Raw genomic sequence first — 60948 nt, 5'->3', positions numbered from 1 at the left:
AAACAAAAAGTAGGTTTTTTCAAAAAATAAATAAAATTGATAACCCATGCTAAGAAAGAGAAGGAGAGAGTAAAGTCAAACTACTAACATCTGTGATGAAAAAGGAAATATCAAGATGTACACTACAGAAATACAGAAGATAATTAGAAATTATTTTGAAATTTAGTATTCCAATAAAATAGAAAATATTTAAGGCATCAACAAATTTCTAGAATCATACGATTTGCCCAAACTCAATCAGGATGATATACACAAATTAGACGGATCACTTTTAAGCAATGAACTAGAAGACGCCATGAGAAGCCTACCAACCAAGAAAAGCCCAGGATCAGATGGATACACAGCTGAGGTCTATATTAGTTCTTTTGATGGAAGTTTTATTTTAGTTTTGTTTTATTTCAATGTACTTCTTCCTCTCCAACCTCTCCTTTGTGGACATCTGCTTCACCTCCACCACCATCCCAAAGATGCTGGTGAACATCCAGACTCAGACCAAGGCCATTACCTATGCAGGCTGCTTCATACAGATTTATCTTTTTATATTATTTGTTGAGTTGGACAACTTCCTCCTGGGTGTGATGTCCTATGACGGCTATGTGGCCATCTGCCACCCCCTGCACTGCATTGTCATCGTGAACCACAGGATCTCTGGTGTGCTGGTGCTGGCATGCTGGGTCACAAATGTCCTGAATTCCTTACTAGAAACTTTAATGGCATTGTGGCTGTCCTTCTGCACAGACCTGGAAATCCCACACCTTGTGAACTGAATCAACTGGTCCTACTTGCCTGCTCTGACACTTTTCTTAATGACACAGTGATGTGTTTTGCACCTTTGCTACTGGATGGAGGCCCCCTCGTGGGTATCCTTTACTATTAGTCCAGAATAGTGTCTTCCATGAGTGCTATCTTATCAGCTCAGGCAAAATACAAAGCATTCTCCACATGTGTGTCTCACCTCTTCATAGTTCCTTATTTTATAGCTCCCTCCTGGGGGTGGACTTTAGTTCTGCTATGACCCAAAACTCATGCTCTACTGCCACAGCCTCGGTGATGTAGACATTCGACACCCCCATGCTGAACCCCTTCATCTACAGTCTGAGGAATAGAGACATCAAGAGAGCTCTCAAAAAATTTCAAGATAAAACTATAAAAGGGTCCATGTTGCTGGGTCTGAAAGATTTTTTGGATCACAGAGCTCAAAGCCTCAGGGCAAAAAATTACAATATTTTCATCTGATTTTAGAAGTACAGCTTGTTCCTTCTATTCGTTTTCTGGAGTTTCTCTTCCTTTGATTTCAACATCCCTATGAAAATTATAAAGCACACCCTGATAATCTTTCTGTTCCCTCTGAGATATGAACAGTGTTCCTCTTAACCACTTGCATACTTATTCAAACTTATTTTCAATCCTAGATTAGAGATATTGGAAATTCATTTTCATCTCATGGGATGATATGTGTTTCTGAAAACCATTTCTTCTCCCATAATGGATCATATGGAATAATTTTTTTTATTGATACTAAACCACACAGTCGTGCATGGTACTCCTGTGGGGGAAATGCATTTGACAGTTAAGATGGCCTGTGTATTCACAATAGCAAGACTGTGGAACCAACCTAGATGCCCTTCAATAGACAAATGGATAAAAAAAATGTGGCATTTATACACAATGGAGTATTACTCTGCATTAAGAAATGACAAAATCATAGAATTTGGAGGGAAATGGATGGCATTAGAGCAGATTATGCTAAGTGAAGCTAGTCAATCCCTTAAAAACAAATGCCAAATGTCTTCTTTGATATAAGGAGAGTAACTAAGAATAGAGTAGGGATGAAGAGCATGAGAAGAAGATTAACATTAAACAGGGATGAGAGGTGGGAGGGAAAGGGAGAGAGAAGGGAAATTGCATGAAAATGGAAGGAGACCCTCAGGGGTATACAAAATTACATACAAGAGGAAGTGAGGGGAAAGGAGGAAAAATATAAGGGGGAGAAATGAATTACAGTAGAGGGGGTAGAGAGAGAAGAGGGGAGGGGAGGGGGGAGGGGGGATAGTAGAGGATAGGAAAGGCAGCAGAATACAACAGACACCAGAATGGCAATATGTAAATCAATGGTTGTGCAACTGATGTGATTCTGCAATCTGTATATGGGGTAAAAATGGGAGTTCATATCCCACTTGAATCAAAGTGTGAAATATGATATATCAAGAACTATGTAATGTTTTGAACAACCTACAATAAAAATTAATTTAAAAAAAAAGAAAGGAAGAGAGGGAGGAAAAGAAGGAAGAAACGGGAGAAAGGAGAGAATGGTGTCCTACAAGAGAACAACCGAACTTTACTGACATCGTACTTCATACACATGTGAGAGCTGAAAGACCTAAGCAACCTCATTCTACTTGGGACCTCATTTTGCTCTGAAACTTAACCCCTGACCTACTGCAGTCCCTAAGTTAGGAAAACACCCCAGAAAAGCTCTGTGGAAACAGTTCTCGGGAAAGCAGCAGGTGGTGATCACCTAAGATAGGCCAAGATATCAAAATATCTGAAATTCCAGATGGCCCCCACCTAGGTGTGGTGACCAATATCTAAACTAGAAGCCCTGCAGCTTGGCATGTACCCCCCTTGCGACATGCTCACGGTTTAAACCAATCAATTTTAAGTGTATCCATCCCTTGAACTAACCAATAATTCTTTCCAGATTCTTTCCCGCCACTTGACACACTAATCATGTTTTAGAATTGTTATTTGATTTTCCCGCGGTGTGTGATGATTTGCTAAGAGATGCTATGATGTATGTGGAGGTCCCTGCCTTCTCCAAAGAATGTATAAAACTACTGCAAATTCTGTGCTTGGGGCCTCTCAGCATCACCAGTTGGTGTGTGTGTAGAGAAGACCGAGCTAGCTCACAATAAACACCTCTTTGCTGCTTAAAAAAAAAAAAAAAGATGGCCTGTACAATAATCCTGTACTGGAGGGAATCCCACACATGGTTTTACCCTTGTGGGTCCCTCATGCCTCTGCACATCCCCATCTCAGCTGCTCTTCCTGATGAGGCAGATTCTAACAGACCAGTGAGCTTCATGGCTGCACACTGGCATTTCTTCTCACCATTGGGATTCTTTTCTCTTGCCCAGCTTAGTGTCCACAGTCTCTACCATAATCACTGGCAAAACTTATTTTCAAATACATATGTCCACTTGAAGTCTATGTGAAATGAAAAACTTAAAAGTTTGGTTACTTTGGTCTCAGAAGCAGAGAGGACATTAAATATGATGAGACAAGTCTCTACATTACACATTGGATTGCTACGTAAAATATGTCTTTTTATCTGTCAAATACAATCACGAGATGTGGAAGTTGGTGTTCGTGTGTCAGGGGTTTGATCGTTGAGGTTAGTCGGCATTTTCTTGTTTGCACTATTGAGTCAGTGATGTGTTTTTGCTTGAAAATGTTCAGTGCTGCCTAGAAATATTAATCCTTCCACTGTTCTAAGTGAAATATTCCTCCCCTTTCTGAATTTTACCACAGCAAGTGAAGGGTAGTAAATGAGTAATACCCATATCCTCCATTATGTGTGTCTTCAGGCTCAGAATGACTTCAGTCCTCAAGATCAAAGAATGGCTCACAAGGGGGCTTGATTCCTGCCCTTCATGGGATTTCTGGCCACAGGCTCTCCTAGGAACATGAAAGTTATTTTATTGAGTCAGACTCAGAAAACCCCAATAGGTAGTCCCATTGGGTAATAAAAAACCGTATTAGACCATTTGCATTGAGGACTGCTTGTTCTACAGCAATAGCTAGCTCTTGCAATAACTACAGAGAACAGAGTTAAGGGTAATTGTAATAAACTGCCAGTTTCTTTCTTTGGTATTTGTTCTCATTTTAAAGACAATATTCACAGTTGGATATAAAAGGTGGGGTAAAGTAGTCACAGATTGCAAAGATGAGAGCTTGGGTACCTGTGGGGGACTGTCCTTCTGTCCACTTACCCAGCAGCTCTGACATAGAGAAGCTCATGTAAACACACACACACACACACACACACACACACACACACACTCACTAACATGGTTCTCACCTTGCCTACTTGCTTGAATGGGGAACCCAGCAAACTTCTGTGAAGAGGCAGATAGTCAATGTCTTGGGCTTCACAGGACACATGGTCTCTTACAGTGATTCAGCTCTGCCATGAGGGTGGCAGTCACCATATATACCAAAGGAGCAGGTGTGGATGTCTCCCAACAAAACTTTACTTATGGAGACCAAAATTTGAACTTGATGCAAAACCACAGTGAGATGCACTTCACACCCCAGAATGAACATAGAGAGGCAAAGACTGCAGAATCCCCCTTGGAGGTAGAACCCAGAACTGCTGGTGTCTGGGGAGACTAATGGTTACCAGGGCTGGACAGGGAAGAGGAAGGTTAGTGAAGGTCGTCAGCAGGCACAAAGTCACAGTCAGGAGGAATTGTGTTCTGGTGTTCTGTTGCATTCTAGAGTGACTAAAACTAATCAGAATGTAATTTTTTAAATCTAGAATATTTTGGATAATCTCAGCACAAAGAAGTGATATATGTTTAAGGTGCTACATGTGTCAATTACCCTAAAATTATCATTACACATTATTGACAATAGGTATCAATAAGTAATATAAAAAGTAACATTTTTTTAAAAAGAAAATTAAAATATTGGTGAGGATGGGGAGAATTTTGAATCCTCATACCTTACTGCTGGGAATGTAAAATGGTCTGGCCAGTGTGGAAAACAGTTTGTCAGTTCCTCAGAAGGTTAAACATAGAATTATCACATCACACAGCAACTCCACTCCATCAGTGTGAATCCAAAGAATGGGAAACTGGGACTCAAATAGACATAGATACTTGTACACCGATGTTCATAGCACATATTTAGTGCTGAGTTGCTGAGGCTGGCTTTATACTTGCAATCCTCCTGACTCAGCCTCCTGAGTCACTGGGACAAAGAGAAATTTATGTGTTCTTAACTGAAAAAAAAATGAATGGCAAATAAATACATAGCAATCAAGGAAACTGAAATTAATTTTTTAAAAAGGAGCTAAAATGTCAAACATTAGTTTAGGAAAAATCTACCAAATTGATTATATTCAATAGTTGTTAGACCAGGGGTGAAATGGATATTCCTATATGGTAGGTACTAGAGTAAACTTACAGGGGTTTAAGGTGATGAAATGAAATGGGTGAAATGGATATTCCTATATGGTAGATACTACAGTAAACTTACATAGACATTTTATTCAGCAATTTGGTACCAATTATGAAAATTTAATCTGAATATACCTAAGGCCCAGCAATTACACCTCTTTTAATCTATGTCACATTAAACAATCCCATGTTCACAGAAAGCTATTTATAAGGTTTACTGCAGTATATTTGGAAGAGTGAAAAATTTCACTACATATAAGCAACCATCAATAAAGAATAGCAAAATGAATAGGGTATATTGGTATAAATTTTAAAAACAGGATACACCTGTGCATGATATAGCTCTTATACAGATATTGAAAAGATCTCCACTATAGCCCCCCACTGCTATAGGGCATAAATGCATTCTACTGTCATGTATAACTAATTAAAACAAATAAAAATTTAATTTAAAAGAAACTCTAATGCATGAAGTTGAATGGGAAAGGCAAGTTGAAATATAATCCATATGGTATTATCAAGTTAATACTTACAGTATAATATTGTATATTTTTATAAGTGCAAGGTGAAGAGCCTGAGTTTAGGAGCAATGATTTTAAAACATAACAGCCCTCAATGGTAACATGAGATTTTTTTCAATAGCATATATAATTATTAATATTATTATATTGTTACAAGTGTTGGCTTAGGGCTTATAAGGGAGAACACACATCATATTCATAATAGATGAGACTTCTGCCTACCAAACTCAAATTGGGCCAGGAAACAATACAGAATTTGGTGTAACCTGGGGATGGGGACATTCAAACTTACAATGTAGGGATTAGTCATTATATTCCCCACGGCACACTAGTAACTTAACAATAAAGACTGCAAAGAATAAGATCTCTACCAGGTATTTGAAAGAATAGTTTAATTTTTCACAGCAATTACCCATTTTTCTTTCAGTGTGATTATGAAAGATAAATAGAGAAAAATAATGCTAAAATTTATAAGGAACAATAGTAGTGAGGGGACCAGGTGGCTCTGCGGGAACTGCCTTCTCAGACTTTCTAAGTTTGAGTGTTGGGAATGCCAAGTCTTGTCTCAGGCTGGGGACACGGTGCTTTGGTGGAAGGGAAATGGAAAGGCATGTGCTTACATAGACTCTCTCTCTCCCTGTCCTGGAGGAGAGTCACGTGTTGGGCTGTTTGACTTCTCCTGACCCATCTACTGAAGCCCTGATTTCTATATTTAATCGTGAGTCTTGTTTTCATGTAAGTTACACAAGTAAGTCTAGGAATAGGTAATAAATAGATAAGTCTATTCATTCTGAACCAAGGTCCTTATGGGGCAAGAAGACCAGGAGAATGATCCTTCATGCTTGAGCTTCTAATACCCAGTGTCCCACCTTCCTGTCTTGAAAGATGGGAGTCACCCCCAAGGAGATCTTCAGCACGATTATTACCCAAACTAAGCAAATATTTGGCAAAAAACCTCTAAGTTTTGAGAAATTCACAGGGAACTGATCGGAGGAAGAAAGCATCCAGACTGTGATTTCCTCTCTGTGGTCAACTTCGTCACGAGTCGTATTTAAACAGGAAGCATTCTGAACTCCAACCAGAATCAAACGTCCTCCATCACTGGGCTGGCTGGTCTCGGCACCATGAGGAGCGGATGTCTAAGACTGGTCCATGGTAAGTGGATACGTGACCTGTGACAGGCAAGAAAGGGAGCTAAGAATCACCCAGTAAGTCCTTTGCTTCATATTTGACTGGATTTCTCACTGTCCCTGTAAAGGATATCAGCTCTTTTTTAAAAAAATAAGTTCTCAAAGGAGAAATTTATTCCTAGAAAGTTACTCTTAGTAAAAACTTTGGGACTTAGCAGGGATTTGTCATTATATTCCCCACATGCAGCAGGGTTCTCCGATAAATAAGACCAATAGGGCACTATACAGAAAGAGGGAAGGATGATTGTTATAAGGATATGCTCATGCAGTTGAACAGGCTGAGAAGTCCAGACTATACTGGGTATGTGGCAGGAGGGAGACCAGGGAAGAGGTTGAGGAATGGAGACTAGGAAAGAGGTACAGAATCCAGACTAGGAAGAGTTGGCAAAATGGAGACCAAGAAAAGGGGTCAAATAATGGAGACCCAGAAAAGAGGTGGCAGGATGGAGACCAGGGAAGTGGTGGCAAAATGGAAACCCAGAGAAGAGGTGGAAAGATGGACACTCAAAAAGAGATGACAGGATGGACCAGGAAAGAGGTGGCAGGATGGAGACCCTGGGAAGAAGTAGCAGGATTGAGACCAGGGAGGAGGGGGCAGGATGGAGACCAGGGAGGAGCTGATGTTCCATCTCAGGTCCAGAGGCAGTCTGGACCAGAACTCCGTCCTCCTCAGGGGGCCAGTCTTGGTCTCTTAGGGCCTCCATGGGTTAGATGAGCCCACACAGGAGAGGGGATTCTGCTTTACTTGCATCTTCACATTCAGTGGGGTCTCCTCTGATGAAGGCCTCATGGCCATGTTTAGAGCCTGACCAGCTGTCCGGACAGTGCATTAGATAAATTGACCAAGAAGGAACCACCAATACCCCTAGACTTTATTTTAGGGATTGAGAACCAGACTCTCTTTGACTCCTTGCCTGTCTCTCTGTTGAACAGCAAGATGCTCATGTACCTAAGGCCCCGTTGACTTGAAGAGGGTCCCCAGGATGTGCCCTGGGAGGGGGCAGCTGCTGAGTGGCAGGAACAGCAGGAGAGGCCCCCAACCTGAGCCCAGCACCTGCCCACAGCACGTTCCTGTTGGGTGGTAATAGGGCACCATGGGGTCCTAGGACTGGCCATGGGGCTGACAGTGGTGGTGGCAGATGTGGCTCTCAGGTGCTCCAGTCACAGCTGTAGGACAGGTGGCTAGTGTGGTGTGTGTCCCTGAGGAAGGGGACAGAGCCAGAGCAACTGAGAGCCCAGGCAGGGGACCTGAGAGAACAGCTGGCCCAGACCCTCCCTTCCTATATAAAAGTCAGCAATGGTGGTAAACACCCTGACACACTGGGGTTTGTTCCATGTGACCCTAGGACGTGGGTGTCCTCCTGCCCCCACTTCACAGAAAGGGAAACTGAGGCAGGGCAGTGCGGCAGCCTGCCTGTGCTCCAGGGTTTGAACCAGGGCCACCAGGCTTCAGTCCCCCACCCACAGGCCAGGAGAGGCACGGCTGGAGCCCAGAGCTTGCCAGGCTCAGCCCCCTTCACACCCCCCAGACCCTCTGGGAGGCACCACCTGGGCTCCCTCTGAGGAGTGGACCAGGTCCAAGCCCAGGAGGGTCCTCAGCCCCTGCCCTGCAGTGCATCACCTCCAGCCTCCTCTGCCTGCTGGGCCCACTGACCCGCCCTCTCTGTGTCTCAGGGCTGCTGTGTGTCCTGCTGAGTCTCTCCAGAGCCGGAGCCTGGGACTTTCAGCGTGAGTGTTTGGGGAGCAGCATGTCCACAGCCAGAGCCTGGGAGGGTCCCTGCACCCGCAGCCCAGGGAGGAGAGGCCTGGGCAGGGAGGCTCAGGGCAGCTCCCCACCTCCCAGGACCCTCCTCTGGGACCACATTGCCCCCTCCCAGCCTCTAACCAGTCTGTGCCCCCACAGCCTGTGCCCCTTGGTGCCCTCCTAACTCGGAATGTGTCAACGCCACCGCCTGTCGCTGCAAGCCGGGGTTTGCCTCTTCGTCTGTAGAGGTCTTCACCAACCCCCTGGTCACCTGTCATGGTAAAGAGGCTTGGGGGAGGGCAGGGTAGAGGCTCATCAGAGATTGTCTAGCAGGTGTGAGTCCCTGGGCTAGTCTCCAGCTCCAGGGGAACATAGTAGGGGAGGGGAGAGTCATAAGACCCTGCACCCCCAGCCCAGGGGGGAGAGGCCTGAGCAGGGAGGCTCAGGGCATCTCCCTACCTCCTGGGATCCTCCTCTGGGAGCCACATTGCCCCCTCCCAGCCTCTGACCAGTCTGTGCCCCCACAGCCTGTAACCCCCGGTGCCCTCCTAACTCGGAATGTGTCAACGCCACCGCCTGTCGCTGCAAGCCGGGGTTTGCCTCTTCATCTGTAGAGGTCTTCACCAACCCCCTGGTCACCTGTCATGGTAAAGAGGCTTGGGGGAGGGGCAGAGGCACATCAGAGACTGTCTGGCAGGTGTGAGTCCCTGGGCTGGTCTCCAGCTCCAGGGGAAGAAAGGGGGAGAGGGGGAGAGTCATAAGGAGGGAAATGAGATCCAAAGTGTCATTTCCCAGTGTCAGCGGGGGTCATGGGTAATGGTAAAGGGCTGAGCCTTGACCTCAAGGCCATCATCAAAGACAGAAAAGAGAAAGGAAATAGTAAGATGGCAGAGACACCAGGGAATTGCACAGAAGGACCTGGGCCTCAGGAGTTGGTCTCAGCCTGCCCTTAGGTCTGGGAGGGTGACACTGAGCTTGTAGCCCACACACTACCTTAGCATTGTCCCCTGGAGACAATGTCCAATTGTCCAATTGTCCCCTGGGGGTGTTAGTCAGAGAACTGTGTTGAGCAGATCAGACAGTGTGGACTTCAGGAATGGCTTGCCCCAGCATAGCTTCAGCAGGGCATCCCAGGATTCTGTGCAAAAGATAGTAACTCAACATCAGACCCCAAGCTGGGGGTCAGGTAGGGGACAGGAGTCTCTTCCCTAAGAGAACACACACGTTTGGGAGGTGACCCTTGGTCCTATTATGTTGCAGACATCAATGAATGTTTGTTGCCCCGGAAAGAGTCCTGTGGATATTTTGCTGACTGCCACAATGTGCAGGGGAGCTACTACTGCATGTGCTTCCCAGGATTTGAGCTCCGTTCTGGGGCAAAAAAATTCACTAATGAGAGTGAGAACACATGTCAAGGTAAGGCCCACCCCTCACCTCCCCCCACATGCAGTTCAGGGCACCAGAGCTGATCTGGGGACAGCGCCCAGTTATAGCCTTAGCACCTGGACTGTGAGATGGGGCAGCTGTGCGTGCACCTGTCACCAGCACAAGAGGCAGGGGAGGGTCAGGGCACTCTGGGACCAGCTGCTTGACCCCATCCTGACAGCTCTGCTTGTGACGATGACCAGGGTGCTTATAAGGAAACCCTGTGGACATGTGAGATGTGACAACATCATTGTTGTTTTCTGTTTAAAAAAAAAATGCCAGGCTCCAGTGGCCTGTGCCTGTGGTCTCAGTTAGTTGGGAGGCTGAGGCAGGAGGATCACTAGAACCAGGAGTCCAACCCATCCTGGGAATTAGAGAGACCCCATCCCTAGTGGGGGGAGTAGGGGAGATAGAGAAAAGAAAAAGAAAACCACAGGAAGGAGCCCCTCTCTCCTAAAGCTACAAACAAAGGTAGAGGCTGGGGTGTGGCTCTGGGGCATAGCCCTTGCCTGGCATGAGCAGGAAAATCAAAAACAAAACCAAAGGTATCTTGGCTCTTGGTTCACTGTGGGACTTCAGACAAGTCACCTCACCTCTCTGTGCTGCAGTGTGTCCATCTGCAGAAGGGGAGTCCTGACTTTGGCATAGCTCAGTGATAGAGCACTTGTCTAGCAGGTGTGAGTCCCTGGGTCAGTCCCCAGCACCAGGGGAACAAATAGGGGAGGGGGGAGTCATCAGGAGGGAAATGAGATCCAAAGGCACTGAGCAGGTCCTGGCTCCCAGAAAGTGCTGTTAGCAATGGCTTCTGAGCTAAACAGGGCCTGGGCCAGGAGTTGTGCTCATCTGCCCTTAGGACTGGAGGGAGAGGAGCTTCCAGCCCATGTCCACCTCAGCATGTCCCCTGGGTCCACATCCAGGAGTGTCAGCCAGAGGACTGGGACAGAGCTATCCTGTGGCACACAGGGGCCAAGGCCCTGGTTGACACAGGTGGTGCCCACTCCAGGCCACTGTCCCACCAGCACAGAGAGGGAGGGTGGTGTGAAGGCCAAGGTCAGAGGCAGGGATCAGCTCCCTTGGTCCGAAGCCTGGACTGGCCACCCTGAGCAGCATGGGATCAGCAAAACCACTTCCTCTCTTGGAGCCCTCCTTGTATCTTCCCCCAGGAGCCTGGAGCCCCAGAGATCCCATGAGGTGGTGGCTCTCAGTGGCTCATTACTGGGGAACCCAGGGAGCTGGGGGGAGGCTGAGCCCAGGATGTGGGGAAATGTGGGAGTTGGTGGAAGGTCCCCTGGGGGTGCTGCTGCACCTCATTCCCAGCTGTCCCCATGCGACCCCACCCCACCTCGTCCCCTCCACCTACAGCACACCTCAGCAGCCATTGCTGCCAGCTGGGAACAGGGGAGGATTGCCCCATGGGGGCTGGACAGGGGGCCTTAGGGAGCATCAGCCCCTGTCCTGGTCCGTCCTGCTGTTGATCCACAGCCCAGATGAGGGGTCCCAGCAGGGCATCCTCAGGTGCAAAAATTGGTCCAGGAGACCAGAAGCCCTCCCTGCCTCATCCTGACCCCAGAAATCCTCTGGGCTCCGGGAATCTTTGGCCCCTTTCTGGGACACCCAGGGCCGTTCTGCCATGAGCTGTCACTCCCTCCTGTCTTGGGTTCTCTGAGGCTGATATGTTGGCCATTCACCTCAGGCCTCTGTCCTGTGGGTTCCTGTGGCACTCAAAGGGGACCTGCTTCCTGAGCATGTTCCCCTCACGTTTAGAGACCAGGAGAGATAAGATGCCAGGAAACACCCCCAGGCCTCAGCTGAGAGCTGCTTCCAGAAGCTTCCTCATTTCGTGTCTGTGGCCCTCTCTGATAAGGGGGAACTTCCTCCAGGGGTGGGGACAGCAAGACTCCCCGGAGACAAGCTGGGCACCTTGAAAAGGCTGTCAGTGTCCACCCACAGTTCTGAGTGCCACACCAGGAGCTGGGGGATTCCTGGGGACGATCAAGGGTGCATTTGTGCCACTGTGAGGAAAGGCAGGTGGGACCTGCTGGGCCTGGGCACCTGGGGCTTTTGGTTTTCTAGTTGTTTGTTTTGTTCCTGGGGACCTAACCCTGGGGCCTTATCACTGACCACATCCCGGGCCTCCTGAGTCACTGGGATTACAGCCTGTGCCACCTCACCTGCTTGAGCACCTCGCTTTAGTTCTTCTTCTGCTGCTCAGTGGCAGGGTTTTTAAATTGTGATAAAACCTGCATCCATAAAAATTACCATTTTAACCACGTTCCAGTATACTAGTTCTGTGGTCCTGAGCACATTCCTGTTACACAGGCATCTCAGTCATCCCTCTCCAGGAATATATTCCTGTTTTCTTTCTGTATTATTTAATTGACAAATAAAAATGTTGTACGTATTGATCAGGTACAGAAGGATGTTTTGAAACATGAATGCCCACTGGGATGGCTAAATGGAGCTGATTAGCATATGCAATGCCTCAGGTGCTGGTTTTTGTGATAAGAACACTTCAAATCTAATCCCTTAGTGATTTTCAAGAATACAGACCATTGGCCAGACCCAGTGGTGCATACCTGGGATCCAGCAGCTCAGGAGGCTGAGGCAGGAGGATCTTAAGTTCAAAGCCAGCTTCAGCAACTTAGCAAGGCCCTAAGCAATTTAGTGAGATCCTGCCTCAAAATAAAAAATAAAAAGGGCTGGGGATGCGGCTCAGTAGTAGAGTACACTGGGTTCAATCCCTGGTATCAAAAATAAATAAAATGAACAATAGATCTCTTGAACTTAGCTCCTCCTACCTGAAGTTTTGGACTTGGATGCACATCTCTCCAACCCCCTCCTGTTGCCCCGACCCCTGGGAAACACCATGCTACCCTCTCCTTCCAGGAGTTTGACTGTTCAGGTCCCACGTGGAAATGACACTGTGTGGTATTTGTCCTTCTTGTCTGGCTTGTTTCACTTAACATATGTCCTCCAGGTTCACCTGTGTTGTTGTGATTGACAGAGTTTCCCTCCTTTTTAAGGCTGAATAGCACTCCTCTGTGGGTGGGTGTTCTTATTCCCTGTTCCGTGGCTGTGTATGTCCCCATACTGTGTTGTCACTACAGCATCCCACTAGATTCTGAAGTCAAGTCATGGGGTGTGCACAACTTTGCTCTTTTTCTGAGCACCTGGCTTTATCCTCAGGTGTTAATGATGAGTGTCACTCTGGGAAGCCCTTGGCCATGATCTCCCACCCCCACTGCTTGGGCATCAAGGGTGGCCTTCACTGCCACCTGCTCCCTGAGCATAGACCACCTGTAGGACCCAGTGGTGCAAAGATTCCCACAGGGGAGGGTCCAGGGAATGGCTGGGCCTCCCTCTGCCACTCCAGGATGGAGAGGAGATGTAGATCCCTTGCCAGGCCCCACCATGGCACAGAATCTGAACCCACATGTCCTTGGGCTCTGCTCCAGAGAGCAGAGTGGTCCTGGGACTTCCAGAGCAGCCCGGCCTCAGGAGGTTCACCTGGAGTCTTAGGTCTGTCCACATCTCACAGCAGGGTCAGGCTGAGCACCTGGGTCTGTTCCCTGAGAGAAAGCACAACTTTGGGAGGTGAGCCTCTGACCTGTCATGTTGCAGACATCACCAAATGAGGGCCATGAGAGTGCCCTGTGGAAAATCTGCAGACGGCCAGGTCATACAGGGCATAATTGCTGCATGCACAGCCCAGGCTGTGTGCTCATTTCTGGAGCCAAGAATCCTTTATTAATGAGAGGAAAACAGCTGCAACGTAGGCCCTTCCCCCACCTCCCCATCATCAGGGTTGAGGTTGCCAGTCCCTTTCCTGTGACATCTAGACGGCAGAACCCTGGTTACAGGAGTGGTGCCCTGGTCTGAGACAGACAGGTGTGCATGTACCTGTCGCCCAGCACAGAAGCAGGGTAGCATGAACGTCAGGGGCAGCTCTGCAACTGACTTCCTGGGTCTAAAACCTGCCTGTGCCACCTGTTAGCTGCATGCTATTAGTCAAATCACTACGTCTCTTTGAACTTGGTCTACCCATCTGTATCATGAAGGTGATCATAACAGTGCCTACCTCCTGTGTCTTCCAGGAGGATTATGAAAATTACAAGGGCCTGTAAGAGAGCCTGGCACATGGTGGGTGCTGGACTCGTCTTATGTGTTTAAAAGATGAGCACATCTGCACCCATTTAAGGAGTTGCCCAGAGGGTTTGGGTCTTCCTGGGGGCCATGTCCCTGCCATTCAGAAGAAAGCTAGTTCCACACAACATGCTCTGGTCCTTGCCATGGTCTGGCCTGACACCATGATTCCCAGGAGGAGTAACTTCCACACATGAGCAGGATTTGCCTCGTTCCAGGGCAAGGTGGTTAGGCAAAGAAAGCTGCTTCCAGGATCCATGGGGCCAGGTGGAATCCAGCAGTGGGTGGGCAGGAGCCAGGACCCATCCCGGGAGATGGTAGTGCCAAGTACACAGAGGGAAAAGGGAAGGTGCATGAATGCAGGAGGTGCACAGGGCTAAACTGGGGATCCAGGAGACTCTGAGGACACAAGGTCCCTATGGGTGCACATTGTGCCATGTGTTCATGCCTTGGCCAGAGGATCCAGAGGGCTGTATGGAAAGACCAGGATCCTGGGAAAGGAACAGGGGTTCTGACAGGAGACTCCCGGGGGACCTGAGCAGCAGCAAAAAACTACCTGGGAGGACATATTTCTGCAGCCTCACAACCTGCATCAGTACAGGGCAAGCCTGGGGCACACCAGGGCTTGCACACTCCTCGACACACGCACAAGGGTGTGGGTCACTGGGTGGCAGCACCACAGCCCAGGCAGGGCACTAATGGGAGGAAAGGGGGTGGAGATTAGATGTTGGAGAGCACTGGTCCTGGCTTCAGTGGGAACCAACCCCTCTCTCTATGTCCCCAGATATGGATGAGTGCAGCTCCAGGCAACATAAGTGCCACCGCTCCACCACCTGCACCAACACCTGGGGGAGTTACTTGTGCCAATGCCTCCCAGGCTGGGAGCCGATTCCTGGGAGTGTCAATGGCTTCTACAACAGGATCTGCAAAGGTACCCGGCCCACCCTGACCCCAGAACCTCCTCCACCTCAGACACACAAGCACACGCACACACATGCTCCTCCTAATGAACCACTGTCCTGTCCCCCCAGTCAAGCCCTTCTTCACCTGGCCTCTCCCCCCTGGAGTCCACAGCCAGGTGAGCACCCCAGCCAGGACAAGGATGTGGGAATCCCCGGGGCAGCACCCTGTCCACCCCTTGGCCCTGAGTTTCCCACCCACCTGTGACCCCTTATCTCACCTCCCCAGAGACTCTCCCATTTCTTTGACAAAGTCAACAATCTGCACAGGGATTTAAAGTCAGCCATGGCCAAGGACACCATCCAGGTAAGGGCAGGATCCAGGGGAAGTAGAGGGAGACCTCCCACAGAGGGAGGAGGGCAGCTGTGGTCTGGGGAAAGGGGGACAGGCCCAAGCACAGTGGAGTCCTGCTCTGAGCTGGCCACATTCCCAGGGCAGGTGGAAGAGGACACTGAGAGCCACACACACTGTTGGACACCCACGTGCACAGTCTGTCCTCTTGCTCTCATCCTGGTCTTTGTCGTCCTTGACTGTCACAAACCAGAGCTGACCTCTGAGGAGCAAGGGCCACCCAGGGAGTCCCAAACCATGCTCTCTCTATCCCCAACTGGACAGTGTCTGGGTCTGTTCTGTGGGGCTGAGTGGTCAAGCTCTTTGTGTGGTCCTTCTGGCCAAAGTCCACCTGCTCTGTGCCCCCATCCCTCCAGGGGATCATGCAGGAGGTGGATGAGCTGCTGGAGACCCCTGGGGACCTGGAGACCCTGCCTCCCTCACAGAAGCGTTGCGTGGCCACTCATCTGCTGACAGGCCTAGAGAGTGCCCTGAGAAACCTGAGCAGGGCTCTGCCTGAGGGGACAGCGACCTTCAATCATTCTGCAGGCACACGTAAGTCCCTGGGTCTGCGCCAGCCCCTGTTCCTAGCCTCATCCTCTTCTGATCCCACTTGAGCTGAGTGGCCACACTGTACCTCAGTGACTCACATAAATAATCACAACAGTGAAAAAGGCAGAAAACCACAAATAGTACGCATTTAGGTAGCAAAATGGAAACATATTCAAAAAACTAATGTGGACGAATACAAATGAATCTTTTTTAAGTATGCTTTGTTTCATTGTGGTAAAATTCACATAACATAAAATTCACCATTTAAGTTCATCACTTATCATTCACCAAAAAATAAATATGTAAATAAAATCCACCAGTTCTACATTTCAGTGGAATCAAGAACATTAACAAACTGATGCAGCCATCACCTTCATTTCTAAGACATTTTTCTCCAAAATTAAACACAGTGCCTACTCGGCTATCATTCCTCATTCCCACCCGCTAACTCTGCTTGCTGTCTTAATGGAGCTGCCTATTCTATCATTTAGTGTAAAGCAAAGTGTGACCTGTCCCTCTAGCTTCTTCCACCTAGAATAATGCTGTTGAGCATGGCATAGCATCACTCCATCCCTTTTCGTGGCTGAATATTATTCCATCCTATGGGTGTTGAGTTGACCCACTCAGCCACTGATTAACATTTGGGTTGGTTTTACCATTTGGCTATTGTGAATAGTGCTGCTATGATATTGATGTATAAGTGTTTGTTTGAATAATATTTGCAGCTCTTGGAGTATCTACTGAGAAGTAGACTTGCTAGGTACCATGGTAGTTCTGTGTTCAATTTTGGGGGAAACCACCAGAGGGTTTGCAAAGTGGCTGCACTATTGTATATTACACCAGAGGGGTGCAAGGGTCCCCTCTCCAAGGCCTTGACAAAAAGTGTTACTTCCATCATGTTTGGTTTTGTCAAGGCCTTTCTATTGTATGTGAGGCGATGTCTCGTTGCCAGTTTGAGTTGCATCTCCCTGTTGACAGGTGATGGTTGGCATCTTTTCATGGGCCTCTGGGCCATTTTTGTATCTTTTTGGAGAAATGTCTGTTCAGATCCTTTGTGCATTTGTGATGGGGTTGGTCCTTTGGTTGTTGAGTTGTAAGAGCTTTTCATCTATTTTGACAGGAGACTATTATGAGATGTGCAACTTGGAAATGCTTTCTCCATCCTATGGATTATCTTTTCACATCTGTGATAATTGTTTCACTTTAATGTCAGATGTTTTCAATTTTGAGGACGTCTACTTTATCTACTTTCTCCTTCATTGCTGTACATTCAACATCATATCTAACAATCCATTGCCAAATCCAAGGTCCTCTTATGGGCTTCAGTACTTAAGACTGAGGCCATTGTTCTATTTTGAGTTAATCTGTGTGTGTGGTGTGAGGTAGGGGTCCACTTCCTTCTTTTTCCTTGGAGACTATTCTTATGCCCATTGAATAGTCTTGGTCCCTGGTTGAAAGGCACTTGGCAGTAGGTTTATTTCTGGGCTCAACTTTCCCTCTGTCTTCATGGCAGTACCATGCTGCTTTGCTCTCCGCTCATTTGCCATCAGTTCTGAAATCAGGAAGTGTGAGTCCTCCACCATTGTTGCTCTTTTCAGCTATTCTTTAACTACTTGGACCTCTTGCAGTGCTGTGTTACTTTTAAGGTGAGTTTTCCATTTAAGCAAATGATAATGTTAATAGGCTGTTGGGACATTGAGAGGATCACATTGACCCTGTAGATCTCTTTGGAGAGTGTCTCCATCTTACCAATATAATGTTTCCCAATCCATGAACATGAGGTGCCTTTCCCTTCATTTAGGGTCTCCTTTCAAAATCTTTAATAGTTCTCTATGTACAAGTCCTGAGTTTCTTAGTTACATTGATTCCTAATATTTGGTTACAGATTATTGTATCTGTGTTCATAAGAAATAAGGTCTATTCTTGTGATGTCTTTATCTGGTTTGAGCATCAGAGTAATATTGGCCTTCAGGAATTACCAGGTGGTGTCCCTCTTCTGTTATTTGAAAGAGTTTAAAACTAATTCATGTTCATTCTTCCCTATATGGTTGGTGAATTTCATAATCAAAACCATCTGATCTCGGATACTCATTTAGGAGGTTTTCATTTTTGCCTCAATCCCTTTACCCATGATAGGTCTCTTGAGATTTTTTACTTCTTCTTGAGTCAGTTTTAGTACTTTCTGTGTCCCTAAGAATTTCACCTAAGTTTTCTAATTTGTTGCTGCAAAATTGCTCCTACTGTTACAATTCTTCATAACTTCAGATTTCATATACATGTGTGTATGCACTCATGTATACACAATATATATATATGAAATCTGAGGTTACAAACGATTATATACATATATGTGTGTCTTTATATACACTTGAATAAATGTGTGACTATAGTAAATGGGAAATTAAACAAATACATGTATATAATGTGACATGTGTACATATAAATAATCACATATACACATATATATTCTTAACAAATCTCTTCTTATTACCACAAATCATAGAACTGTCCATAGAGGTGCAGAAGCGACGAGATGGTAATGTCACCTTGAGTCTGAATCAGGCAAAGATGCAGCTGAACTGGAATCTGGCACAGGAATCTGCTCACAAAGGTAACATCAGAGATGGGGAAAAGGTGGGCATGTCCACCTTACAACAGTATCATGTTGTTTGGAAGAGGCCTCAGGTTGGAAAAAGATGCCCAAAATACAGAATTCAAGCTTAAAGAATGATGTGGGTGGGAAGAGGTAACTAGAAGAGCGTCCAAAGGGGAGGTTCTGGGGAGTGATGGGGGCACATTCTGTTGTGTGCACGTGTGAATGTGGAGCAGCAAGTCCCACTATTATGTATCATTATAATACAACAATTCAAAAGGAGGAGAGGCCATATAAGGAGGAGGCCCTGGTGGAGACCCTAAGACTCACCCGTGGCCTCGTCTTGCAGGCCTTTCTATGGTGGGCTTGGTCTCCACCCCAGGGATGGGCAAGCTGCTGGCCGAGGCTCCCCTGGTCCTGGAGCCTGAGAAGCAGGTGGCTCCCCATGGGACACACAAGGACTCGCTGCTGACAGTCTCACCTGTCCTGCTCTCAGAAGTCATCTCAGTCTTTTTGAGCAGAAAGGACACCCAGAACCTCAGCTCGCCAGTTACCTTCACCTTCTCCCACAATGTGAGTGTAGGGGTGTGGGAAGAGCCCCAGGCCCAGGAACACCTTTGTTGTCTGTCTTAACCTTGAGGTTCAGTGGGACTCCCTACAGGTGCCCCCCATCCAGGAAATTCAGACGTTCCCAAGCCACTTCTAAGGGGTCAGTATCTCTAAGCACAAAAGACCAGCTCACACCTCTGTGCTCTTCCTACAGCTGGTGACCTCTGAGCCAAAGCGTGAAGTGCTCTGTGTCTTTTGGGACCATGGACAGAATGGATGTGGTCACTGGACCACTGCAGGCTGCAAAACATTGGGCACCAAAGATGGCAGCACCACCTGCCGCTGTACCCGCCTCAGCAGTCATGCAATCCTCAGGGCCAGCTACAACGTGCAGGTGAGAGGCTGCCTTCATCATTGACTGCTGCAAAACAGATTTATGCAAATGTTGCTGCTTAAGTAAAACAAATTTGTTACCTCACACTTCTGTGGGTCAGCAACCCAGCAAAGGGGGGATAGGTTCCTTGCACATGGTCTTACAAGGCTGAAATGATCACATTGGCCAAGGCTGCAGTCTCACCTGGGACTCACGGCCCTCCTCCCAGCTCCCTGGTTTCAGGCAGAATACAGTTCCCTTCCCTTAGCAGCTTTCAGCAGGGGACCACACTCCCTTCCTAAGAGCCACCCACATTTCTTCTCATATGACCTCTTGTAGGCCTTCTTCACCAGGCCTCTGCCCCCTGAAGTCAACAGCAAGGTGAGTTTCCCCAGCCAGGACAGGGAGGTGGGAATCCCTGGCATGGCCCAGCGTCCACCCCTTGGCCCTGAGATTCCCATCCACCCATGACCCCTCATCTCACCTCCCCAGAGTCTCTCCCACTTCTTTGACAAAGTCAACAATCTGCACAGGGATTTCAAGCCAGTTGTGGCCAAGGACACCATCCAGGTAAGGGCAGGTTCCAGGGGAAGCAGGGGGAGACCTCCCATAGAGGGAGAGGGGCAGCTGTGGTCTGGGGAAAGGGGGACAGGCCTAAGAACAGTGGGGTCCTGTTATGAGCTGGCCACTATCCCAGGGCAGATGGAAGAGGACACAGGTAGCCACACACACTGTTGGACACCCACGTGCACTGTCTCCCTCTTGCTCTCATCCTGGTCTTTGTCGTCCTTGACTGTCACAAACCAGGGCTGAACTCTGAGGAGCAAGGGCCACCCAGGGAGTCCCAAACCATGCTCTCTCTATCCCCAGCTGGACAGTGTCTGGGTCTGCTCTCTGGGGCTGAGTGGTCAAGCTCTTTGTGTGGTCCTTCTGGCCCAGTTCCACCTGCTCTGTGCCCCCATCCCTCCAGGGGATCATGCAGGAGGTGGATGAGCTGTTGGAGACCCCTGGGGACCTGGAGACCCTGCCTCCCTCACAGAAGCACAATGTGGCCACTCACCTGCTTACAGGCCTGGAGAGTGCCCTGACACACTTGAGCAGGGGTCTGCCTGAGGGGACAGCAACCTTCAATTATTCTGCAGGCACAGGTAAGTCCCTGGCTCTGTGCCAGCCCGTGTTCCTAGCCTCATCCTCTTCTGATCCCACTAGAGCTGAGTGGCCACACTGTACCTCAGTGACTCACATAAATAATCACAACAGTAAAAAAGGTAGAAAACCAAAACTGTACACATATAGGTAGCAAAATAGAAAGATTCAAAAAACTAATATGGAAGAATACAAATGAATCTTTTTAAGTATGCTTTGTTTCATTGTGGTAAAATTCACATCACATAAAATTCACTATTTAAGTTCACCATTTATCATTCACCAAAGATAAAATATATAAATAAAATCCACCAGTTTGACATTTCAGTGGAATCAAGAACATTCACAATCTGATGTAGCCATCACCTCCATTTCTAAGACATTTTTCTCCAAAATTAAACACAGTGCCTCCTCGGCTTTCATCTCGCTCTCCTCCCCTCCCCCAAACTTGGCATCCACTCACCTGCTTGTGGTCTTAATGTAGCTGCCTATTCTACCACTTAGTAAAAAGCAATCATACAAAGTGTGAACTGTCCGTCTATCTTCTTTCATCTAGAGTAATGCTTTTGTAACCAGAGTTTAGAAAGAATTCATGTTCATCCTTCCCTGTATGATTAGTGAAATTCAGCCATATAGAATTGGTGAAAATCTGATCTCTCATGTTTATTTATGAAGGTTTTTCATTATTGATTCAATCTCTTTACCCATTATTGGTCTCTTCAAATTTTCCATTTCTTCTTGAGTCAGTTTTGGTAGTTTCTATGTCCCTCAGAATTTCTCCATTTCATCTCAGTTATCTAATATGTTGGTGCACAATTGCACTTACTGTTACAATTCTTCATAACTTCAGATTTCATATACATGGATGTATGTATGCACACATATGTATACACAACACATATATACATTACATATAAAATCTGGAATGTACACATATGTGTCTATATAACACACATATATATGTGTGTGGTTATTGTAAATTGGAAGTTACACATAGGTCCTTGATATATGTGATATATAATATACATATATAATACAATTGTATATATTGTACATATACAATATCCACATATCCACATACATACACACACACACACACACACACACACACATATATATATATATATATATATATATATATATATATATATATATATATTCCTAACATAACTCTTTTTTCTTCCTGTGACTCATAGAACTGGCCCTGGAGGTACAGAAGCAAGGAGTTTGCAATGTCACTTTGAGTCTGAATCAGGCAAAGATGCAGCTGAACTGGAATCTGGCACAGGAATCTTGTTACACAGGTAACATCTGAGATGGGGAGAAGGTGGGATGTCCACCTTACACAAGTACCATCCTGTTTGGAAGCGGCTTTAGGGTGGGAAAAGATGTACAAGGATGTGAAAAAATACAGAATTAAAGACTTAAGGGTGATGTGGGTGGGAAGAGATCATTAGAAGAGTGTCCAAAGGGGAGGTTCTGGGGAGTGATGAGGCCACTTTCTGTTGTGAGCACGTGTGAATGTGGAGCAGCAAGTCCCACTATTATGTATCATTATAATACAACAATTCAAAAGGAGGAGAGGCCATCTAAGGAGGAGGCCATGGAGGAGACCCTGAGACTCACCCGTGGCCTCGTCCTGCAGGCCCTTCTGTGGTGGGCTTGGTCTCCACTCCAGGGATGGACAAGCTGCTGGCCGAGGCTCCCCTGGTCCTGGAGCCTGAGAAGCAGGTGGCTCCCCATGGAACACACAAGGACTTGCTGCCAACAGTCTCATCTGTTCTGCTCTCAGATGTCGTCTCAGCCTTTTTGAGTAGCAACAACACCCAGAACATCAGCTCGCCAGTTACCTTCACCTTCTCCCATCCTGTGAGTTGCAGGGGCGGGGGGACCACGTGTGGGAAGAGCCCCAGGCCCAGGCACACCCTTGTTGTCCTCTTAAACTTGAGGTTCAGCAGGACTCCACACAGGAAAGCCAGCCCTTCCTGGGTCAGCATCTCTGAGCGCAGGAAGACCAGCTCACACCCCTGTCCTGTTACTACAGCTGGTGACACCTGCACCAAGGCACAAGGTGCTCTGTGTCTTCTGGGACCACAGCCAGAATGGGAGTCACTGGACCACTGCAGGCTGCAGGACAGTGAGCACCGGAGGTGACAGCACCACCTGCCACTGTACCCACCTCAGCAGCTTTGCCGTCCTCATGGTCCACTACCACGTGCAGGTGAGGGGCTGCCTTCAGCATTGATTGCTGCAAAACACACTTATCAAATGTCGCTGCTGAAGTAAAACAAATTTGTTCCCTAGCAGTTTCTGTGGGTCAGCAACCCAGCAGAGGGGGATGAGTTCCTTGTACAGGTTCTGAAAGACTGACAAGATCACATCATTCAGGGCCGCAGTCTCTCCTGGGTCTTGCAGCCCTCCTCCAGCTCCCTGGTTGCAGGCAGAGTCCAGTTCCCTTCTCTTAGCAGCTTTCAGGGGGGACCACACTCAGTTCCTAAGAGCCACCCACATTTCCTCTCCTATGGCCCTTGGTTGGGCTTCTCACAAAACACCAGTGTTCCTATCTGAAAACCAACATGAAAATGTATAGAATCCCTCTCAAGTTTTGAATGTTTTCCCAGGAAGAGTCCAGATCTTTGAAGCAATCACCTGATCACACCAAACCAGAATAAACTCCCTAATCTAAAAGTCAACAGATCGAGTCCTAAATTCCACCTGCAAAATCCCTCTACAGCAACACCTAGATTATCAGAAAACTGAATAGAAGAAGGTTTGTGTAACAGCAGGGGGTGGACATATGAAGACCAAGTTAGAATTCTATTTACCACCAGGGTCTGTAATTCAACCGTGGTCGGGGTTTCAGGTTTACAAAAAAGGAAGGTCTGGTGAAGTTGAGGTGAGAGGGGTTCAGAAGAGTCAGGGAGAATAGCTGAACCGGCTATTTACCTCCTCCTCTAGCCAGGTAAGTGGATACTTCTGCTTCCCCAGGTTCAACTCTCAAGTGAGCCCACTTATGAGCATTCACTGTGAGCACCTGTGACCATGAGCATGACAAGGATCTCAGCCAAGAGCTTTTTGTATATTATGGAAATTAGATTTTGTCTTTACATCAGAAGTTCTCAAAATTCATCACTTGTTAATATCACTTGGAGGACTGTTTATTTTTAAGTGCTTTCTTAGGAAAAAAATTCTATTTTGTAAATACGTTTCAAGAACAAAAAAGAATCAGATACTTGGTTAAAGGAAGAAAATTAATGATCATGGTAACTTAAAATTTACACTTTCCCACCTATTTCTCCAAGTCCTCTTAAAACCATGAGGAAATGAAAAGAAAACCCACCACCCATTACTCTTTACCCAGAGGCATCTATTTTGAAAGTTTTGCCTCTGTTTCATTTATCAGGTGTCATTCTTTCCCTCTGCTCCTCCTCTGTCCTGCCTCCTAATTTCCCAATTTTGTCTTTACACCAGAGTCTCAAATGTAGCATGCACAAACGTCACCTGCAGGGTTTGTACTTTGTTTTCAAACATTTTCTTGGGAAACCATTTCAAATTTACAGATATGTTGCAAAAACAAAATCCACATAAACAACATCTGTGTGCACTTCATCCAAATGTGCCTGCTTTGAAATGTTGCCTTCATTATTTACCATTTGAACATTTCCCCTCCCTCTTTCCTCTTCTCTCCTCTTCCCCTCAATTACATTGAAATAGAATTGATGGTGGGCTTTTAAATATCCTTATGGATTTAAGATGACTTTCAGAAAGAAGTGGGGGAAAGGTGAATTTTAAGCTACTGTTGTCATTAATTTTATTTTTTTAACCAAGTATGTAATTCTGACTACACAGGGACTTGTGGCCAGTAAGAAACAGGCAGAGCTGGACTGAGGCCAGTGGTGTCTGGGATGGGAGGTTAACGCCTGAACACTGAGGTGCAGGTTCTGTCCTGTGGCCTCATGGGACAGGACAGAGGGACCCTCAGCATGGGCTTCACACACACACACTTACATATCAACATACGCCTTACTGTGCCCCATAGTCAGGAATCCCGGGTCTCCTCCTTGAGTAAGGACTCTACACATCCAGGACCTTCTAGCCGCTTACCTGCTCCATTCAGAAAACCTTACAGTCCAACCTTCTGAACCTGGAGCACCTCCCCCATCAGCTTCACACCTGGACCCGGTCCCTCCATTCCTGAATCTGCTGCCCCAAATGACAGATAGCGGAGGGTTCCTACCCCAGAGCAGGGCACGTGGATATAAAGGCTCCTCCCTCTGCCCCAGGACGACGACCCTGTGCTGGACTTCATCACGTGTGTGGGGCTGGGCGTGTCGCTGCTGTGCCTGGTCCTGGCGGCCCTCACCTTCCTCCTGTGCAGAGCCATCCAGAACACCAGCACCTCCCTGCACCTGCAGCTCTCGCTCTGCCTCCTGCTTGCCCACCTGCTCTTCCTCACGGCCATCGACAGAACCCAGCCCAAGGTACCCGGGTGTCCCCACCCCGCCCGCCCAGGGGTGCTGAACTCAGGAGCCAGGCTGCCCGGGCTCCTAATCAAACAGCCTGGGCCCCGGGGAAGTCCGGAGGAGATCAATGCCCATTTCACGTTGAAGGATTCAACAACAAAACGAATCCTCTGGACAACCCCATCACCTACATCTCTTGTTCCTTAGCAAAAGGCTTGCAACATCCTGGGGAGGTTCCTTCATTAGGGGACCGGGTAGGGTGAACTGACGCAAGCTCTAGATGGTATCCATCAATCACCGGACGTGGCTCCTGATGCAATCAGGAGACGTGAAGGAGGCGACGGGGCTGGCGTCACATGGCACCCCGTTTTACAGCAGACATTTTTTACCAGGAGAAAAAAAGGAGGTTAATTTGGTTTATCGAGTTTTCAGAATTTCTATTTGGTTCATTTTTAGATTCTGGGTTTACTGAAATGATCTTCCACTTTCTGCATCTTCTCCAAATTCATTCTTTACATCTTCTTTTAGCTCGTTCAACATTTTAACTAGGAGCTTTCTGAATTCCTCTCCAACATTTCCTCTGCTTTCACGCCTACAGAGTCAGTTGCTGGAGTGCTGTGGGCTGTGTGGTCTGCTCCCTTGCTCTTTCCTGCTGCTTCTAGGTCTGCCCACCTTCTGGGTTGACTATCTTTTCTGCTTTGATTCATGGAATTATTTAATGAGCTTCTATCTCTTAAGAGCCCGGGATGGGTGAATATCCAGCTACTGATACTGTCATTCAGTGTGCGCCCTGAGCTGTTCCCAGGATCAGCACCATTTGGAGAGAAGATACTAAACCCTGTGAACTACAGTCACTTATAAAATAATGTGAAAAGCATAGTGCAGTAAATGCATAAGCCGCCACATGATCATTGGTTGCCATTTGTAAGTAGTAGGTCCTGCTGGCCTTGTGTGGCCCTGCTGTTCGGGAACCAGCAGCGCAGGGGGTTTGTGTACAAGAGCATCACCACTACTGCATGAGGAACTCCACAGGGCAGCACTGGGACATTATGATGTCATCATTAAGGCATGAGGAATGACTTAGGGCAGCCCTGGGAGGTTGTGACGTCACCACTACTGCATGAGGAACTCCACTGCACAGCCCTGGGACGCTGTAACGTCACTGGGCAGCAGGACCTCTCCAGCTCTGCTGTGATCTATAGGAGCACACGTGCAGCGCCTGGTGCACAGCAGAATCCCCCACCACAGGGCTCAGACAGCATCCCAGGCCACACCCAGACACTGATTGTGCCCCTGGGTCTCTCTCCTCTCCAGATGCTGTGCGCGGTCACCGCGGGCGCCCTGCACTACCTCTACCTGGCCTCCTTCACCTGGATGCTGCTGGAGGGGCTGTTCCTCTTCCTCACCGCACGGAACCTGACTGTGCTCAGTTCCTCCAGCAGAAACAGGCTCATGAGGAGGCTCATGTTCCCTGTGGGCTACGGAGTCCCAGCTGCCATCGTGGCCGTGTCTGCAGCATCCAGACCTCACCTGTATGGCACCTCTACTCGGTAAATGCGGACCCCACTTGTCCTTCTCCTCTCCAGCATGTCCACAGCCTTCACTTGAACCAAAGTAGCATTTTGAGTATTTCAGAGCTTAAGCAGTAGAGTGTACTGTGACATATCACACATACAGGGAGTCTGGCTTCCCGTCCTTGTGGTTGTGCATGTGTGGAGTGACTCTGGTCGTGGAGTCCTACATGAACACAGCAAAGTGATGTTGTTCTCTCTCTTGCTCAGCTGCTGGCTCCGTCCAGAACAGGGGTTTATGTGGAGCTTCCTTGGACCCATCTGTGCCATCTCTTCTGTGAGTAATGTCATCAGAGTTCCTTCCTGTCCATCTGAGGGTCAATAGAAGCACAGGATATTAAGGATGGTGACAGGACAGACTATCCCTGAATTTTTATGGGTTGCATTGGGTTTTCCAAGATTTCTACATCTACAAATTCTAACCCTATTTCAAATACTAAAACCCATTCCGGTGTAAAATTGATGCTGCAAGGGTTAGAATGCACAGATAACAGATTTAAAATTTTATTCAATAAAACTTTGCCTTGGGGGATGGGGGTGTAGTTCAAGGGCAGAGAGCTTGTCTGGCATGCACTAGGGTCTGAGTTCCCTCCCCAGAACTGCAAAAGAGAAAAGAAAATATTAAGAAACCTCCTGCGGTCTCTTTTGGGGGGTTCTTTTTAGTTATACGTGATGGTAGAATCCATTCTGATACAATTACATAAGCATGGAATATACCTTATCTAGTTAGGAGCCCATTCTCGTGAATGTACATGATGGTGGGATTCACTGTGATGTTGTCATATATGTACACAGGAAAATTATGTCAGATTCATGCTGCTGTCTTTCCTTTGCTTCTTGGTTTCTTGAAGGTCAATTTGGTTTTCTTCCTGATGACCCTCTGTATTGTGAAGAGCAAGCTGTCCTCCATCAACAGAGATGTGTCCACCCTCCAGAACACGAGGTGAGATGGACCAGGGGACATAGATGACAATGATGCCCAAGAGCAGAGCCATGTGCCTGAACAGCCCCTCATGTCCCTCCTCCGGGGCTTCTGAGTGGCCCACAATTAAGAAATGCAGCTCCACTTCTATGGCTGCCATCTCAGACTCAGGGCTCTGCTGCTTACTCCAGTTCAATCCTCCAGAGGGCAGGGTTGTTCCTTCACTCAGCATCTTGGTAAAATTCATGCTCTTTCTTCTGGGTTTCTCTGATTAACCTTTCAAATTTTTGCATATCATCATTTAGTTGTATTAGACACTTGAACAGGGCATACGATTAGTGAAAACAGAAATTTGTCCTGTGTTTGTTTTCTGAGATATGATCTCACTATGTTTCCCAGGCTGGCCTCCAATTCCTGGGTTCAACCATATCCTCTTGCCTCAGCCTCTTCAGGAGCTGAGGCTACAGGTGTGCACCCCTGCCCCCAGCTTCTCTTTGTAATTTTTTATGTCCAAGCCCTAGCACGGGGCACCCTCAGTAATGCTGTATTAAGGAAATTAGGGATCTGCATGAAACATCGTAAAACTCTTTGAAGTAAGCTTATGAATTATCACTGTCCTGGGTCCAAGTCAAAAAGCTATCCTGGACCCAAAATGGCATTTCTACTGCGGGGTATCATTGAGAGTAAAGATCAGAGTTCAGTCCAATAAATCGCTTACAGGGGAGAGTAGGTGCATCCATGGGTGCAGAGGGGAATAGCCTGATTTTGTTGTGGGTGCATTATAAGCCTCCATTCTCCCCCAACCTAGGATGCTGACATTTAAAGCAATGGCTCACCTCTTCATCTTGGGCTGCACCTGGTGTCTGGGCGTCCTGCAGGTGGGCTCCCTGGCCCCCGTCATGGCCTACCTCTTCACCATCGTCAACAGCCTGCAGGGTGTCTTCATCTTCCTGGTGTACTGCCTCCTCAGCCAACAGGTACCCTGCCCAGCTCCCACCCATGCCTCCCCACCCACACCCCTCTCTGTGAGCTGACCCAGAGCGTGGGTTGCCTCTGCAGGTTCGGGAACAGTACAGGACATGGCTCAAGAGGATCAGGAAATGGACAGCTGCATCTGAGTCCTACACTCTGTCTAGCAAGGCTGTGTCTGACACCTCCAGACCCAGCACGGTAGGGTCACTCCCTGCTCCCAGAGGACACGTTTCCTGGTATTGGCAGGATTTCTCTCCTCCTGTCCACAGACCATGCTTCCCCTGCCTCCTGGACTCCACCATCCTGCCTGCCTGTCCACTGACCTTACATTATTCTCTCTCCCTCCCTCCCATCCACCTCCTTCCCTCTTATTATCTTTGTGTCTCTACCCTTATCTGAGTCTCCTAAAGACCCTGGTGATGACCTTAGGCTCAACTGGACAATCCAGGGTGATTTTCTCATCTCAAGATGCTTAACATGCATGATCCCACTGATATGTGAAATGCAAACATTGATCTCATAGAAACAAAGAGTAGAACAGTGGTTCCCAGAGGCTGGGGAGGAGGGGGTGGGAAAAGTTTGATCAGGGGGTACTAAGTTACAGTCAGGAGAAAGAAGCTCTGTGGTATGTCGCACAGTAGGTCACTAGACCACAAAGTGTGCTGCGCCTTTCCAACAGCTCTGAGGGGCTGGAGGCCGCTCAGTGGGAGGCCCTTGCCTGGCATGTGCACGGCCCTGGACACATCCCAGCACCACATTTCCTTAAAAGCCAGAAGAAAGGATTTTGAGATTTTACCACAAATAACTAATGCATGTTGGAGGAGATAGTTATGTTTAACCTGATGTAAACACTCACACTGTAGACAGGCAGGAAAACATCACATTATACATTAATATGTGCCATCTAAATAGATTTAATGTAAAATTAGATTTTTTAATCTTTAACATACTACTACTTGAGAAGTTCCTTTTCCAGACATGGTGAAACTCACAGGCTATGGGGTTAGGGTGTGGATGTCTGTGGGTCATTATTTTGTCTATCACACCAATTACATAGGTTGGCTTTCTCTCTCAAGCCGTCATAATCTGCCTCATGTTCTAGATAATTGAATAGATTCACCACCCCCTCCCTCCACCACAGCCCCTAGGAATGATATGCACATTGAGAAAAAGAAATGTCAACTTTTTGTCCAAAAAATGGGAAACCATCAGATGGGGAAATTCAGGTGTTTCTACCATCTTGGGCACTGGACCACTGTGTTGGATCCCTGATGTCATTTTATCTTCCAGTGTCTCCTTAAACTGGGCATCTCCAGGGTTTAAGTTGTTGGAGTATCTTTCTCTCATTTTGGAATGCCTTCCTTGGCTCATTTAAAAAAAAAAAACATTTGTCTTGTAATCAGTTCTGAATAATTTTCTGAAGCACAGCATTCATAAGGCTCGAGTGAGGTTGCCCATCTAAAATAGTAGAAGTGTGCTGAGCTTCCACAGATGCAGGAATGAAATACTCCGTGGGGACGGGGAAGATATGGAAAGAGAGAATTCAACACTCCTTCCTTTAATAGTAGGTGATGGGCAATAGATAACAATGGCAGCCTTTCCTTAATTTTCTTCCTGTTCTCAGTCAGAAGCCAACACAAACCCTGAAGTGGGGAGATCAGATCCATCTCTCTCTCTTTTTTTTTTTTTTTGGCAGAGAGGTACCAGGGATTGAATTCAGGGGCTCAACCACTGACCAACATCCCACCCCCACACTGTATTTTATTTAGAGACAGGGTCTCACTGAGTTGCTTAGCGCCTCACTGTTGCTGAGAATGGCTTTGAGCTCATGACCTCCTGCCTCAGCCTCTCAAGCTGCTGGGATTACAGGCAGGGACCACTATACCTGGTTCAGATCCATCTTTTGAAAGATACATTTTTTGTGTGTTTTTGCAGCACATTTACCTGCTCTTGTCTTCTGTAACTTAAGGGTTAGGAGATGTAGGAAGATGAGACTTCTGAGAAATACCAAAATCAGCAAAATTACATCCAATGTAGCCTGTTGGTCAAGCCCTAAGAAATCAATCAGGCAAGACAATTTTGTGATTGAAATCTTCATTTGAAGAGTGTGTGTGTGTGTGTGTGTGTGTGTGTGCGCGCGCGCGCATGTGTGAGTGTGTGTGTGTGTGTGTGAGAGAGAGAGAGAGAGAGAGAGAGAGAGATTAAACCCCATAAACATATATGATTATTATTTGCTGACTAAACATTTCAAAAACTAGGGAGCAGGATGGTGGATAAGATCTGCCAGTTGTCATCCCCCAGGCACAACAGATTTTAACAAATATAATTTAAAAATTCCCTGTGTATATTGGAGGTGTGCCACGTGAATATAGGATACATACAGAAAATAAAATGGTTACTGTAATAAGGCTAATTAACTTATCCACCATCTCATATTCCTTTTTTTTAAATCAAGCAACTAAAATCTATTTATATAACAAATTTCTTCTTTCCTTTTTTAAATGGAACTTGTAAGTTGCTTTTCTGCAATCTTATATGTCATTTTTAAATAATTATCATTCCAGACTGATTAGAAAGACTGTCTGAGCTACAGCCTCCTTCCCCATGGACAATCTGAACCGCCACTGGGTCACATTTAAGCCATTAGGACAGGACAAAGACTCTGCTATGTGTTTCAAGAAATCCATGGTGTTGGCCATCTGAAAGGATTCATGGAGGTCATGATCGACATTCAACTCCTGCAGAACCTGAAATGTGTCCATGCCTGACATGGTGCTGAGCAAAGTCAACATCCAGATGCCATCTGCAGCCCAATTCCTCAGTTTCTCTGTTAAACGTTCTTCTACTGCCCCCCCTTCCTATGAGGTCTCTTCCATGCAAAAATTCTAAAAGCAAGAAAAACAGCCTCCCAGGATGCTCACATCCACAACATTTAAAAGGACTTGAATGTGCTTTAAATTTTTTAACAAAAAAAAAGAAGAAGAAGAAGAAAAGAAATCTTTAAAGGTTTGTATGGAAATATTGTGGTGTCTGCAAGGAAGATGGCATGCCCTATGTGGGATTTGGACTTTTCAGGATTTGGAATGCTCCCAAGAATGTCATATCCCACTTAAATCTTTCATAGTGGTAAAGTCATGGCCAAATTGCCAAGAAAACAGATACCTGGATAATGTCATGACAGATGTGTTAGTGAAATCAGGAGGAGGAGATAAGACTGAGCAGACAGGGAGATGAGCCTGGGTCACTTCCTGTGCAGTGAGTACAAACAGCACCTGCAGATATTTGCTAAGAAACTTACAAAAAGGCTATTTTTAAGTCAGGACCTATGTGACTCTGGTCCTTGTCTCTCCAAGGAAGAAAAAATGCTTGATGGACATTTTGACTGGACTGAAGGCTGCATGGACACTGTGTGCCATGCCCAGGAGTGGGAAGGGGGTTGACTTCCTTAAACCTTAGATCTATATAAACCCCTAGACAATAGCCACACTTCAGTGTCCCTCTCTGGGACCCCTCCCTTTTGGGGAGCTCTGCTTTCTATTAGTCTGATAAATCCTAGTACTTTGCTCTCACTCTTTTTTCCATAGAAGTATATTCTGTAAATTTATGAGAGAAAGAACCCAACCCCATGCTCTGTGCTACATTAGTAATAATTTTGTTTTCATTACGAAAATACTTTAAATCAGAATTTTTGCCTTAAATAAAATCCATTAAATATGTTGATCCCCCCAATTTTGTAAATAAAATGCAGATACATATTTTTCCAAATGCAAAATGTTTATCTCTGGGTCATGAGTTTTTTAATCAATTTTTGCTTTTGACATTTTTTAAGCCTTTAGGCAATGGGATAGATCACTTTTGCAATAGGAAATAGCCAAAGTGTCCCAAGGATCATCATGCCTCTGATCACCACAACATCACAAAGCAGTGGGTAAGAAAGAGGTTAGGAAATACTCAGGAAAGTTAGGTATAAATACAATGATAGAGTTGTTTCTTTGGAATTCTTTAATTATACTGTTACAGTAATCAGTGAAAAGAACATAAAACATGGAAATCTTACATCTCCCACCAAACCCAAGTCTGTTTACTCTCTGCTTGAAAAGGGCCCAGTGAATCAAGGGCAGTTGTTGGGGCGAGGGAAAATCATTTACTTGGTAAGTCAACAAAACTGAGCTGATGGTGGGCTAGCAGCCTGAAAGACTGCCTTAACTCAGCAGATGCTTGAGCTCCTTTCAATCTTCAGGCAAGGGGGAAAGAAGGGGAGTTAGGTTAGGAAATGACAGGTGACCAGACATCTAGACATCTCTCCAATAGCCCCATGGCTGGCCACCTGATGATCATGGAACTCCTGTAAATCCTGAAAATGTCTTCATTATCCTAATCTTGGTATCATCAGCCTTGAAGGGGGAAGAGAGAGATTAGGGAGGGTTCAGACAAATCAGATTTGTGCTGCTAGTTTGGGGGAAACATTCCTCAAAAGATGGACTCACCTATATGCAGAGTGGAGCAGAAACAGTCTCATCAGTGGTCAGGGCAGCAAAGGGGGTGGACACGATATGGAGGCAGAGACGCTGAGGCAGTTCACAGCTGCACAGGCCCAGGAGAAGCGCTGTTGACAGAAGAGTTCAAGCCCCTCAAAGGCAGCACCAGCCACTGTTACCACGCAAAGTGGATCAACCTCACTGACATGGTATTGAGGGGTGCCACGTGAGTACAGGATACATACAGTGGAAAAAACAACTGAAGAGGGCTGTGTATGATTCAATTTCCATGAACAGGAGGTGAAAACTTATGGTGGTAGAACTCAGAGCAGTGGTGACCTCGGGGGACAGGGTTTACAGACTGGGGTGGAGTCCAAGGGAGACTTCTGCAGTGACGAAGTATTGACTTTTTGATGGGGTAGTAGTCAGTGTAGACACACATAAAACTCATCAAGGTTCACACTAAGATTTATGAACTTTGGTGTAAATCATCCCTCAAATAACAGTATTATAAAACATAAAAGAACACAGTGAGAAGACACACAAATGGACACCATGCTGAGTCAGAGCACCATAGAGAAAATCACTCCCCGTCCCTTACCCAGTGGCCTCAAGTACTCCCCCCTCATCTTGCTGAGCTCCTGCTTCCACGTTTGGTGGGGGTGAACACAGGACCCACCTCAAGGCATCGCTGAGGAGACCAAGAGCCGCAGCGCCTCCGGCAAAGGCTGCAGTCTATTAACAGCAAGCTCTAAGGGCAAGTGGCTGTCACAGGATGCAAGGCTGAATGGCCACCCTTAGGGGAAAATGGCCAGTTTATAAAAGTAATGGTTCACTAGAAATGCACAAAATGTGAAAAACTTTCTTTAATTCCATTGCTTCAAAATATACACATGCACTTAAAAACTGATGTAACTATTCAGTTCTCCATCACCATGGTGGGGAGTACAACATACCTCTCTCAGTAAATGACCGATCAGAAAGCAATATTTTTAAGTGTGTGTTTACACAAATAATATGCTTGATCCAGTGGGCTAATGTAGAACTTAATACATTGATTTCAACCACCATGAAGTGTTTATATAAACGGACATGCTGTTTGCGTCAGTTAGGGATTTCTACTCAAGTTAAATAAATAAAAGCACCCCCATTCTCTCCTATTCTTTCCTCATGAACAATGTGTTATGTTAGTAAGAAAGCATTATTTTCATGTAACAAGAAATAAACAGGCCAGGGCTAGTTTCATCTGCTGGATGTGAAAACATGAGACACATGCTAACAAATATTCTGAGAACAACCCAAATGTTTACACTTCTACAAACCCACAGCTAACTGACAAGGGGCTGCAGTAGGAGTGAGATGCTGACAAAGGCAAGCCACCTTTCCTGATGTTCTCTCTGCCACTGTGGGTCCTTTTGTGCATGCCAAGTGAGGAGCTGTGCCTGAAGGCTTTCTCACACTGATTGCATTGGTAGGGTCTCCCCGAGGTGTGGGTTCTCAATGAGGTGTGAAGACTGGCCGAAGGCTCGCCCACACTCCTGGCACGCATAGGGCTTCTTGCCGCTGTGAGTCCTCACGTGTTTCCTGAGGGATGAGGGTTCACTAAAGGCTCGTCCACACTCCTGGCACTGGTAGAGCTTCTATCCCTTTTGAGTCCCCATGTGACTCTTGAGGGTGGACAGACGACCCAAGACCTTACTGCAGGTCGCACACTCATACAGCTTCTCCCCCGTGTGGATTCTCTTGTGCACATTCAGGTGTGTGCTGGTCCTGAAGGGCTTCCCACACTGGGTGCACTCATAGGGTTTCTGTCTGGTGTGGGTCCGCAGATGCGTCTTCAATGACGAGTGTTCCCTGAAGGCTTTCCCACACTGGCTGCACGCGAAGGGCTTCTCTCCAGTGTGAGTTCTCATGTAGCTCCGGAGACAAGAGGGCTGGTTGAAGGCTTTCCCACAGTCCTTGCATGCATAGGGCTTCTCTCCTGTGTGGTTTCTCTGGTGCAGAATCAGGTTGAAGTTCCTGGTGAAGGTTTTCCCACACTGACTGCATTCAAAGGGCTTCTCTCCTGTGTGAGTTCTCAGGTGTCTCCGCAGATTTGAGGAATACTTGAAGGCCTGTCCACATTCTTGGCACTGGAAGAATTTCTATGCAGTATGAGTCTTCTCATGCCTGAGAAAGTCAGAGCTGTAGCGGAAGGACTTTTCACACTGGTCACATGCATAAGTCTTATCCATGATGTGGATTTTTTCAGGTGTGATTAGGTGACTGTTCTGGAAGAAGGACTTCCTGCTCTCTTGACATTCATGGGGGGAATCTCTCCAGAAGGAATTGCCTGGTACTGAAAAAGTGGTCTATACTATTAAAGGGTTTCCCTGGCTCATTATATTTATAGAGATCTTCTCCAGGATGTGGTTGCTCCTGTCGGTTAAGGAAAATGTGAAGACAAAGCTTTATCACACTCAGAGATCGTGTTCCCATGGAAGCTGAATTCAGGAGAAAGTCAGTCCTACATCTACTCAGAGTTCCCTTGAGAGGCACAGGGTGGACACTCTCCACCAGAGTTCTCTTCATTACTTTCCCGGAGCTTCTTAGATCAGAGGTTTTTTGAATTGTTTAAGAAAAATTAAGTTTTGAACACCCAATACCTGCATGAAATATGTGAAAATGATTACTGAAGGACACTCTGTGAAGATACAAGAGTTTCTTTCCAGTGCTGGGGATGGAGCCCAGGGTCTTTCAAATGCTAAGTCCATGTGCTATCATTTACACCCTGGCACCAAGACACAAGTCTTAATCTACATTTAAAGTTTTCTCCAACTTATGACATTCACTGACTTAAAAAAAAAAACTACTTTCTCCTGGGTAAGCACCCTTTGCCACCAATCTCTCTCTCAGCTCTTTGGCAGCTTTTCTACCCTATGGCAACCACAGACTTGTCCTACTATAGAGATCCAAGAGTAACCCCTTGTGAATCTTATCTGTTTTGTGGCAATGGGAAAATCCCCACAGAAATATCTTGGCTGGGAATTGATTCTGGGGTTAAAGTTGAGGTTCTGAAATGAATCAGGGAGCAAAAGAATTAAAAGTAGAGAAAGAAACTCTGGGATCAAGATAACCAAAAAGCATAATAAGGCTAGTGTGGATTTTTTCAATACTGATCCCAAACATAGGAAGACTATTGCAAAGATGAAGAATGTATCAGAGAGCCAAGAAAGTTTACTGAAGTCATTTGACTATGTGCAGAGTTACGTAATCACAGAACAAGGGATAAGAATCATGGACAATTTGCTGAGAAAAGATTCCATGAAGACTGGGACTGACATTGAAGGGAAATATTAGCAAGAATGTACAGTGGGAGGTACGGATAAAATACATGCATAAAAATAGTAAATATGAAGAGGAGGAGGGACAAATATTTCTATCAAATCAGAGGAAAGTATTAAAGATCAAAAAGAAAAGGTTGATTTTCTAAAGGAGCTCAACCTAACATCCCTCTCATTCAAGGCACTGAGAATGTCCCCTGTAGACAATTTACAACTCTTATGCCCCTTTTGCCTCCTAGAGCTGGGGCTCACCAGGTCTGCCTGAACTCACCTAAACAGGTCTCTGGGAAGACTCCTCTCTCAGGGCTCCACAGCTCCTCTCTTTACTTACAGTGGGACAACGTACTGGGTTTGCCTAGTTCATCTCTTGCTTGTGGGAAAGAAGATGCCCAGTGTGGGATGACCATGCCCTACCATAACCCAGATGTAGACTGACATCCCAAAGTCCTTGAGGTTCTAGAAATTCATGCCTGAATCCTGAGGGACACAGCTAAGGTCTTTCACTAATGAACAGAATCCCAGCCTCCTCACTGGAACATAAAGGACAGGGGGATCCCTGGTCCCAAAACCAGGACCAGGTCAGAGACATACTTGAGAATCCTGGAAGCATTTAATCATGGAGAGACAAAGCAGAGGACAAATATTTGCCTCCATGGGGAGGCCACTGGAAGCATCATGAGGACATCTGACTGGTCTGTCTGCCTCTGGATCTCCCAGACCTCTGTTCAATTTGTTGAACTCCGTTGCTTGAAGTAATTCTATGGATCATGGATGCATTCTCCTTGCATTTTTTTTAATTTCCTAACTTACTGCTTTCTTATATTTTTCTCTAGTAATTGCAGATAGACTTCTTTACCTTTGGGAAAATACAAAGGTGAACAAAGCAGATGAAGTCTCTGCTCACCTATATCTGGTTTATCAGGTCATAGACTGACAACAGAGAGCAAAATGTGCTATAACACAATGCCCCCATCAATGAAAAGGGAGCAAAGGACAGGAGGGTCATGACATGTGCATGGGTTTGTGGAGAACGGTTGGGGAGACTTCTGCTGGTTGGCTGAAGGCCAGAACCAGGGCCAGAGGGCACCTGTGGGCTTTGTTTAAAAAAAAATTAACATCCAAACCTGAAAAATAACAAAGACACAAAGATGGCACATGAGAGAAGTGAGGAAGAGGACTCCTCAGCCACCAGGTCAAAACCAACTGGTCAAGGACACATGGAAGAGGCACAGGAAAAACAAGAGGTTCTCTTTCATATAACACCATGACAAGATTCTGTTGTACTTTTATGGAACCTTTTGTGAATTGTTAGTTAATTCCTTTGTCCTTTTATCTTTGGATAATTTCTTTATCACTTTGAAACCATAAAGACATCTCTATTTTTGACTTTGGATGTGTTTATTTCTGCTCCTTTCTTATTTTGCTGGGCACCCAGGAGACAGACCGGGCTGGAATGCTGCTGGAACCAAGGGAGCAGTTTCCTCCTGTTGGTCTCTCAGGGACCCTGAGCTGATTACCTCACCCCTCCCACCCCGTGTCCATTTCATCCCACTACTTTCCTGTCTATTGACATCTTTCTCCATATGTGTGTTTCTTTAAATGCAGGGTATAATCTAGCAAAATGTAACAGCATTTTCCCTGTGTTTATTTGTCCAGGGGAGGCTTACAAAATGAACATTCTGGCTGCCATTTCTACATTAGGAGAAAGATAATTTGATCTGGCCAGCTTGCATTATATACACTAGGAGTCTAACAGTGTGGTGTGAAGGTCAGAGGCCACAGGGATGACAGTGTGATGTGTGTGCATATGTGCCAACCTCAAGGCAGGGCACTGGGACTCAGATAGGCCAGTGTGATGGTCATAGAACATAGATCAACTCAACACTGGCTGAGAAGCACTTGTTTGAACTTAACAATAGCAACATATTCTTGCAACATTGATATAATAGTGAATTAATGAGAACGTATAAGAAAGGCATAGAAAGTAGGAGTAGCACAATACCATTATGAAATACTGTGTATCCTATGAAATACTTAAACTGCATGGAGTTAGTTGTCTGCAGGAAGTCCACAGGAATTATGGAGTGAGAAGGTTAGGGAGGATAAACTAGAAAAGAATACTGTGCCAATGCAGAGAACATTTATAATGTGCATAGGATTGTACTCATGTGTTTGCATAAAAGTATAAGAGCATGTGTGTATGCATAATATAGAAAGAAAAGCTTTAAAATAGCCTGAGAATCTGTAGAACAGAGAATGGCAGCATAGATAGAAGTAGATAAGTATAGTGCTTTTTTGTATAAGGCATGAGATTATGAGTTTTATTTCTATTTTAAAAGTTTATTTAATACCCAGACATCAAATTTATTCATTATGTTTTGGTTTTTGTTTTCTTTGGTAGGGCTGGATCTCAAGCCCAAGGCCTGTGTATGCTAGCCATGCTCTCTACAATTGATACACAATACCTGGACAGAGTACAGTGTGAGAAATCAGTCTAGGTATTCAATGTGCAATGTTCAAATCAGAATAATTAGCACTTCCTCCTTCTTCAATATTTATCAATTTGCAGTGCTGGGAAACTTCTAATTTCTCTCTTCTAATTCTTTATAAGAATATATGATTAAAAGATGGTCTACGGTTTTGAAGTAATTTTATGTTTTTCTCATAAATATAAAATTATGGCTATAAAAATACAGAATATGATGAGCTGTAGTCACTGTCCTGTGAACATCAGGATTTGTGGCTCTTATGTAAGTGTGTGTTGGTGCCCACCAACAACCTCCTCCTGACTCTCCTCCATACTTCCTCCCCTCTACTGAGCACACATTCTATTTTTCACTATTTAATTTGTTAATTTTTTTCATTTTTATTTGTATATACTCATTGTTCATATTAATGGGACTCATGTCACTTTTCAGTACAAGCATACAGCTCACACTGATTGAAACAAAATTGAATGGAAATCAAAAAGAAAAAATATGAAATATTAATGATTTAATAATATCAACCCGGGTTCCTAAATCAAGAATAAACAGCCAAAAAGTAATAAATATTAAAATATGAAGGAAATCCTCTACAATGCACAGTAGTAACAATACTGAAATTCTGAATTGGTTTTATATAAAGGTAAGTGTATCCTAATACACACAATATAGATGGGACAAGCTTTAATCAAATGGGAAGGAAGCTCGAATGCCTTCCCAGGGAGGGCTGAAGCCAACGCCTCTCTGGGAAATGTACCTGATCACAAAAAGCTAAGGGTCACAACAAGCAACAACAGAAATGTGAAAACAGGTTGGAAATACACAAAAAACACGACTCACCAGCACCAGAGATGCACAAGAACTGTGAAGCAAGAACTCACAAGTAAAGAATACCAATTCCTGGGTTCTTTCAGAAATAAAGTGGGAACATAATCCAACTGACAAATTGAACTACACAAAGTTCATAAATTTTCACACATTCCCCACAAATATCTCTATACATACCTGAAACAAATAAACTAAAAGGCAATCAGGGATTTGGGGGTGGGGGCACTCCAATACTTTATAAGAATGCATAAGAAAATTGGAAAAATGCACCTGCGCCTCCAGGGAGACAGTTTGTAATACATAGGTAACTGGCTACCAACCCCCACAAATGTGCAGCCTCACAGATATTGCAAAGTAAGACTCTTAGGCACATCTATACTCAGCTGTGACATAATGCTTTACCATGTGAATATCAAAGGGAAAGACAATACAATCAGAAGTGTTTCCATGAACTTCTATTGCAAGATAATGCTTGTAAGATCCTTAATATGGATCCTTGCCAACAATACACAAACATAGTATTATTGTAAGCAAACACATTTTTAAAAAGCCCTAATGTGACTTCTTGTACCTCCACAGTTGAAGCCTGTTCCTCTACTCCCTTCACTGCAAAGATTCTTGGGTCTCTGTTCTTTCTCTGGAAGCTCTGGACACCTCCCTCCCATCTTCTCTTCAGCCTCTGTTAGCTCCATTTCATGGTCAGCAGAGAGCCCTGTGTTAGTGCAACATTCACTTCTCAGCTAAGTGTTATGAATCAATGCAGCCTGTGAATAAATCATCCATCAGGATAGCAAGTGGCCACAGCAGCCCTGCTCTGGGCTAGCTCAGCCTGGCTCTCCACGGACCTCAGCTAAAGTATCGTGGGCTCCATTCTCTCTGCTGCTCTCCTTCAGTGTCCACTGAGCTCTCAGACTCACCTGGAGACCAGCTCTGGGAGGAAGGTTTCTCTGTGGAAGTTCAAGGTCCTGCCTGGGTGGGCTTGATGGTAACTGAAGCTCTGTCCCCAGAAAACACAGCAGGAAGGAGTTGAGTGCTAGGCTCCTGGGAAGACTGAAGACCTCAAAGGACACCACCACGTCCTGTCCAGCACAGGGCTGTGCACTGAGGGACCACATCAGAGCAGACAGCCAAAGCTCCTATATCTGCTCATTAGGCTAATTTCCCTCTTGTTCTCCTGAGGGACACTGGCCTAGAAAGACAAGAAATTCTTCCTGCTGATTCTCTGTTCCCAGGAGACCCATTTATAGTCCAGTAAACCTTCTTTTTATTGTTCCTCCATGGATTCATCTGCTGCCTTCCAGAGGTCCAGCCTCCTGGAATACCCCCAGAAAATAATCATGCCCTCTTTACCAAGGGTGAGCATTATGTTCCCATGGTAAAGGCCTTGGACATTAAACTTCTTGCCTTCATGGTCCTTTCCCAAAGAATCAGGAAATTTATAGGTTTTTTACATTTTTATTTTATTTGTTCTTCTTAGACATACATGACAGTAGAATGTATTTTGGCATATTATACATTCATGGAGTATAATTTATTCTAATTAGGATCCTATTTTGTGGTTGGTGGTGGGGAGGGGAAGAATGGAAGTCCACTGGATTAGACAAAGTGTAATGAAAGGAAAGGAGGGAGAGGGGAGTAGGAAGGACAGTAGAATTAATTGGAAATAAATTTCCTGTCCTTGTATTTGAATACACAACCAGGGTAATTCCACATCATGTACAACCACAAAGATACAAAATTTGTAGTTTTAACATACTTTAAGAGCTCCTATTCAGCCCTTTTTTGAAATATTTATTAAGAACAAATGAACTTAGTTCTTTACTTTGCACCATAACCCGAGATTAGCACCTGATGAGAACTGGCAATTTCATGTTTACTAAACTCTATTCCATGAAGTCTACTTTGTGTGGTGACACTATTGTGAACTCCATCTCCACTGCAGAAACTGGGATGACGTGTTATTACATTAATGAGAGATGGGACCTTCATTTCAATTCTGACATATTGCTTCCACTTCTCAAAATATGGGCATCTTGAATTCAACTAACTACATATATTTTTCTCTTAGGGATACTGGCAATGTGTGAGGGTGTACTAACCAACCAGGATAGCTCCCAAAACAAATAACGACATTGCCCCAAAATGTCAGTAGTGAGAAGGTGATCAAAATGAATTCTCAACCAACTTCATTATGTAGAAGAATTAACAGGGATGTGAATTCCAGTGCAAATTTTGGGGTTCTGGGTCTCCTGAAACTCTGTATTTCAGCAATACATGGTAAATAAATACATGGTAAAGTCGTGTAGCTCACTGATAGGTCACTTCAAGAGAATATATAATAATAACAGAAAAAAGGTCCAGAGTAATCCTGGTTCTGAAGGTCCCGGTCCATGGACCTAACTTGGAGTAGCAAGATTGTGAAGCTCTGTGGAGTCTGGTATGACTAGTTTTACATCCTCTCCTCCCAAATTGTCTTTGTATGTTATTCTGAAAGGAAATGCATCCACTCACTCTAGAGACTGTAATGATTCCTTTTTTCTGTTATTATTATATATTCTCTTGTATTACTGGAGAGTGAAGCCAGAAGTGACCTATCAGTGGGCTACACGACTTTACCATGTATTTATCTATTTATTCATTTATTTATTTATTTTGAGCCAGGGTCTCCCTAACTTGCCCAGGATGGCCTCAAAACTGCCACCGTCCAGCATCAGCCTCCAAGTCACTAGGAAAAAAGGTGTGCACCACCATTTCCAGCCAATAATTCCATCCAAGGGCTCTTGAATGACAGCTAATGTAATTCTGAAAAAGACATTTTACTAGGCAGAATAATTATCTCCTCAAGATGTCTATAAACTAACCCAAAGAAACTTTGAATATGTTACATTAAAAAATAAATTATTCTTTCCCATTTTTAGTGATTTATTCATACATTATAGTTATACATTATATTAATACATTAGAGTGATATATATATTACAGTGGTGCTCATTTTGACATACTCATGCACACAGAATATAATATGCTGCAAATCAGTCCCCAGGACTTCCCTTTCCCTGCTCTCCTCCCTCCACTATTCCCCTTCCTGAACTCCACTGGTCTTTATCTATTTATTGATCGTGTTTTTAGTTGGCATCTTATACATAATCATGAAGCTGGAACTCGCTGCAGTGTGTCCATTTGTGTACGTGACACACTTGGGTTTATTTCATTCTGCAGTCCCCCCTTTCCCCATCCCTCCTGCCTTCACCTCCAGCTCCTTCCTTGACGCCACTGTTCTCCCTTCTAGTTTAATGATATTTCCTTTTTATTCCTCATTTCTCTCTAGCTTCCACATTTGAGAGAGAATGTTTGACCCTTGATGTTCTGAGCCTGGCTTGTTTCATTTAGAACTATGTTCTCCAGGTCCAACCACTTACCAGCAAAGTCCATAATTTAATTTCTCTTTGTGGCTGAATAAACTCCATCATATATATATATATATACACACACACACATATATACCATATTTTCTTTATCCATTTACTGTTGAATTTTAAGACCTTAATAACTTGTAACAAAATACATTAGCATACTAAAGACAAATGTTCAAGAAAAGTAGTTAAAATGCTGACATACACAGGAACAATAATGCAAAACAGAGAAACTGTGGCCTCAGATTTTGCACAAGTGCAAATTGCAAAATTGTTCTCAGGTGCCCAGTGCTGCGGTTGACATGACTATTTTAAGAATGAAACAGAAAAGATCCTAAATCAATACAAGATATGTCAGGTGGGAAGAAATCATTTGTAAGAAACTTTGTCTCTCTATGACATAAATGATTCCTGTTTGGAAGAAAAGGTGAGCGGACAAAGTGCAAAACCTGTTGCCTGTCAGAGAAAACAAGAAGCTGAGCAAAGAGAGCTGGTTACATTGCACAGAGGTCAAAACCAGAGTCATGTGACCTCCAGGAGGTAAACTGAATGAAAGGGTGTCACATTCACAATCAGATCAAAGATCCACAACTCTGGCTCTGAGGCTTTGCTGCCTGCAGTCCTGGGCTGTGCTCCTGAACCCCAGGACAAGAGTCTTTCATAATTGCCCTCCAGAGAGCCTTAACAGGACTCCCTTCACATCCTTATTCCTCAGACTGTAGATGAAAGGGTTCAGCATGGGGGTGACCACAGTGTACATCACAGAGGCTGTTGCACTGGAGGGTAAGCTCTGGGCTGCAGCAGAACTGAGGTACACACCAAAGCCTGTGCCATAAAATAAGGAGACCACAGAGAGGTGAGACGCACAGGTGGAGAATGCTTTGTACCTGCCCTGAGCTGATGAGATTGCACGGATAGAAGACATGATCATGGAGTATAGTACAGGATGCCAGTGATGGGGCGACCTCCCAGCAACACAGTTACAAGATACCTCACCAAATCATTAAGAAAGGTTTCAGAGCAGGCAAGTTGAACCACCTGCTTAAGTTCACAGAAAAAGTGGGGGATGTTTATGTCTTTGCAGAAGGAGAGTCTCAAAACCATTAAGCTTTGCAACAAGACATGCAAGACACTCAGGATCCAGCACACCAGAACCAGAAATCCACAGAGCCTAGGATTTATGTACTGCAGTGGGTGGCAGATGGCCACATACCTATCATAGGCCATCACAGTCAGGAGGAAGTTGTCCAACTCTACAAAAATGAAGAAAAAGCACATCTGGGTGATGCATCCTGCGTAGATAATGGCCTTGCTCTGTGTCTGGATGTTCACCAGCATCTTGGGGATGGTGGTGGAGGTGAAGCAGATGTCCACAAAGGACAGGTTGGAGAGGAAGAAGTACATGGGTGTGTGCAGGTGGGAGTCTGAGATGGAGGCCAGGATGATGAGTAGGTTTCCCAGCACAGTGACCAGGTACATGGACAGGAAAATCCCAAAGATGAGGGACTGCAGTTCTGGGTTCTATGAAAATCCCAGCAGAAGGAATTCTGAAATTCTTGTATTGTTTCCTGGTTCCATGACGGGGTGTCATAAATAAATGACTATTCTTCACACATATGGACACTACAGATAAAATTAAGTGTTACAATTTTTATTTTCCAATAAAGAAAAAATTTTTTTCTCTTGTTTCTGGGTCTCGTTATCCTGGGGCTTCCCTGGTACCATTACTGTTTAGGAATTCCTATCTCACTCTAAGTCTTCTCCCCAAGAGCTCATGGAGAACCTGTTTAAGTAGAAATGACTTCTTACCATGGAAGAGCACTTGGGGAGTGCTGCCACATTCCAGGCACTGTCCAGGCCTCAACAACAAAAGCTCCTACATCCCAATGATGTAAAAAGAGCATATGTAGATACAAAAATCACAGGTCTGTTTTTTTCTTTTTGCTGGGGAAATGGTCTATATTTGCATATGCATATTTCTATTTTCATATGCATCTCATATTGTACATTTTAAATGCATGTGGTCCTTTGAGTATTAATTATACCTTAACAATGCTATTCAAAAAAGAAATCAAGATATATCATAAACATAAGTTCAAGGAGCCCAAGAAAACAAAAGAACATACCACCGGAAAAAGTAAACAGGAGGTGCTTTTTAAGAGAGAGAGAGAGAGATATGCTAGGTGTAATTTCATGCATTTTTGTTCATGTAGGCACTCTACACTAATGAACACCCCACTCTGGGGCATCTTTTTCATGGTTTTCCAAACTAAAATAAAAAAGAAAATTAAAGAACTGAAAATCATATTATACACATGCAGAAAATATCACATTAAAAAAATAAAAATTAAATTGATCAAGACATTTCACACTAAAATATAACTGATACTGTTCCCATGACAACTTGCAGGTGATAAACACTCAGTTATCCCTGGTTGAATGAACCAGAAATGAAGTCCAGTGTATGTGAACATTTCAAATAACATAGTTATGACCCCTTGCTTTTTGACAGCAGAAAATGTGTCTGGACACTGCTCAATGTCCCCTGTAGCATAAATATCATTTGTGACTGAGAACCACTTTGAAACTAAACATAGCAAAATATTTTTGCAGCACTGATGTAATAGTAAATCAATGATTAAAAAAATAAGAAAGACTACCAAAAGCATGGGTATCACAGCCCCATGGTGAAATACTGTGCATTCTCTGAAATATGTAAAGTGCATCTTAGTTGATTTGAAGGCCTCAGTAGGCATCTTTGAGAGAAAGGGAAAGAGGGGAAAAGCTAGAAAAGACCTCAGCACTAAACAGAGGGCATGTGGAATGTGCATGGGAGCCTATTCCTGGATTTGTATGAAGGGTGTATGAGCTTCTCAAGATGCAGAGTATAGGAAGTAAAGCTTAAAAAAAACTAAGAACTTCTAGAAAACCAGTGACAGTGCTAGTAATTTTGGTATAATATAGTTTTTTTAATTTAATGCAATGACTTTATGGATTTTCTTTTTGTTTCCAATTTTTACTTAATATCTCACTTTGATTATTAATTACAGTTTTCTATTGAGGGGACCTTGCTTTTATGTTTCTTATTTTTATCTGCATCACTGGGGGTCAAACACAGGATGTTGTACATAATAAGAAACTGAGTGCTCTGCCTGAGCTTCACCTCAACCTGTTTTTTTAATAGACACAAAATAACTGTTCATACAACAGGGAGAGTGTGAACATTCAATACACATATGCAACATAGAATGCTCAAATCAGGATAATTAGCATTTCCCTCTCTTTAAACATTTGTCTTTGTTTTGGGAACTCTCTAACTTCATTTTTCTTATTTTTCATAAAATGTGTGTTATAAAGCTAGTGGAATATTTTGAAGTAATTTTAAGTTTTCTTCTTATGATTATAAAATTTGAATGCAAAAATGTGTAAGAAATGGATTTGGACTGCAAATGTCCCAATGTGTGCTGGGACAGGGGGCCCCTTTCTCCTGTGACTGTGGACTGCTGTGGTTATCAGGCCTCCCTGGCTCCTCCCCCTGCCTTTCCTGCCTCTGTTGACCACCAGCCTAGATTTCCACCATAGTGAGTCTTAAATTTTCTCTATTTAAGAGAAATTTTTGATTAAAAATGCCCTCTGTACATGTTGACATGATTCCATGTCACTTTTCAATACATTCATTCAGCAGGCACTGATTGAAATAAAATGGAATGAAAAATATGAAACAGGAAAAGATGTAAAATAGGGATTATTTAATGACATTAACATGGGTTATGAATTCAAGATTAAGTTAACAAATGTCTAAAATAATACAAAATGAAGGAAGTCCTATTAACTTGCATGGGGGTGCAAATATGCAAAGTTTTAATATCTTTCATACAAAAAAATATGTGCATTAGAATATTATAAATAAAGACAGAATGAGCTTGGATCGAGAGGTAAATAAGCAAGAAACCCTTTCAATGATACGTTAAGCTGACACCTTTCTGAGCAATCATCTGATCAGAAAAACACCAAAGACACAATACGCAACACAGAATCAAATGTGACCTAGCACTAAGGATGCATGAGAATATTCAATACCTTCTTTATTTACAGCAAGGATTGAAAAAGTATCAATCACTCAATTTCATAAAAAAGCAAAGTACAAATACAGCTAATTGATAGAATCTAATTTACAAATGCATCAGTTTTAAACATTCCCCACAAAAATATTTCTATGTACATGAAAATAGGCTATCTGTGGGAAAAAAAAGAAACTCCAATAATCTACTATAAATAATACAAGGGGCTGGGCATGATGGTGCACCCCTGAAATCTTAGCAACTCAGGAGGCTGAAGCAGGAGGATGGCAAGTTCAAAGCCAAACTCAGCAAAAGCAAGGTGCTGGCAAATCAGTGATACCCTGTTTCTAAAGGAAATACAAAATAGGTCTGGGGATATGGCTCAGTGGTCAAGTGACTTTGAGTTCAATTACGGTACCAAAAAAATAAAGAATAAGGGGGGCGGTCAGATAAAACTTGCTAGTATCAACAGAGAAACTGGCATAGATGCTGCAGAATAAGAAGCACATGGCCAACAAATTCACATACATATTCAGGCTTGCAGATATATAAACTATTACAAAGTAAGGCTCTTAGGTATGCCTCTATTCACCTATTAATTTTTTTAATGAGACTAGAGGGAAAAAAACTTTAAAATGTATGTCTCAAGAACATTTGCAATGAGATAATCTTACTCAGGAACTTGTCAACACTACATAAATATAATCAAATATTTCTCATCTTAAGTGCACATGCATCAAAATATACCTTAACTTCACATTTTTACCCTTCACAGTTAATCCCTATTCCTCTGCTCTCTTAATTGCAAAGATCCTTGGGCCTCTGTTCTTTCTCTGGGAGCACTGGATGCCTCCCCCCCGCATCTTCTCTTCAGCCTCTGTTACCTTCATTTCCTGGTCAGTAGTGAACCCTGTGCTAACCACTGCAATGTTCACATCTCAGCTAAGTGTTACGATTCAACACAGCCTTGTGAATAAATCATCCATCAGGACAGCAAGCAGCCACAGCAGCTCTGCTCTGAAATAGCTCAGCCTGGCTCTCCCCTGACCTCAGCTAAAGAGTCCTGGGTTTGGTTTTCTCTGCTGCTCTCCTGCAGTACCCACTGAGCTCCCAGACTCACCAGGAGACCAGCTCTGGTAGGAAGGTCTCTCTGTGGAAGTTCAAGGTCCTGCCTGGGTGGGCTTGATGGTAACTGAAGCTCTGTCCCCAGAAAACACAGCAGGAAGGAGTCAAATGCTGGGTTCCTGGGCATACTGAAGACCTCAAAGACACCTCCTGTCCAGCACAGGGCTGTACACTGAGGGAACACATCAGAGCAGAGAGCCACAGCTCCCTATATCTGTTCATTAGCTCATTTTCCTATTCTTCCCCTTAGGGACACTGGCCTGGAAAGACAGGATATTCTTCCTGCTGATTCTCTGTTCCCAGGAGACCCATTTATAACCCAGGGAACCTAGTTTTTATTGCTCCTCCATGGACCCACCTGCCTTCCAGAGGTCCTGCCTCCTGGCACCTCATCACTGCTTTGACGGAAAGTGTTTTCTGAGTCTCACGCTGATGAGCTCATCTTTGTTGGGAGTCACCCCAGCTCCAAAGACTAACTTCCCCATCCCCTGAGAAGAGCTGTCCAATGGTGATCCCTGCTGGCTCACATGATCCTTACCCACCAATCAGACTAGCCCTGTTGGCTCACATGATCCTTACCCACCAATCAGACAAGCCCTGCTGGCTCACATGATCCTTACCCACCAATCAGACTAGCTCTGCTGGCTCACATGATCCTTACCCACCAATCAAAAAGCACCCCATGCCAACTGTCAAACCCTTCAACCATTAAACTGTCATAACTGTCAAACCACCCCCGGCTCTATAAATATGCAGAGCTGTTCTTCAATAAACGGGCATTTTCTCCGACCGCAAGCCTTGATTGTTCTATGGTTGGTGCCAAAACCTGAGGGGGGGAATGCCTTGCTCCTCCAGGGCCCCCTCACTCAAGGCTTGCCATCCTCGTCCACTTTTTCAAGCACTGCTGCTACTCACACAACACCCGCTCTTCAGTAGGTGAGTTTCCCTATTGGGTATCCAACTTCAGACAGGCTCTATGCCAGGGCTTTGACATTAATCATCCGGCAAACCTCTGACACCCAATCTGGAGGAGAGAACACACCCCACCATGACCTTCATGGTCACGGTGGATTCTCTGGAGCCCAGTTATAATCCCGACTGGGATTATAATACTCAAGATGGCATACAGAGTAGGGACCGATTCACCGCATATTATTGCTGGGCTCAAAACAGCGGCACGTAAGGCTGTCAATTTCCAAAAATTACAAGAGACCCCATTGGAATTTTTGGATCGGCTTATGAAAGCCTTCAGCAGTAACCAAATCAAAGAACCCCAGATGGCCGCCATGTCCTTATGACACATTTCCTCTTGCAGAGCTACCCCGACATCCAAGCCAAACTAAAAAAGCTCGAACAGGGCCCTGCCACCTCCCAGACTGAGAAATTTTAGATGCTCACCCAGGCCCTGAAGGGTGCTTCCTTGGGTCACCGCCCATCACCGAACCCCCACCCCCACCCCGGGTGCCTGCTTCATGTGTGGCAAGGAGGGACATTGGGCCAGGGCATGCTCTGAACCATGCACTTCGCGTACTCCATGCCCTAAATGTCAACAACAAGGTCATTGGGGCTCTGACTGTCCTAGATCCCATAGGAGGCCTATGGCCAGGGAACCCTCCAACCTTCTGGGCATGGCAATCGATTGGTGGTGCCTTGGGTCCTTGTCTCCGGCCATAACAATCAATAGACCAGAAACCAGGGTGCAGATTCAGGTGGATGGATGCAAGGTTGAGTTTCTCCTTTGATACCAGGGCTACCTTCTCAGTCCTGACAGAATTCTGGAGGCAAACAATGCCATCCACCTCTCCTATTGTCGGGGTAGGAGAAAACACCATCTATCCAAGAAAGACTCCCCTATTACTCTGTTCCATAGACAACTACCCATTCTCTCAGACGTTCCTAGTTATGCCCCAATGTCCAGTTCCTTTGCTCGGCCGAGACATTCTCTCTAAATTCAATACAACAATCAACATACAGGCTCCTGGCATCATTCAGGCCCCAGAATTGGCCTGTTCATCTTCTCTGGTCCTTTTGGCAGAAGACTGGCCATTCTGTTCCACTTGTGAGGCTGACATGAAATACCATACTAACCTGGTTGACCCGATTGTATGGGATATCCACACCCCCTCCACCATTTCCTGCCCACCAGTTAACATTCATTTCAAAGATCCTAACACCTTCTCCAATCAGGCTCAATACCCCCTGTTCACAAAAGCTCTTCTGGGCCTACAACATATTATTCAGGAACTTCTTAGCAAGGGGTACATCTATCCTGCTCATTCCCCTTACAATACTCCCATACTAGCAGTAGAAAAGCCCAACAGGTCCTATTGCTTAGTTCAGGACCTACGACTCATCAACACCTCCATTAGGCCCATACATCTTTTGGTTCCTAACCCATACACTCTGCTGTCTTAGATCCCCCACACTGCGACCCTTTTCTCGGTCATAGATTTAAAGGATATCTTTTTGCCTTTAACCTGGACTGCCCTTCCTCAGGGATTTCCAGACAGTCCACACCTCTTTGGACAAACCTTGGCCTTCGACCTCCAATCTTTTCACCCCCAGTACCCCGAATCCACCCTCTTGCAATATGTTGATTATCGTCAGGCAAATCTCTTTGCCCACCTGCGGGGAGGAAAGCACCCCACCACAGCCTTTAAGGTTACGGTGGCCCTCAGGGACTCCTTCTTTGGGCAAATTCGAAAGTACTAGACCTCTCACCTTAAGACTCAGCCGCTAGAGAAACACCCTCCCCTTCCTCTCCCCTCTTCCTGGCATTGGGAGTATCTGGCCTCTCCAGGAGGGGTCCCAAAAAGCCTTGGCCAAGGTCGCCAACTGCTCTGGGTCTGGCCAGGACGAGAGCTTTTACTGTCAGGATTCGGTGACGACCAATCTCTGCAGCTCAAACCTGCCACTTAGGCACTCCTGATTTTTTGGCTCTAACAGGGACATCACTTTTGCCAATAAATCAGTTTCCTCCTTCTCTGTGTCCTTTTCCCTCCTCCTTACATGGGTAATGTGTCTTCTCTGCCGGTCGAATCTTCCCTAAAATGCCTCTTGGATCAAATATAGCACCCAGGCCTGTCCCACTTATCCCTTAGACAACAAAAGCAGATGGCCCCTTTTTGGGTCCCTGGATCCCTCCATTCTAAGGGATCTCTTCCAGGCTTTCTTCTTCCTCCAATCCAATCCTGCTCTCTGCACCTCTTACAATTTTTTTCCTTCCCGTCCAAAGGGCGTTCAACAGATGACACAGTTCTCCTACTTAATTTCTTGGCCTTAAAGAGATATCAGGCCTCTCCACAAAAGGCCCAAATAGCATGTATCTAGGGTTCTCTATCTCTCAAGGGAAAAAGGCCATTACAGTAGACAGAAAACAGCTTATTGTGTCTATACCTACACCAAAGACCAAAGATGACTCTCCTTCTTGTGTTTGGCTCTGTACTTCAGGGCCTGGGTTACTTTTGAATTTCTCCCTCCTTGCCAAACTGCTATATAATCTGGCCAAGGTCCTCCAAGATGAACCCCTACTCTCAGCGGTAGGGAAGCTCTTTAAAAAGGCCCTCCTCTGGGCATCTGCCCTGAATCTCTCCAACCTCTCCCGACCCTTCACACTCTATGTAAAAACAGGGACAAAGTCAGGGTGTTCTGGGTCAGGAATATGGCCCCACATTTGCACTAGTGGCCTACCTATCCAAACAGTTCAACTCACCATCAGGGGCTGGCCCCCATGCCTCAGAGCCCTAGCAGCGGCCCATGACCTCCAGAAAGAAGCACACAAGCTTACCTTTCTCCCCACTAACCATCTCATCTCATCACCATCTAAAGGATTTCCTCACTTACAAGGGACTACATTCACTTCCTCCTTCCAAGGTTCTATCGCTCTTTATCTCTCCTTGAAAATCCCTCCATCTCTTTTCATCCCTGCTCTCCATTAAACCCTGCTCCCTCCTCCCATTTTCTCCCTCACAAGATCCCATTCACAAATTCCTTGAAGTATTAGAGATGATTTTATCTGCTCTACCACAATTTCTGAGGGAACCCTGCCCTCTTCGGATCCCGTCTGGTTCTCAGCTGGTAGCTCCTTTATACAAGAAGGGGTTAAAGTGGCGGAGTATGCTGTCATTTCCCTCTCATCCTTCATAGAAGAAAAACCTCTCCCACCCAATACCACCAACCAACAAGCTGAACTCATAGCTGCCACAAGGGCATGCAGGCTAACAGAGGAAAAATCCCTCTTCCTAAAGAAAGGGGGCTATTGACCACCAGAGGGATGGCAGTCATTAATTCCACACTTATTTATGGCCTACTACAAGCCTCCAGGCTGCCTTCCCAACTGGGAATAATCCATTGTAAGGCCCACCAAACTGACTCCTCCCTTACTACTATGGGGAATTCCGAGGCCGATTAAGTGTCTTGATCAGCCACCCTACAGAGCCTTACCTCCTCTCTGCTACTCTTCATTACCACTAGGGATCGGCCCAAAGATCTCCAACAACTCTTCCAGTTGCTTCACTCTCTATTCCATTCTAGTCCACAGAGCCTCAGTACTTTCCTTCACTCCTTTGTCACCCTTTTTCCATGCCATAAGACCCTCCTACAACAGATCACTTCCGCTTGTCAGATCTGCCAGAGAACCAATACCAATACTCCATTAAAACCTAAACCTTTCCCTTCTCATCAGGCGCATGGTCATACCCCAGCTGCAGACTGGCAGATTGATTTCACCAACATGCCCTGAGTAAAAAACAAGCCTTTCCCACTTCTAACAAGCAGGGCCCTATGGTAGTTGACTCACATAATCCCCCATTTCGATATGCCCACTTCTATCCAATCAGACAATGGCCCAGAATTCACCTCACAGATAACTCAGGGACTGGCTCACACACTATCACTCCATTGGCATTTCCATTGCCCTTACCGCCCCCAGGCTTCTGGAAAGGTTGAAAGGACCAGTCGGTCCCTTAAAGAGATCCTCACCAAGCTCTCCATGGAATTAAGCCTGGACTGGGTAAAGGTGCTCCCCTTGGCTTTATTGCCCATTAGAGCCTTGCCAAAGAAGCCTTCTAATCTGTCACCTTTCAAAGTCATGTATGGCTGTCCCCTCATTCCTCCTGGACTGCCTACAGAACCCCTACCCATCTCTGAAACGTATGCCCTGCCCCTCCTCTTCCATCTACGCTCTGAACTCTGGCACTCTCAAGACTGGCTCCTTCCTGAGCCCAGTCTCTTTCAAAACCCTACCTCCTTAACACCTGGTCAACTTGTTTACTATTGCCCACCAGGGGAAAAGCCCCCTCTAAAATAAAAATGGGAGGGTCCTGCTCGGGTGACTATGTGCACTCACTTGGTGGCCAAACTCAAGCTAATAACCAACTTACCCCGTGGATTCACATTTCCAGGATTAAGCCCCGTGCTTTTACATGTTCATCAGAAGAGCCAATGATTGTCACCTGTCATTAGGTACTCTTGTCATCCCTCCCCACAAGATCCCTCAAGCTCTGCCTCTCCCATGTCTCAGTTCTTAGCCCAAGACCTGAGGATGTTCCATAAATGGGTTCTCCTAATGCTCCCTTTCATTTCTGGCCCCTCTTGGGTCCTCTCTTCACCCTATATCTGGAGATTCAAAGCAAGTGACCCTAAGGGCCCCCTCCAGCCAGCCCCACTCCCCTACTTGCTTGGATCTGGCCAGTAGTGGGACCATTGTGTGTTGTCCTTCTGACAAACCACTTAGGTATCCAGAGCATGGTGACCCCTGAATAAGTGTGATCATAAGAGAGCACTTTCCTGTTGCTTTTGGGCATAAGGAGGAACATGTGTGCTTTGTTTACCCTCCCAGTTTTGTAAGAATTTCAAGTATCAGTATTTAAAGTTGACGTGTTTCACATAAAACCTGGAGAGATCTACTGCTCTCAAAGGGAAATATGGTATCAATGGGCCACCATCCCCCCTTGGCCGCCTTCGAGAAAGGCACAGAGAGAAGCAAGCTGGTACACCCAGTTAGGAGAAAGTTTGAAGAGCAGCCTTAATAGAGAGTCAAGGGAGCAAGATTGGACTAGTAATGAAGAGTGGAATTGAGGGTGTTAGGTGCAGGACAGGCTGGTCTGCAGGTCATGCCAAACAAAGTTAGCTGCAGGATGACCTGGCTTCTCAAACCCTCTGTCTGGTTCTTTATCACCTGTTTGCTTCAAGCCCAAATGCCCAAGCCCCTGCTCAAGGCTGATCACTTAACCCCCCTTGTGCCAACAATGCAACTTGCAGACCCTGAGACCCCATTAGATTTGTGCTATAAAAACTCCCTGTGCCTGTTCCTTCCCTTTATCATAAAGTTCATTCAGACTCAGGTGGGTCAAAAATTTCTAATGAAGCTTTTAACCAGCTTCTCCTCAGGAATTACCAACTCCTGGCTACTGATGATACCTCCAGTCGAGACCTATGCCAAATGAACTGACATCATCATGGATCTGTGGTGGCAAGGAACCTTGTTGATACCAGTCTTGTCTGCCCTCCTGTTGGGGCTCCTTACTTCCCTCCTCCCATGCGGCCCCATCTCAGCAGGAAACAGCCAGAATGAGTCAACGCCCACTCTCATTTAATAACAAAGAGATTGGGGGTAATGTTGGGTGTTGAGAGCCACAGCCGAAGCGGCCCCGGCAACATCTAGCTGATTGGCTCCTCTGTGGTGATGCTCATTGGAGATGCTCATTGAGCTGTTTCCCTGCCCTCTCAGGCCACGGAGCTGCTCATTGGGGGACTTTTTTGGCTCCGCCCATGAGACCCAGCCAATCGGCCTCAAGAGCAGGAGGATTGTGGGAGGTGGAGAGGCTGGTGGTGGGGGAAGTGGCTTGTGGGAAGCCAGTGGTGGCAGTTGGGCTCTGAGGGTTTTTTCCTGAGGACCTGTTTTCTTTGGCGTGTGTGATTTTAAAAACAAAGTTAGTTTCTTTTGACAAGTGGCTCCTGAATTGTGCCCAGCTAGACTGTGGGTATTTGGGAGTTGCCCCAGCTCCAAAGACTAACTTTCCCATCCCCCAAGAAGAGCCATCCAATGGTGAGCCGTGGTGGGTCACATGATCCTGTCATCCAATGGTAAGCCCTGCTGGCTCACATGATCCTGCCATCCAATGGTGAGCCCTGCTGGCTCACATGATCCTGTCGTCCAATGGTGAGCCCTGCTGGCTCACATGATCCTGCCGTCCAGTGGTGAGCCCTGCTGGCTCACATGATCCTGCTGTCCAATGGTGAGCCCTGCTGGCTCGCATGATCCTTACCCACCAATCAGACTAGCCCTGCTGGCTCACATGATCTTACACACCAATCAAAAAGCACCCCATGCCAAACTGTCAAACCCTTCAACCATTAAACTGTCATAACTGTCAAACCACCCCCAGCTCTATAAATATGCAGAGCTTTTCCTCAATAAATGGGCATTTTCTCTGAAGGCAAGCCTTGATTGTTCTTTCATCACCTCTGATCATTCTTGCACTGTTTAACACATGAGCTTTTGGGAAATACCTCATATCTAAACCATAACAGTCAGTATTCATTCAAAAGAATGAAGTATCTCAAACAAATATCTCCACTTCTACATTTGGTACATTATTCAAAATAGCCAAGACCTGGAATCCACCTAAATACCCATCAACAGATGAATGGATAAAGAAAATGCAGCACATATACACATTGGAACAGGATTCATCCATAAAAATAGATGAAGTCCTAACAAAATGGATGGAACTAAAGGTCATAATGTTAAGAGAAATTAGCAGATAGAAAGACAAGTGCCACATGACCTCTCTCCTGTGTGAAATATAAAAATTTTAATTTCATCAAACTGAAGATTCAAATATGAGGAATGAGTTGGTTTGGGGGAGAGAAAGTTGGGAAAATGTTGGCCAAAGAATACATATTTCCATCAGATAAAGAGGAATAAGTTCATGAGCTCTACTGTACAACATGGTCAATACAGTTAATAATATATTGAATCTTCAAAAGTACCAAGAGTAGATATTAAGCTTATTAAGTAGATATTAAGACTGTCCTTCTGTACCACAAATTATAAATCCATAATGTATATGATGATAAGCTATATTTAGTCATTCATATGTACCTATATATGATATGTATGTAGGAATGTGTGCATATAGACATATATATTTGAAATGTGCATATATACTCAGAACATTATGGTTTATGCTATAAATGAATGCAACTTTATCTGTCAATTTAAAAAGGTAGTCCACCGATCAAGTTTGGGAGCCTCAAGATCAACTGGGTATTAGTTTCAAATGCACAGTCTCTGGGTCACCCTGACCTCCCTGATCATAATCTACATTCAAACAAATTCCCAAATGATTCATATTTGCATTGACTTTGGAAAACTTCTGGTCTAGAAAGGATGTTTCTCACCTCCCCATGTTGACCTCTGTGCGAGGGAACCCTGTGGTGTGATCTCCTGTGCATTGAGGAATGATGAGTGACATCCCTGGCTTCAGCCCACAGTCAAAGACCCAAAGTAGTGGTTAGAGCTGGACAGTCCTTCTGCAGAAAATGTGAAAGTGATGACTAACTGTAAAATATAAAACAAGGTCTCCATGAGGCAGAATCAGAAAAGAAAATAGTTTATTTTTCCAGTGGTACCAAAAAGTTTATGAATTATATTCTGTGAATTTGCACCAGGAAAGTGAGAAGCAAAGTAATTTGATGCACCAAGAAATATCAGTTTTATAGATTTTCCCCAGAGTGGAACATAGTAAAATAACTGAAAATAGTCTGAAAATCCTTACTGTGCCTAGTTGAAGCCATCTTGAGTGGGTCAGTGATGGTGTCCGTGAGTCCAGCACAGCACAGGGAGGTGGACTCAGGCTCTGAACTGCCTGCCTTGAGGACATCCCCTACACCACAACCATCACTGTTTCCCAGGAGCCATTCAATGATGAACTCACTCCCTGTGCCAGGAAACCCTTGTGATGTCACAGTGACCTGAGCCAATGAGGAGCAAGGTAATGGTCACAATGGCAGCTGTCTGTGGAGCATCTGCTCTGGGCAGCTCATTTTCTGTGAGCTCTAACCTTAGTTCACACAGAAACTGAAGAAGAGGGAATCTACCAAGTATGTCTATAAGGAGCCTAGGTTTGTAAGTTTGATTTCCTGTCAGAAGTGAAGCCTTCAAGAGTCTAGTGTCAACTTATTTAGGCAGAAGCCAAGCTAGAGAGTCCAGCCCCTGACCACCTAAAATCAGAACTGAGGTAATGGAGGCCTTCATGGTGGAGAAGGCCTTGGAGTGCTGCACTTGACTCTAACACTGGACCACAGCCTCAGTCCTAATTAATGGAACCACCATGTGACCCTGCAGTCCCACCACTGGAAATGGTCATCCAAGAAAATGAAGGTGGCATCTCAGAGACGTCGGCACTTCCATATCACTGCAGCATTAACCAGAGTAGGCAGAGCGGAATCCATTTAGGTGTCTTTTCATGGATGCATGGATAAGAAAACACCATATGTATACTCAGGGGAGTATGGTTCAACCATAAAAATGTAAGAAATCCTGTCAATTGTGACAACACAGATAGAGATGGAAGTCCCTAAATAAGTGAAATTAGAGAGACAGAAAGACAAATGCCACATATGGAATCTCACATGTGAAATCTAAAAACACTGATTTCATGGAAATAAAAAGAGTAAAATGGTGATCACCAGGGACTGATGTGGTTTGTGGGGTTGTGTGGAGAGATGTTGGTCAAAGGATCTGAGGTTCAGCCAGACAGGAGGAAGAGTTCAGAGTTCTACAACTTGGTGACTCTAGTTAGCTACAGAATCTTTAACAATACTGAGTGGATATTGAGCATCCACAAAATATAACAATTATGTGAAGTGATGCACCTGACAATTAGCTGGATTCAGTCATTCCACAATGCATGTGTTCTTGAAAATGTTCTGCCATAGGCCATAAACACAATTTTCCTGTGTATTTAATAAGAGTAATCCATCACCAATTGGCAGCCTCAATGCCAACTGGGAGCTCTTAGGCAAACACAATCTCACCTCACTGACATGCCAAATCACAATCTGCATTTCAACCAGATCCCCAAGTGATTCATATTCACATTGAAGTTGGAAAGATTCTGGTCAGAAAAGTGTGTCTCAAACTCCCCACCATTGACATTTGAGCTAAACAACACCTTGGTGTGTGGGGTCCTGTGCTTTGCTGGATACTGAGGAGCATCCTTGGCCTCAACCTGCTAGGCACAGTAAAAATACCAAGTTGTAACAACCTCAAACTTCTTCAACCTTTGCCACTTGTCTCCATCATCATGCCTGGTGGAAGACCAGTGCCCTGGAGCAAGAGATGTGGAACGCCAGGAGGAAAGCTCCTTCTTACTCAGTTCATAATTAGAGGCAGATCTCTTAGCCTCTGGGCCTCATTTATCTAGATGTAAAAAAATTAATCCTTGTACATCTGTAAAAATGAAATGAAACAATCCTTGTAAGATTTTAACGTCAGTCTATGCTGCACACACTCAAGAATATCTCTAAATATATCTCTAATAATTACCTAAAGTTTTATAAATGAAGGCATAAATGACCATTTTTAACTTGATATCCAAGCATGAAACTCATAAGTGCTTTGTAAAAAGCATCATGAATAGAAGAAAAAGTTGGCTATGATCTACATACTGTGGGGTCGGGCTCCAAATTCCTCAATAGGACACCCATAGCACAACAGTTAATAACTAGAATCAACAAATGGGACTCACTCAAACTAAAAAGTTTTTTCTCAGCAAAAGAAACAATAAGAGAGGTAAATAGGGAGCCTATGTCCTGGGAACAAATCTTTACTCCTCACACTTCAGACAGAGCCCTAATATCCAGAATATACAAAGAACTAAAAAAATTAGACAATGAGATAACGAATAACCCAATCAACAAATGGGCCAAGGACCTGAACAGAAATTTCTCAGAGGAGGACATACAATCAATCAACAAGTATATGAAAAAATGCTCACCATCTCTAGCAGTCAGAGAAATGCAAATCAAAACCACCCTAAGATACCATCTCACTCCAGTAAGATTGGCAGCCATTATGAAGTCAAACAGCAACAAGTGCTGGCGAGGATGTGGGGAAAAGGGTACTCTTGTACATTGCTGGTGGGACTGCAAATTGGTGCGGCCAATTTGGAAAGCAGTATGGAGATTTCTTGGAAAGCTCGGAATGGAACCACCATTTGATCCAGCTATTCCACTACTCGGTCTATTCCCTAAAGACCTAAAAAGAGCACACTATAGGGACACTGCTACATCCATGTTCATAGCAGCACAATTCACAATAGCAAGACTGTGGAACCAACCTAGATGCCCTTCAATAGACGAATGGATAAAAAAAATGTGGCATTTATACACAGTGGAGTATTACTCTGCATTAACAAATGACAAAATCATAGAATTTGGAGGGAAATGGATGGCATTAGAGCAGATTATGCTAAGTGAAGCTAGCCAATCCCTTAAAAACAAATGCCAAATGTCTTCTTTGATATAAGGAGAGTAACTAAGAACAGAGTAGGGAAGAAGCGTATGAGAAGAAGATTAACATTAAACAGGGATGAGAGGTGGGAGGGAAAGGGAGAGAGAAGGGAAATTGCATGTAAATGGAAGGAGACCCTCAGGGGTATACAAAATTACATACAAGAGGAAGTGAGGGGAAAGGAGGGAAAATATAAGGGGGAGAAATGAATTACAGTAGAGGGGGTAGAGAGAGAAGAGGGGAGGGGAGGGGGGAGGGGGGATAGTAGAGGATAGGAAAGGCAGCAGAATACAACAGACTCCAGAATGGCAATATGTAAATCAATGGTTGTGCAACTGAAGTGATTCTGCAATCTGTATATGGGGTAAAAATGGGAGCTCATATCCCACTTGAATCAAAGTGTGAAATATGATATATCAAGAACTATGTAATGTTTTGAACAGCCTACAATAAAAATTAATTTAAAAAATAAAAAAATAAAAAAAAGCATCATGAATCCAAGGGTTCTGGCAAATTCCCATGACTTTAACAAATGAAGACAGTTTTCTCCCTTGATGAAAAGGGAATAGCAATTTCCTAAAGATAATAGGAAATGTGCCACTCTTCAAGACCGTGCTTGGGAGATCCAAAGCCAAGTAGCTCAGACGTTTGAGGGAATTGTAGCTAAAGGTTGGGCACAAATGCTAAGAAGTTTGGACTTCTGGAATGTGGGGATTTTATGGACAAAGAAAAGCAAAGCCTAGTTTCACCTAATTGCCCCGATCTCTTGCAAACATAGAAGGAGCAGGAACATTTTCCTTGCTGCTCACAACATTGTCCCCCAGGGAAGTCAAGTGCTCAGGGGAAGGAGTTAGGAGAGGACTGAACCTAATGAGCAGAGACAGGGAGCTACGTGTAGATGCCCTGATGTTGTCCCTCAGAGCAGGCAATCGCAGGCTGAGCAGGATGTGGTGGCTTGTTCTGGAGTCCTAAGTCTGGCTCGGGGGCCTGGACTTCCCTCTCCTGCTGTCTTGTCAGGGGACAAAGCTTCAGTCTCCACCATCAACTAGGCGGACTCCAGACTTCCACAGGAAGACCTT

The 60948-nt window shown here is 45.1% G+C and overlaps 1 protein-coding gene and 2 pseudogenes across 1 annotated transcript; 1 reads left to right on the top strand and 2 right to left on the bottom strand.

Annotated features, from left to right (window-relative positions):
- Window positions 1–401: 401 nt before the first annotated feature.
- Window positions 402–33916, top strand: LOC143400037 (adhesion G protein-coupled receptor E2-like). Its single transcript, XM_077110238.1, has 18 exons — window positions 402–651; window positions 8569–8622; window positions 8798–8917; window positions 9899–10054; window positions 14991–15137; window positions 15238–15284; window positions 15395–15472; window positions 15874–16051; window positions 18552–18659; window positions 18991–19226; window positions 19420–19584; window positions 24993–25190; window positions 26487–26722; window positions 26954–27020; window positions 27595–27686; window positions 28474–28642; window positions 28725–28835; window positions 33788–33916. The coding sequence occupies exons 1-18, from the start codon at window positions 402–404 to the stop codon at window positions 33914–33916; spliced, it is 2541 nt and encodes an 846-aa protein (XP_076966353.1).
- Window positions 33917–34421: 505 nt separating this feature from the next.
- Window positions 34422–35593, bottom strand: LOC143399993 (uncharacterized; annotated as a pseudogene).
- An 8227-nt stretch (window positions 35594–43820) lies between these two features.
- On the bottom strand, window positions 43821–44740 carry LOC143410201 (olfactory receptor 7A10-like; annotated as a pseudogene).
- Between the last annotated feature and the right edge of the window lie 16208 nt (window positions 44741–60948).

The sequence above is a fragment of the Callospermophilus lateralis genome, chromosome 1 (genome assembly GCF_048772815.1).
Source record: "Callospermophilus lateralis isolate mCalLat2 chromosome 1, mCalLat2.hap1, whole genome shotgun sequence".
Lineage (NCBI taxonomy): Eukaryota > Metazoa > Chordata > Mammalia > Rodentia > Sciuridae > Callospermophilus > Callospermophilus lateralis.
This window is presented reverse-complemented; position numbering and strand designations above follow the sequence as displayed.

Bases quoted from the DNA above. Each gene is read 5' to 3' on its own strand.
- LOC143400037 (XM_077110238.1), top strand. From the start codon at position 402: ATGTACTTCTTCCTCTCCAACCTCTCCTTTGTGGACATCTGCTTCACC. The intron at 16,052-18,551 runs GTAAGTCCCTGG...CACAAATCATAG, and splicing joins CAATCATTCTGCAGGCACAC to AACTGTCCATAGAGGTGCAG. The intron at 19,585-24,992 runs GTGAGAGGCTGC...CCTCTGCCCCAG, and splicing joins GGGCCAGCTACAACGTGCAG to GACGACGACCCTGTGCTGGA.